Raw genomic sequence first — 72,089 nt, 5'->3', positions numbered from 1 at the left:
TTGTTCAGATTTTAATTGATCTAAAATAAAATGTTGGTAAATTTGTTTAATACTTTCTTTAAAGAAATAGTTCTTTACTTTATAAACCGTGAATACTATTTTAAGGAAATAAGGAATATTTTTAGAAGATGATATATACAGCTGGTTATAGGTAAAATGCAAAGCGTGAGCTGCAACCTAGTATAAAGCAAACTTTTTATATGAACTGAACAAATACATTTTAAGAACTACCAATAAGTTATGAACTTAAAAATAATTAAGCTTTTATAGTAATTCTTTTCATATTGTTTAGACGATATTTCGTCTGACATTTTATTCCGTGAACTTCGGGAAGTAAGACGAGCGAACTTTGGTTAAAAAATCATGCAGAAAAGTATTTGTTAAACATTTTTAGTGATAGGAGTACTAAACTGCTTTTGTAATACGAAAATAAAAATGTATGAGTCAAAAGAAAGTTAATTTATTTCACACTCTGGAACATCTTTCTTTTTATTATAATGAAACTATAAAAATCTAATTTAAAATAAATTTTAATCTTTTAAAAGGCTAGAAAATAAACAATAACTTTCCCCTATAACAACGCAATACTCTTTTTTTTTTTTAAAAAAAATCGAAGTAAAGCCGTTGGAACACATTTACTCCGATAGATTTTAAAATACATTAGCGCAAAAACTCTCGTAAGACTTTTCTCGTAAGGCTTTTCTCGTAAGAATTCCCAAAATTCACGAGAAAAAAAGTGAGACGAAATATCGTCTATATATCATTAAGCGTAAATACACCGACTAACAAGAAAATAAACAAAATTAAATGTAAAGAAACTGACTAGGGGTTTCGATTGGATCAAGGGTTGGTCATAATTATACTTTTTAAAGCAGCTAGTTAACCGTTTTATCATCTATTACAAGTTGTATCATTCAAAAAAGTTTGCAACTTATCGGTTTAAAGTTGTGCATTTTTCCTTGTATATAAAGTCATAAATCGTTTTTTTTCTTTTTCTTTAATATCTTTTGTTTTCCTTATTATTGCTACTACTAGATATTATATTATTATCAAAAATAAAATCATACTTTATAATATAAATAAAACTAAGGCATAGTTATTACACTCATCCTGTATATAAATACAAATATAGAAGTTTACAATTCTGCTAACCCCAGTATATATTGCATTGATAATATTCACAAAAAAAAACTTTTTGAACCTAGGTTTTCAAACCATTTTTATTTAAAATATAAAACAGACTTTTTTACAAATAAATTGTATTTGTATATAACAAGTAAAAAATTACTTTTTGAAGACTTTTTTCTTTGTTATTATTAATTTGTTTTGTTTTTCATTTTTAAAATAATTTAAATTTTAATTATTACTGTCTCACTTTATGAGTAAATTAAACAAAAAGTTTCGAAGCGAACTTACATATGAAAATATGTATTTTCTAAAACTGATCAGCAAGCGGAAAATTATTATAAATGATTTGACACGTTTATAAATAGTTTATAAATGGTTACGTTTTATTAATTAATAAAAAAAAAAAATGATTACATTTTAATAGATAATAGATATCTTAATAACAATAATCTATTATACTAGTGACAGGTAATAGGTAATAGATAAATAAAATAGTAAAATAGGTATTTTGACAAAAAAGTTTGAAACAAATTTAGATATCTTCATAGAAATCATTTTAATAGATAAAAATAGTAATAAAAATAAAAAGTTGTAGATATACGGATGAAAAATTATATAATTACAAAATTTAAACCATTAAAAGCTTATGTAGTTTTGTAACTATTGCTTTAACATGCCTACAAACCATGTATGTAAAAGCAATAAATTAATAATAAAGATATTTTATAATAAAAGCCAAAATTTTTAATTGTAACCCAAGGCCACTCGTTATGAAATTAACTAAAAACTTTTGCATAAAAGAACACACACACTCGTACAATTGTCTGTGCATATATATATATGTATATATATATATATATATATATATATATATGTATATATATATATATACATATACATGTATATATATACAAATATATATAGTTGGTTTATAGTTTAGAACCATATTAAATATGGTTTATTGAAATATTTTATTTCTTTCTTTTTTTCTTTTTGATTTTGCTATTTTTATTAACTGTAATTTGTTACGCTAAAATGTTTTGCAATATTTTATATGATTTGTACTATTAATCCTGTTACTGTAAGTTACATTACAACAAAAATGTATACATAGTATATTATTAAATTTTAAAACAAGGCTGCTTAAATGGCACTTTTGGTAATGTTTACCATATTATCAGAAAGAAAAAAAAAGAAAATGAAAGGTTACCATTACTATTGTCATTTGTATTTAATTCTTCTTTTTCTCCAAACACTTCATTGATATCGTTCATGGTGTTCTCTTGTTCGAAGGAAATAGTTTCACCAGGAAAGTCATCGTTTTTATCAGACATATAAGCATATGTCTGAAAAACAAGAAGTAAAACTCGCACAAGTTGGACTGAATTCATTCTATAAAAATGAATTTATGTTTTACAATATATAACTCAATAAATACAAATTTTCTAAAAACTAAAAGTATAAAGATTGTAGTTATTGCTACTTGTAGGAAGTATCGGTGCAACACGACAAAATCATGAGTGAATTTTTTGTTGCACAATGTGACATAATTATATTTAGTAATATACAGAAAAGATAGTTACGTTTTTTTTATATAAAATTAATTGATTTCTTTGAAGTAGAATAAAGTAATGTTACCTTAATCTTGCCAGCAAGTTTCAGAATGATGAGGTTAAGTTTGGTATCCAATTTTAAACAGAACTTTAAACCACAAACAACGTCTGGTCGGTTGTTTTATTATTTGCGTCACTTTTAAATAAAAAGCTTTTAAAGGAAAAACTTGCCAATTTACCTAAAAAGCTTTGTCTTAAAAATTACACGCGGAAATGCTGGTTGTGCAAAGTTTTTTTATATTGCTGTTTTATTGCATTACATAAATAATTTAATATAAAAAAATATAGTTTTCATTTTTGTGTCGGTTTTAAAACAAAAAAATGACTAAAAATAAAAACTAAATCTACTTAACTTAAAATAGCTAATAATATTTAACAAAAATAAATTATTATCATTATAATAAAAATAAACTAGGTAATTATAGCATTTAAGATTTCCTTCTTAATTAAAGTAAAAAATAATGTTTATAACTTTTTAAGCAGTATAACTTTTTGCGATATTTTTTTTCAAAGCCAGTGACCACGTTCTTTACTCTTAAATAATCATGTCGTTAATATAAAATCATGTCAATATTTCTTTTTCTTTCCCTAGGTTCCCACTAATGTTGTGCATGTGTCACGTTTTTATCAGAACGCATTTTTGATACCTATTAGGGGAGATGGGGGCGCATTGATCGCCGGGGCAGTATGATATTTTGGCTTTTACTCGTTTATTTTTGCCTTACTAGAAGTGAGGTTGCAATTTAATTAACCATTATGCTTCCCTAATTGATTATTCGGTATATTTTTTCATAAGGTTATCAGCGTCAAAAAAAATAAAGAAAATATTGTTTTTCGTCATAAAAAGTGATTTTTTTAAATCGTACTATAATTCAAATATATTTTTATTTAGATGTCTGTATGGGTTAACAACAATTTTATTTTAAATTTGTAAGTGTTAGGTGTATAATATAATATATAATTTTTATTTGGCTGCAATTTATACAGTAGATATTGCTATCAATATGTTACCTATACCTATTTGATCTTTGACTATGCGGGGCCCATTGATCGGAGGATCAAAGTGCCCCATAGAAGACGAAGTGCCCCATGTTTTTGTTTATAAGCAATACATTCAAACGAATGGAATTGTATTTATAATTAAAAAAAAAACTATATATAAACAAATATAAATATAAATAAATATAAACAAATAGCTTTTAGCATTTCATTTTCTAAATCTACTTATGTTATAAGCTAGTAATAATAATACTATTATTTTATAATATCAAAAGAATAATATTTAACATAATAATTAAAAAATATTTAACATAATATTATTATGTTAAATATTAGCATTTATTAAAAACATATGTTTTTATTGATATATTTTTTTACAGATCTTAAAATGGTTAGAAATAGAATTAAAAAAACAAATAAAGTTGCTATACCAAGTGAAACAATGATAGTAGCTGTTAATAAAGTTTTAGAAGGAACACAACTGAATGTTGTAGCACGTCAGTTTAACATAGATAGAATGACTTTAAAAAGATATTGTCGTAAAAAGGGCTTTAATCCAAATGAAGCTTTCAAGCCTAACTACAACAATAGACAAGTTTTTACAGCAGAAGATGAAAAAAGTTTATCAAGTTATTTACTAATTGCATCAAAAATGAACTATGGCCTTTCAACTAGGTCAACGCGATTATTGGCATATGAATTTGCTTTAAAAAACAATAAGATATGCCCATCATCATGGATCAAAAATAAAATTGCAGGCATTGATTGGTTGCAAGGTTTTATGAAAAGACAACCAGAGTTGTCTCTACAAACACCTGAAGCAACGAGCTTCGCTCGATCAACAGCTTTTAACAAACACACTGTAAGAGAGTTTTTTCAAAATCTTAAAACGGTAAGAAATCGATATAAATATAATCCTAACTGTATATATGTTGATGAAACTGGTTTAACAACCGTTCAAAAGCCGGTAAAGATTTTAGCTGGTAGAGGAAGCAAACAAGTTGGAAGAATCACATCTGCAGAACGAGGAACATTGGTAACTGCATGTTGTGCCTCTAATGCTATTGGAAATTCCATTCCTCCATTATTTATTTTTCCTAGGGTAAAGTTTCATGATTACATGATTAAGGAAGGACCTCCTGGATGTGTGGGATTTGCAAATCCTTCTGGTTGGATTAACTCAGAAATTTTCATAGAATGGATTAAACATTTTGTTAAATATTCAAACTGTTCTCAGGAATCTCCAGTTTTGTTACTTCTCGACAGTCATGAAAGTCATATTTCTGTTAAAGGCTTGGAGCTTGCAATTCAACACGGAATTACAATGATAAGTTTTCCTCCCCATTGCAGCCATAAATTGCAGCCATTAGATAGAACTGTTTTTGGACCATTGAAAAGGTTTTACAATTCTGCATGTGATAATTGGATGGTTTCAAACCCAAGACCAATGACCATTTATGATATTGTTTCAATAGTTCGAGAACCGTATACAAAAGCTTTCTCACCATCTAATATACAGACAGGATTTAGAGTAGCTGGCATTGAGCCATTCAATTCTGAAATTTTCAAAGATGACGAATATTTACCATCATCAGTTACAGATAGAGCTGCTCCAGATACAGTTACTATCACTCCTGTCAACAACATGGAATCTGAAATGATACCAGCACATGTTAATCACATAGAGTCTGAAATAACTATAGTAAATATTGAAACAAGTATTTTAAACAAAGTGTCAACAAGTGTTGCTTCTATAATCTCACCTGAGGTTTTAAAACCTTACCTAAAAGCATCTGCCAGAAAAAAAAATGTTAAAAGTAGGCAGTTAAAAACAAGGATCTTGACTGATACTCCTGTCAGAAATGAAATTCGTTTCTCAAAAGAAAAGAAAATTTTGAAGCAAACCAAAAATCAACAAAAAGTCTCCACAAAAGATAAGAAAGAAACTAAGAATTACTTGCTTAGGAATAAAAAACAATGTAAACCAAAAGCTGCTTCACAACTTGACTTTCACAAATGATGAAATATTCTTAATCAAAATATTGTACTTTTAACAAGTTTTGTAAACTTAAAAGTTGTATTCTTATTTCAGTCTTTATATTTCAGTTCTTATAAATTTCTAGGTGTTGTAAAGTTTTAAACGTATATAAAGCGGGTAGCTTATAGCTGCTGTGATTTATACATTTTTTAATTAAAAATTAGACTAGTGGGTTTAACTGCTATATTTAAAAAATAATTAAAAAATTTAGATGTATTATATGTTATACAATATTACCCTTTGACTAAATTATTTACAAGATTTAGTTATAGAAGTGTTAAACGTTTAGATAATATTACGCATATAAGATCAATGTGCCCCAAGTCAGAGATCATAGTACCCCATAGTTTGGGGTACATTGATCTTTTGAGAGGGTTGTTTAAAAGTTAAAATTATTCATGTTTATCATTTTTTTTAAATCAAAATATTTATATATTCCAAAAGCCAGATAGTTCTACATGTGTTTCGTAGTTAATAAGTTTTTAGATCTCTTTCAGGTTCTGCGCAATTTTCAAAACACTGCTACGGCGATCAATGCGCCCCCATCTCCCCTACTGTTTTGAGTAAAATTATTTAAGTTTGAAGGCAAAATATTAATTGCAATTGTAAAAGTGAAAAACTGTTATTAAATTAGACGAGATAACAAAAAATGTAATTTTTTTATGAAATTATTTTAAATAGCTTTATTATTTTTTATGACATTCTTTTTTTTTGTTTTAACACCGACACAAAAATAAAAACTATATTTTTTTATATTTAATTGTTTATGTAATGCAATAAAACAGCAATATAAAAAAACTTTGCACAACCAGCATTTCCGCGTGTAATTTTTAAGACAAAGCTTTTTAGGTAAATTGGCAAGTTTTTCCTTTAAAAGCTTTTTATTTAAAAGTGACGCAAATAATAAAACAACCGACCAGACGTTGTTTGTGGTTTAAAGTTCTGTTTAAAATTGGATACCAAACTTAACCTCATCATTCTGAAACTTGCTGGCAAGATTAAGGTAACATTACTTTATTCTACTTCAAAGAAATCAATTAATTTTATATAAAAAAAACGTAACTATCTTTTCTGTATATTACTAAATATAATTATGTCACATTGTGCAACAAAAAATTCACTCATGATTTTGTCGTGTTGCACCGATACTTCCTACAAGTAGCAATAACTACAATCTTTATACTTTTAGTTTTTAGAAAATTTGTATTTATTGAGTTATATATTGTAAAACATAAATTCATTTTTATAGAATGAATTCAGTCCAACTTGTGCGAGTTTTACTTCTTGTTTTTCAGACATATGCTTATATGTCTGATAAAAACGATGACTTTCCTGGTGAAACTATTTCCTTCGAACAAGAGAACACCATGAACGATATCAATGAAGTGTTTGGAGAAAAAGAAGAATTAAATACAAATGACAATAGTAATGGTAACCTTTCATTTTCTTTTTTTTTCTTTCTGATAATATGGTAAACATTACCAAAAGTGCCATTTAAGCAGCCTTGTTTTAAAATTTAATAATATACTATGTATACATTTTTGTTGTAATGTAACTTACAGTAACAGGATTAATAGTACAAATCATATAAAATATTGCAAAACATTTTAGCGTAACAAATTACAGTTAATAAAAATAGCAAAATCAAAAAGAAAAAAAGAAAGAAATAAAATATTTCAATAAACCATATTTAATATGGTTCTAAACTATAAACCAACTATATATATTTGTATATATATACATGTATATGTATATATATATATATACATATATATATATATATATATATATATATATATATACATATATATATATGCACAGACAATTGTACGAGTGTGTGTGTTCTTTTATGCAAAAGTTTTTAGTTAATTTCATAACGAGTGGCCTTGGGTTACAATTAAAAATTTTGGCTTTTATTATAAAATATCTTTATTATTAATTTATTGCTTTTACATACATGGTTTGTAGGCATGTTAAAGCAATAGTTACAAAACTACATAAGCTTTTAATGGTTTAAATTTTGTAATTATATAATTTTTCATCCGTATATCTACAACTTTTTATTTTTATTACTATTTTTATCTATTAAAATGATTTCTATGAAGATATCTAAATTTGTTTCAAACTTTTTTGTCAAAATACCTATTTTACTATTTTATTTATCTATTACCTATTACCTGTCACTAGTATAATAGATTATTGTTATTAAGATATCTATTATCTATTAAAATGTAATCATTTTTTTTTTTTATTAATTAATAAAACGTAACCATTTATAAACTATTTATAAACGTGTCAAATCATTTATAATAATTTTCCGCTTGCTGATCAGTTTTAGAAAATACATATTTTCATATGTAAGTTCGCTTCGAAACTTTTTGTTTAATTTACTCATAAAGTGAGACAGTAATAATTAAAATTTAAATTATTTTAAAAATGAAAAACAAAACAAATTAATAATAACAAAGAAAAAAGTCTTCAAAAAGTAATTTTTTACTTGTTATATACAAATACAATTTATTTGTAAAAAAGTCTGTTTTATATTTTAAATAAAAATGGTTTGAAAACCTAGGTTCAAAAAGTTTTTTTTTGTGAATATTATCAATGCAATATATACTGGGGTTAGCAGAATTGTAAACTTCTATATTTGTATTTATATACAGGATGAGTGTAATAACTATGCCTTAGTTTTATTTATATTATAAAGTATGATTTTATTTTTGATAATAATATAATATCTAGTAGTAGCAATAATAAGGAAAACAAAAGATATTAAAGAAAAAGAAAAAAAACGATTTATGACTTTATATACAAGGAAAAATGCACAACTTTAAACCGATAAGTTGCAAACTTTTTTGAATGATACAACTTGTAATAGATGATAAAACGGTTAACTAGCTGCTTTAAAAAGTATAATTATGACCAACCCTTGATCCAATCGAAACCCCTAGTCAGTTTCTTTACATTTAATTTTGTTTATTTTCTTGTTAGTCGGTGTATTTACGCTTAATGATATATAGACGATATTTCGTCTCACTTTTTTTCTCGTGAATTTTGGGAATTCTTACGAGAAAAGCCTTACGAGAAAAGTCTTACGAGAGTTTTTGCGCTAATGTATTTTAAAATCTATCGGAGTAAATGTGTTCCAACGGCTTTACTTCGATTTTTTTTAAAAAAAAAAAAGAGTATTGCGTTGTTATAGGGGAAAGTTATTGTTTATTTTCTAGCCTTTTAAAAGATTAAAATTTATTTTAAATTAGATTTTTATAGTTTCATTATAATAAAAAGAAAGATGTTCCAGAGTGTGAAATAAATTAACTTTCTTTTGACTCATACATTTTTATTTTCGTATTACAAAAGCAGTTTAGTACTCCTATCACTAAAAATGTTTAACAAATACTTTTCTGCATGATTTTTTAACCAAAGTTCGCTCGTCTTACTTCCCGAAGTTCACGGAATAAAATGTCAGACGAAATATCGTCTAAACAATATGAAAAGAATTACTATAAAAGCTTAATTATTTTTAAGTTCATAACTTATTGGTAGTTCTTAAAATGTATTTGTTCAGTTCATATAAAAAGTTTGCTTTATACTAGGTTGCAGCTCACGCTTTGCATTTTACCTATAACCAGCTGTATATATCATCTTCTAAAAATATTCCTTATTTCCTTAAAATAGTATTCACGGTTTATAAAGTAAAGAACTATTTCTTTAAAGAAAGTATTAAACAAATTTACCAACATTTTATTTTAGATCAATTAAAATCTGAACAATACTACGCACAAAATAAGTTATGTGGAAATAATGCATACGATACCAAAACATATTTCTGTAAGGGAGATACTCTATACAAATATAGTCTTTACGAAGTTTGTGGAGAAAACGTGTACCTTGCAAGTGAAAACTTTTGTCATGAAGGCAAACCATACTTAAAAAACGAATATAAAACATGCGGATCAAGCGTATACAACATAAAGTCGCAGTTTTGTAACGGCGGTAAAATGTATGAAACCAGTCTCTATGAAGTTTGTGGAGGCAATGTGTACCTTGCAAGTGAAAACTTTTGTCATGAAGGCAAACCATACTTAAAAAACGAATATAAAACATGCGGATCAAGCGTATACAACATAAAGTCGCAGTTTTGTAACGGCGGTAAAATGTATGAAACCAGTCTCTATGAAGTTTGTGGAGGCAATGTGTACCTTGCAAGTGAAAACTTTTGTCATGAAGGCAAACCATACTTAAAAAACGAATATAAAACATGCGGATCAAGCGTATACAACATAAAGTCGCAGTTTTGTAACGGCGGTAAAATGTATGAAACCAGTCTCTATGAAGTTTGTGGAGGCAATGTGTACCTTGCAAGTGAAAACTTTTGTCATGAAGGCAAACCATACTTAAAAAACGAATATAAAACATGCGGATCAAGCGTATACAACATAAAGTCGCAGTTTTGTAACGGCGGTAAAATGTATGAAACCAGTCTCTATGAAGTTTGTGGAGGCAATGTGTACCTTGCAAGTGAAAACTTTTGTCATGAAGGCAAACCATACTTAAAAAACGAATATAAAACATGCGGATCAAGCGTATACAACATAAAGTCGCAGTTTTGTAACGGCGGTAAAATGTATGAAACCAGTCTCTATGAAGTTTGTGGAGGCAATGTGTGCCTTGCAAGTGAAAACTTTTGTCATAATGGCACACCTTACTTGAAAAACGAATATAAAGTTTGTGGAAAGCGTGTGCAAAACATCAAATCTAAATGCAATACTCTGCATTCTAAATATACTTACCATCCTCGAAAAATAAATTATCAATATACTAACGATGCTGATTTTGAAGATATTGATAGCAATCAAGTTGGCAATGAAAACAACAATAGTAATCAAGCTGGTTTTAAAGATATTGATGGCATCGAAGAACAAATTTAAATATCAGTTTGACGAACATATTACATATTTTATTTTTTAATACCGTAGTGTAGTTGTCAATCAAACTTTATTTGTTACTCTAATGATTAGTAAAGTTAATGTAAAGACCAGAACTATTTTATTTACAATCTTAATTTATTTGATAACTTGTAATTTTGGTGTTACTGTAAAATGAAAATTTAAGTTAATATGTTGTTTTTTTTTATAAATTTTTATTGTTTCTTTTATATACCCAGAATTAAAATTAAAGGTAAAGTAGTGCAATAAGTTTAAAAAAATAATAAAACTAAGTTATAACCTCCCACTACTCACCCGGCAATTTATCGCATGAAGTGTTAACATTTACGTAAATATTTCAGAATCGAAAAAAAAGAAATCAAGATAAAATTGCTCATCGATTACTAATAATATTAGAAACTCATCAAAAAGAAAAAAAAAAGGAAATCTAACATCAAGTTTTTTTAAAAAATAAATGAGGCTTTATACAACGAATACATAAGTTCATTCGGAAAATTTAAAAAATAAATCTCTTGCTAAAGCAACTCTGAGAATCCTTATTGAAATCATATTGAAAGAAATAGTTGAAAAAAACTACAGTCTCATGCAAAAGTTTAGAATCAGCTAAGTATTTTTAGGTAAATCCATAATTTATTGAAAAAGACATTCACATATGACATACACAAAACTAAGATTTTATTTATGTTATATACATACACATGTATATATTCGAAATGAACAATCTATCTTTAGTATTTCAAAAACAAACTTAAAAAGGTAATATCACACATGGCATTTCAATTTTGCATGCTTAGAATGGCATTTCAATTTTGCATGCAAGTTTATAGAATGTATGTTCCATATTTTTCATAAGATACTAATCATAACGCTGCAAGCTGAAGTTGCAAGCTAGTGCAACTTCAGCTTGCAACTGAAAGCAAAAAAAACATTTTTAAACTTAGAAAAGTTGATGTCCGAACTGAACTTTTTTAAAATGGATGAGTCTTGTCATAGACCAACCATGAATAGGAGGGGCAGCCACAATGCCATTTTGTTATGACATTAACTCATCAAAATTTAAGAAATTCTGTCGAGAAACTTATTGATTACACTATGCTAGTTAATTGTTTCTTTTAAACAAAGTTAAACTCAAATAAAAAAATTAAGACAAATAAGAAAATTTTTTTTATTATCAAAATATATATTACAAAGTTTACTAATGATATTATCTCTCTCTCAGAATGGTATGCGTATATGTGCAATATTTATTTGCTTTTTGCCACTAGAGAAAATGCTCGCAGTTCAGCTTTTACTATTTGTCTCTTCATGTATTAAAATTTATATAAAACAATGCGATAATTTCTTTTTGAGTTTATATTAGAGCATGACAGTTAACTGTTAAACGGTTAATTTTTAGGTTAATCATGTTAATGGTTAAGGTTAACCTTTAAAAATTATAAGGTTAATTTTAAAGGTTCAGGTTAACCTTTAAAAATTCAAGGTTAATTTTAAAGGTTAAGGTTAACCTTTAAAAAGTTAAGGTTAATTTTAAAGGTTAAGGTTAACCTTTAAAATTTTAAGGTTAATTTTAAAGGTTAAGGTTAACCTTTAAAATTTTAAGGTTAATTTTAAAGGTTAAGGTTAACCTTTAAAATTTTAAGGTTAATTTTAAAGGTTAAGGTTAACCTTTTAAATTTTAAGGGTAATTTTTACAGTTAACCTTAACCTTTAAAAGTTTAAGATTAATTTTAACAGTTAACCTTAACCCTTAAATTTGTTTATATTGTCACGGATTAATGCCCTTTTCTCAAAATATCTTTTTAGTTCCTAAGAATTTTAGGTTTAAAATTTTTATGCTCTTTATATAAATGTAAAAGGTTATTAATTACACTTAAAAGTTCATAACATGTAAAAGTGTAAAGGATATTGGTTACATAGTAATTAGAGCATAATCTTATGGATAGTGCTCTAACTGCTAGGCATAAGCCCCATAGCCAAGCTTTTGTAAAGCTATTCGTCAAGGCTATCCTTTGTGATGGAGGTTTTTTTTATGTTTTGTTTTTTTTTGTTTTTTTTGTTTTTATAACATGTTTTATTTTATTGGATATCTTATCTTATTCATTCTCATTCCCTTCAAATCCAGGCCATGTGATATTGTTCATTTCTTTCATGTTCTCTTTCATGAAAACAAGCATTTCAATGTTGTCAATGCTAAGGCAAGTTCTTCGTTCTGTCAATATATTTCCAGCTGTTGAAAACACTCTTTCTGATGTAGAAGATGATGCTGGGATGCACAACATCTTCCTGGCTAGTCTGGTTAGATATGGAAATTTATTTTGCTGGTTATTCCAATATTGAAGGATATTTGAATCTTTGTGTACACAGCCTTCTTCAACATATAACGTTACTTCATTTTGTGCCTCCTTAAAAGAGTCATCTTTAGAATTTTGTCTTTTTTGCTGTTTCCTATAAAGTTTTTTATTTGCCTGTTCCCAAACATCTTCCTGTTCATCTTCTTCAGACTCCAGTAGTGTTGGTGAGGAGATTTCATTACTAGTAGGACTTTCTGAACCATCTCGCTTTTTCATATCAATTATGGCTTGGACAGCAGTTACCTTAATCAATTCATACTTCTCAGGATCAGCAAAATTGATAACAGAGCCCTTATAACGAGGATCAAGAAAATGACACATTACATATTCTGGTGTTTCAATACCAGAATTTGGAAATCGGGCATCTAATCCTTCAACAAGCTTCTCTGAAATCTCACTGACACAAGTAAGAGTACTGTGGTTACCAAAGAATACTAACTTTCTCCTAACATTGACTAGTTGCATAAACACCAAGTTCATAGTTGGTTCTTTGTCAGAACTAAGTGCTCTAGACATTTTTTCAAGAGGTTCAAGACAGTTCAAAACACCCTTCATGATAAGAATTTCATCCAGGCTTGGCAAGAAACCTTCAATGACTGTAGATGTTTCAGCCATTTTAGCAATGCAACCTTCAAGATCAATAATTGACTGCAACATCTTCAGATCTGAATTCCATCTTGTTGAAACATTCTGTACCAGTTTAGTTCGTGACTGCTTAAAATCAAGAGCTATTTTCCTCAAGATACTGGAATTTTTGGGAGAATGATTGAAGTGGCCAACCAATTTAGATAGTTTAGAAGAAAGTTCTTTCCAGGCAGGAACAGCTTTTAAAGCATCAGTGACAATCAAATGAATCTGATGATCAGCACACCACAAGTTGTCATTTATCGATGGTAATTGGCTAGCTTTGCCGAGGCGCATAGCTTTCAAAACATTAGTACCTCCATCTGTTGTTGCCCATGTGTGGGTTTTCTGTTCCAATTTCAATCCTTTGATCAATGAGTCAAGTTTTTCCAAGATTATTTCACCCGTGTGTTTTTCTCCGAAATAATCAAGTTTGACAAGAAGACCTTTAAGCTCAAACCGGTTATTGATAAAATGAAGAGTTAAAGATTGGAATGAAAGATTATTATACTGAGTAGTCCAGATGTCTGTTGTAAAAGCAGCACCATCAAGATAGGGCCTTTCATCATTCACAACTTTTGAGATGTGGTCCTGAACAAATTGATATAATTTTGGAATTCTTAAACGGGACAAGGAAGTTGATGAGATAGGGTTATATTTTCCCTTTGTTGTCAGTGACAATATTGTCCGAAATCCTTCACTATCAACTATCTTAAATGGCAACTGTTCCCTTATGATCCACTTAGTTATTTCTGTAACTATTTGCACATTTTCAGGATGGTCTTTGGGCCATTGACTTACAACACGAGCTGTTCTTGGTGTTTTTGGAGTTTTCTGAGTATTTGTTGATCGATGAGGTAATATTGATGATCCAGGAGTCATTACTAAACGAGCACGTTTACGACAATGAATGAAGTCTTCATCATTATCACTTTCACTATCATTGTGTCTCTTTGCTCCATTGGAATTTAACACTGCTTGAGAATCAGTTCTTTGCTCGAATTCAATTAAACTTTGAGAATGTCTCTTAAGATGATTCCCTATACCTGATGTTGAGCCATTCTTTGAAACAAGGATCGCGCCACACTCATTACACTTAGCATGAGAATCATCAGTTTTTGTAAAAAAGTCCCAAATCATTGATTTTTTTGGCATGATGATTGATGATGATGAAACTGAAAGTAATAAAAGAAATTAATAACTAGAAAGCAATTAAATAATATTTGCAAGTAAAAAAGATTATCTGTTTGACGGGAGGGGGGAGGAGTGGGGGGGGGGGCGGACTAGGTTGTAAATTCCCTATTTGTAGTTTCGTGAAACTGTTGACACAGTTTAAAAATTTTATATTCTGTATAAAAATATTTCAGCGCTATATTTTTAAAAATTCATAAAACTGTTACATGTTAACAAATAGCTATTGCAAATAATCAAGAATATTATAAGTAACCAAAATACTTTTGGATCTCTGAAATATATGGTATATTTTCTAAATGAATTGAATTTGAAGTTTGTTGAAGTTGAATACACCGTAGATTTCCCTAATTCCGAACAGTCCCTAATTCCGAACAGCTTTAGTTCACTTATTTTTACATCTTTTATTTTTGTAGAATTTTTAAATGGAAAACTGATTAATAAATTAGAAGACTAGGGTAATGAGAATATCAAAAAATATTTTCAAAATATATATTGATACCATTAAACTTTTTAATTGCAAGCAAAACACTTTTTAAAACCCTGAAAAACCAACAATATAAAACCGACTTAAAAAAAAAAAGACAATTTAAATTGCGTACCGTTCGATGTAGAATTTGATGGTGAATATTTATCTGAAAAAAAAAGTCAAAAATTAGCAATACTTTGTAAGATATCTTAAAAACAGTACATTTTCTGCATAATTAAAACGTTTCCCAAATTCCGAACAGATTATGGAATGCACTTTTTTTTGCAAAAGTTAGCGTTTTTACGCGCTAGTAATTAACAACAACATTTAACAATAGTACTTTAACGTCATTAACTTAGAAACTCACAAACGCTTTTAACCTTTTTAATAAAAAGTTTTTATTGAATTTCTAAACGCCTTGTTTGTCTTAACGTTTGTTAATGAAAAAATGTCAAAGTTTGAAAAAAATGAAGATCGCGAAAAAAAATTAAACTCTGTATTGAAGCTATCAATAATAAGATGTCATATTCAGAAGCCGCTTTATGTTATAACATTCCTAAAACGACTATTTTTTGCAGACTAAAAGGAATAAATGGAGCTGCTGGTGTTGGTAGGCCCAGAGCAATAAGCCAAGTAACGGAGAGGCTTATAGTTGAACTTGTACAGTTTATGAGTGACATTGGCTTCAGCTTAAAAAGAAATGATATTTTAACTATGGTCGAAAAGTATTTGAAGGAATCTAAACAAAATTATTTATTCAAGAACGGTAAACCTACTTGAAAGTGGTACGATAGTTTCATGAAAAAATATGCGAAAAATATCTGTGAAAGAAAACTAGATGAAAAAGAACCCAGAAAAGTTATTAAAGAAAAAAAAAAATTGGACTCAGTAATTCTCAAAGAACAAAAATTAAAAAAAAAAGAAGAAAAAAACCTTCTAAAACTTAAAAAACCCCGAAAACGGTCTCAGAAATATAACAAAACAACAAAGATGTCTACTAGTCAAAATATTGAGTGTCTTCCTGCCGCCGGCTGTAATCCCTACCATATCAATCGTCTTTGTATTTCTTGCGGAAGCCTTTGGGACGAAACTACAAGCAGCAAATGGGTTGCATGTGAAAAGTGTTCTAACTGGCCGTGTATTCCTTGTATTATCAATTATCACGAAACAATTGAATTCGTGTGCAAGGAGTGTGAATAACTTTTATTAGTTTTAATTTTTGTAGCTTGGCGCCTTAAAACAATATTTTTTGAATACAACAACTTTTTCATTATAGTTTTTTTAAAAACTATTAAATCTGTACAGCACAGCTAGGGTTGCCACCTCCAAATAAATAAGTATTCATTTGGAGATAGCAACCGTAGTTGTACTGTACAGATTTGATAATTTACAGATAATAGAAAAATATAGATGTATTGCTGCGATACTATTTAATTAAAACTAACTGTGATACTATTTAATGGCGAAGAATAATGGCGTGGTTATAATAATGAAAGGTTATAAAATAATAATTTTCAGTGAGCAAAATTAAGGGGTTACTGAACAATGTTTCAGTCTTTGAATTACTGCCATTTCAAAATACAACTGCCTAAAGGTTAAAATTGCATTGCTAAATGATAAAAAATCACTACAAGCTTCCTATTTGATTAATGGGGGAGCCTTCTTTAAGGCTGCAACCAACCTGATACTAATAACTGAGATTTCTTCTGACTAACGACGGTTAACTACTTGACTTTTTAAATTTCAAAATTAACAATATTTTTACAATAAATATACTTGTTGCTTAATATGGTTCGATTCAGTTTAGATTCCAGTTTATTTATTTAAAAAAATTAATATAAAATTCAAAAAGCAAGCGGAGTTATTCAACTTTAAGTACAATTTTGTTCGGAATTAGGGAAATCTACGGTATATATATGTAGAACTTTTCAACACAATTAGTAAACAAGCACTGATTGTAAAAGTGAAAAGAGAAAAACTCTCTCTTACAGATAATTAAATTAAATTAAATTCATTTAACTTCTCTCTTCTAGATAGATGCCAAATTAAAAAAAAAGGGGGGGGGGTTAAACACCACCTCTGCATGAGACTTTGTCGTCTTTAAACTGTAACACTGTTTCTAGTTTATACACTTTAAAAAAAATTCATATTCGGTTAACCGTACAAAAAGTTATTTTGTATGGTTAACCGAATACTTCGGTTAATTTTCTAAGGTTAATTTTAAAGGTTAAGGTTAACCTTTAAAAATTCAAGGTTAATTTTAAGGGTTAAGGTTAACCTTTAAAATTATAAGGTTATTTTTAAGGGTTAAGGTTAACCTTTAAAAACTTAAGGTTAATTTTAAGTGTTAAGGTTAACCTTTAAAATTTTAAGGTTAATTTTAAGGGTTAAGGTTAACCTTTAAAATTTTAAGGTTAATTTTAAAGTTTAAGGTTAACCTATTAACCGTTTAACGGTTAACCTTCATGCTCTAGTTTATATGTTTACGTCTTTATTAAAAAATATTTTTAAATAACATTTATATAAAAATGGTGCTCAGTGATAAGACATAATGTTTTTTTCTAGTTCCAGCTATTTATTTCATTGTATACGCATATATATGAAAATTGTATTTATAGTAAAAGGCAAAATAAATAATACATGCTCATTTTTCTTTGAAATATATTTTTTTTAATGCTGAAGCGCGAGTACTTGCCCAAACAATATTACAATAGCTTATGTAACAGTGGATGAATGAGTAATATGTATCTTCTAAACATTTTTTACTAAGTAGATGTTTTTTTTTATGCATAATACTTATTGATTTAAAAACTTTATTTTCAATGAGCATTATATGATATTTCCAATTAAAATGTTCATCAAATATTACTCCTAAGAGATTTATTTATGCGACTCTTTTTACTATAATTAGATACTTAATATCGGCCGTAACTTGAGTCGGAAATTGCACTTGGTTTTTCATATACTTATATAAACCCGATTTTTAGTCATCTCTGGATAGTGTGTTTTTTAAAAACCAGACTGCTCTTTAAATTCTCTAGATTTTAAAACAGGCTTGTTTGTATTTCAACATTGAATACTTAATCTTTTTATAAATAACTTGGAAATCCTTCATCCAGTGTGTTGTTAGTGAAAAATTTGATTTTCAAAACAAGGTAAGTTTTTATTTTCCAAATTTTTAGCTTTTTGTGCTAGATAGTAATTTTTTTATTAAATTTGCATAAGGATGTATGTATCTAATTTACTTTTGTCTATTTTTTATGTAAATAAATTACCCAATTTTAAAAATAAATGCTTCCCAACGAACTTACCCACAAGTAACAAGTTATTAATACCGATAATGGGCATTTGTGGTGTTGCACAATTCAATTTAAAATAAATGTTTTAAACACAAGTTTCTTAAACTACTATTGTTATTTTTTCAAAATATGGTTGTATTCTAATTTCATAAAATTTGACATTTTATTTTACTTAGTTATAATGATAATAAAGTGTAGTAAATTGTGCTTAGCTTAAATGGCATAATAATTAATAAATCAATAACAATATAATTGAAATAGCTATGTCTTGTTTATCGTAGATTAGTTGCTAATCTAGGATAAATAAAATTTATTTAAAAATTACTACTTAGTTGTTTTTCTTTGTTTTTATTAAGTGGCCTTGTGTATTACTAAATATACAAATCCCTTTTTTTTTATTTCAGTTTTTTACAATAACTTGTTTTTGTGACATGGAGAAAATAATTAAAAAGGCAAAAGAATTTGAAGATCTTCTTGGTTCCCACAAGTATAAACTACTTTCAAATGGTTTTGTGTATAATGTTTTTTCACAACAGAACAGAAATGCTACAGAAACAGCTAAATATTTAATTCAGCAATTTAATAAATATGAATGTAAAGTTTCATCATTAACACTATCAATTCTGAGAGTTAAAGAAAAAATCCAGTTTTTTAAAAGACACATTTATTATAGCTGGGATAGGATAGTTGTTTTTTTAAGTGAAGACTTCAAGTTTCCACTAGCCAGGGCATCACTTCTCCCTGTACAGCCAAAGACACCTCCTTCTGCGTCTCTATTAAAGACAAGGGTTAACAGAGAATGTCATTCCTGTGAAAAAAGGAAACTTTATAATAAAGCCTTACTTACTCAAAACAAAAAGCTTAAGACAGTGATCAAAACAGTAAAAAAAGAGAATACAACAATCAGTAAGACTTTTCAAGTTAAGAGAGTCAACCAACTAATTAAAAGAACCTCAAGCCGGATTTCGAAATATCAGTTGAAGGCCCAAAAATATGAAGCTGATGTTATATCTTTAACAAAATCTTTGAAAAAGTTGAACCTCAAATGCAAAAGTTTGGTTAAAGAAAATAAAAGTTGTAAGAAGAAGATCCTGACATTAGAATTTACTATTTTAGATTTATAAAAAAAATTTAGAGCTCAAGACTTAGCATTGAAAGAAAGTGATATTACCATAGACCAGCTAAACTGCGACATCAATCAAATTGAAAAGGGTTCAATTTTTACAAAAGAAAAGAAAAGTTTCAATGCCTCATTGCGTCTGGTTTTTTACCATTGTCTTGAAAGCAACGTGCCTGTAGATGTTATACCTAAAGTGATCATGTCATGTGCAAGTCTTGGTAACCTGAATTTGAAGCCTCAAGATCTCCCCAATCTGTCAACGATTGCGCAGATGTCCAGAGAAATGGGAGTAATTGCTCTGCTACAAGTGGCAGAAACAATAATAAATGCTGATGTTGTGACATTAGCATTTGATGAAACAACAATTAAGGGCAGTCACATAAATCAAATTCATTTTGCTACTAAGCAACAAATCCTTACAGCCAGCATCACTGAATTACCAGGAGGCAAGGCAGAGGATGTAAAACACATTACTGATACCATTGAGGATTTAGCCAACACATATTCAGCATATTATAAATTAGAGATTGCTGATGTAAGGAAAAAACTAATGGGCAAAATAATGTCAACGTTGACAGACAGGGCCTCGGTTAACCATGCAGCAGTTGTAAAGCTAAACAGCATACTTGAAAAAGAGCTGTTAGAGTTTAACTGTCATCTGCATCTACTTGATGGAATAGCCAGTGAGACCAGGAAAGCACTTCAAAAGCTGAATGATACAATACCCAGTACCACTTATGGGTCAGATTTTTGAATTATGTATTTGATCTAAATAATGTAAACAAACTGCATACTGTTACTTTTTTTATAAAATCAGAGTTTAATTGCTTGCTATATTTTAAGCCTGCATTATTGTATTTCAGATACAAGGCAATCCGCATGGATTTAAATCCTTTCTCAAGCAAAGTGGATTACCTTGCAGTACTTTTCCAAGGTATGTTGGCAACCGATTGCACATACTGTTTTGTTCAGCTGGCACTGTATACAGGTACTGACAATTGGTATTCAACTATCTAGTCCATGCATTTAATTTTCCAATAGCAAATGCATAATTTGTTTTATTCTGTTTTTAGGCACAGACAAATACTAGTCAACTATCTGGAGAAGTACTGCAACAACACGACTTTACTGAGGACATCTCTACTAAGAGATTTCAAGAATGAGGAGATAATGATCCATCTACAAGCCCTTGGACTCTGGGGCAAATTCTTAACTGGACCTTGGATGGCTCTTTTTTATGCAGAAGAAAAACAAAGAAATCATTTTGAATTGGTATGCAATTTTTTTTATTCTTACAATGTAATTTAAACATTTAATGCATGTATTAATTTATGATCTAAAAAAATAACTTCTAATAAAAAATAACTTCTTTTTAGGCTGAGTATCTAAAGTCTGCAATTAAGGTTGTGGAAATACTTTGTGATGAGCCGGAATTTCTATTGTCGTCACAGTTAGATGCATTTGGTCGCCCACTGATTTCTGATGAGACATTGGTTGCATTACGCATTATTGAAGGGAAGTATTTTGAGCAATTGCTTTCTGTTTTAAAAATAATAGCTAATGCTACAGTGACAGTTTTAAAAAGGCAGCTGTCAAGGTACTTGACTGGTGAACTCTCTACACCGACCCAGTTCATGCAAGATAAGGCAGTTAGTGCCCCTGTTAATAATATTTGGGCTGAGAAAACCCTTGGCATGATAGACTTTTTTACTTGCAGGGCGCCCAATGCTGAAATTTCATTTTTAGATGGCAAGACAAAGGTTAAGGTGAACAAATCTCTGGACTGGCTGTGTAATTATACAAAAAAAGAGCAAGAAAAAATAGTTAAATTTTGTATATCTAGGGGGGCAGTTTCAAGAAAACAAAGTAAAGAGAGAAGGTTGAGAGGAGAAGAGTTAGCAAAGTTACGGTTAAAAGAAAAAGGTCAGAAGAGAGAAATGGAACAGAGAAATAGATTAGATAGAGATATAAAAAAACTTATTTTAGAAAATAGTTTAGATATTGTACATAATTCCATTTTCTCTTCGCTCTCAGAATACCAAAGAGTCAAAGTATTAGAAATGTTAAATGAGGATCCAGTTAAAACTGAAGGAGCTAGAATGGAACATTTATGGAATGAGGAGGGGAATGAAGTAGCATATAAAGGAAGAATAGTTATGAAATTACCACCTGTTACTAGAAAAGTTGTTAGTTTTAGAATTGCATATTGGAAAAAGGATAAAGAAGAAGATGATGCAGAAGACTTTAAAATACCAGTAGATAGCCTCTTGGCTGACGTTGCTCTTGGTGATTTAGTTTTCTATTGATTCAGGTTCTACATTTCGTTACCGATATTTAAATATTAGACAAATGTTTACAATAGTATTTTATTTTAGTTATGCATTTTAATTTTTTTGTTCTTTTGAACGTATCATTTTTTATGATTAATTGTGTTTAACTTTATGTTGTTGTCAATTTTACTCCATTTTAAAAGATTTTCAATATTATATTGATAATTAATATTTATATAAGCCTCCTTTCAGTAGACTAGTAATTTGTACCTTAAACATAAAGTTAATGTAATGAGTCATATACCTTAGAAAAGTCTTCTTTGCACTTAGTTTGTGAGCTATTAATTTTTAGATTGCATCCTCATCAAAATTTACCCTCTCTCCACTTTGTTTTTGTATCTGATAAGATGAAAATAAGCTGTTTTTATTATTATTAGCTATTGTTATTTGATCCATAAAAAATGTAATAAATTAAAGATCTAATAATGATGAATCACTGTTTTAAATTTTATTACATTATCTCAGTCGGTTTTTTACTAATGCAGTTTTTAGTGCCAGTTACGCAAAATATTGGTTACGGTTTTTCTTAATTTTCAATAGCAGAAATTACCACTTTTACACGCGGAAAAAAAATCATAACTTCCGCCATAATTAACATAGACAGACAAATTAGGCGTCATTGGATAGCTCTCATTAAGGTCTATGTAACAGCATAAGTTTTGTAATTGTATTATTATATTGAATTTTTTATTAAAGTACCTACTATAAAGTTATTTATTATTAGCTGAGGAAGTTGAATAGGCAAGTTGTCGGATTTAGTTGGTTAATGAAATCAAATATATTAGGTTTTACCGATGTTCAAGGAGAGTTTGTTTGCTCTGAATCAATTGCTAAGATATCGAGTAATTTTTTTTTAATTTGTTTTTTTAATCGTTCAAAACTTTTTCATATTTAACTTCATTGCTATAAGCTTTGTTTTTTAAGAGTTTTTCATAAAGCTTTTGTTTATTTCTGGATGAATTTGCAAAGCCATTTGTCATCCACGGGTTATTAAAGGTTTTAAAATAAGTAGTTTTTTCAAGTTTTGGAAAAGATATTTCATATTGTTTAGAAAACAATCGTATAAAAAAAGTCGTATGCCTCCTTTGCATCACTGAGCTTAATTAAAAATCCCCAATCAATTTTTGCTAACAGTTCACAAAATTTGTTAATGGGTTGACTGTTTATTTGCCTTACGAATGTTGTAGAAGAATTGATAGCGAACAGAATTACGGAGTAAGTTATAAGAAAATTCGGAAAGTGATCGCTAACATCAGTTTTTAAGATGCCACTTTCCACTTGAGAAACTTTGTAATTGTTATTAATAATATTATCAATAATTGAAGAAGAATTGTGTGTTACTCGCGTTGGTTTGTTAATTATAGGTATTACGCTATTCTGATGAAGAGTATTTACAAACCGTAGCGTAGCAATCATTATTTATTTTTTGGATATCTATTAGGGTGGAGCGATTTTCATAGCAAAAAAAAGAGTTTAAAAACCAATATTACTGAGACACGAATCAATGTCTATTAATTATAAGATAAATGTAAAAAAATATTTTTTGATTTTGATGAGATCTTGAGGGTCCTCTTTGGAATTTAAATTCTTGACAGGTCCTAATATTTTTGAATTTTTTTTTTTTCTAAACCATATCAACCTTGGACTCAAAAAAAGCAGAAAAAAATGCTTGTTTCATAAATAATAATTTTATTAAAAAAATTTTTTAGTAAAAAAAATACTTGCAAAAATATACCTTAAAACCCCCGTTTTGTTAAGGAGGGGGGTTTTTAATGAAAAAAACAACTCTACTTTTTTAATTTTAATTTTTTAATAAAAACAAATATTATTTTCAAAATCAGCATATTATTTTGCTTCTTTTAAGAATTAAGTTGATATAGTTAGGAAAAAAAAAATTTAAACAATATTAGGACCCATCAAAAATTTAGAATCCAAAGAGGAACCTCAAGAACTCATCTAAACTTAAAAAAAAAGAGTAAGGTTCTTTTTTCACCAAAAGATATTGATTTGCTGCTCAGGCAAATCAAATTTCAAAAATTTTCAAAATTGCTCCACCCTTATATCTATGTTAAAATAAATTGTTAAATAAACGTGCTTTTTAATGACTTTTGATAATATATTCTTTAAGTGGTTTTCAAATGTATTAAAACTACTATTAGGTGGTCTGTAAAGTGCAGTTATAGAAAAACTTTTTGTTTTTTGGTTGATTATTTCAATTGTTGATGACTCGCAATCTGCGTCATTGATACTGAGGTTTTTTGATAAAATTAAGAATAAAAATGCATACGCCTCCACCAATGCGATTTTCCTAGGTTGCTGTATTGAATTATATACAGATAAAAAAAAAATTAGAATTACATTCGTCTCCATTTTGACACCATGTTTCCGTTAAGCAGATTACACAAAATTTATAGTTAAAGTTGTTTAAGATTAGCTTTAGGTTTTCAAAGCTTTGACTCATGCTTCCGATGTTCAAATTTAATAATGAAAAACAAGAGAGAGAAGATTTTAAATAATTAGATGCTTCATTAACATTAAAATAATTAGTTTCTATTGAAAAATTGTTAAAATAATTCACATCAGGGTTATTGTCATTTGTTAAAAGTGCCGTGTTTGCTTTAGTAGATATATCAAAAATATTTAAAAGATTATTTTCCGCCATTTTATAAATATATATATATATATATATATATATATATATATATATATATATATATATATATATATATATATATATATATATATATATATATATATATATATATATATATATATATATATATTAAAAAAGTTAAATATTTATTTAAATATAATAATTTTTGTTTGATTTTTTTTTCACTAAGTTTAGAAAAAGAGATTTTTGAAACAATAATTTTGTCATACTATACATAAACAGTTTCACCATTTAATTGTCTCTCTTTTATATAAGCCAATAATCTTTTTCTTATATTCACAGTTTCAAAGGAGAATCTCTTCAATCGCGTATGTTTTAGTTCCTTTGAGTCTGTTGGATTCTTGGAGAATCTTTATTTTGTCTTTATACCTTAGCAAACTTAATACAATTGTTCTGGGACGTCCATCTTTTTTTAATCCAGTTCGATGAGCACACTCAATATCAATTCCACTTAATCCTAACTTAATTGTGAAAATTGATTGAACTTTATCTTCCGTTTCATTCAAGGTTTCTTTATCGTTTTCTGACAATTCATCGATTCGTAGATTTTTTTTTTTAGATCTATCATCTAATTTACTGTGTTTTTCCTTGATGTTTTCACTTAACAATGTATCTTTTTTAGAGCATTCAATTGCTGTTTTTTATCAAATAACTTATCATGGAAATTTAATAATACTAATACCATTACCTTGCTAGCGTTGCCATTAAATTTTTTTTAACTTTGTCTAGTCTTTCATTGATTATCTTTGCGTTTGCACTTAATATGTCGATAACAATTTTTTCTTGTTCTTTCAATATTATGGCTGTTTCTTTTTTGTTTTCTATAAACACTGCTGTAGTCCCTTTTTCTATAATCTAAAAACATTTCCTTTAACAGTTTTTGAATTTCAGCAAGCTTTACTGTCATATTTAATAACTTTCTTTATTTTAAATGTATTCTAGCAAATATATATATATATATATATATATATATATATATATATATATATATATATATATATATATATATATATATATATATATATATATGTATATATATATATATATATATATAAATCTTACTATAAATTTTCTGAGAATTAAACTTTTTTCTAGTTGTCAAAAAAAACACGTCCGCTTTCTTCCTATGTTTATGTCTTATGTTATAAGACATAAAAATATGTTCTTTTAAACTTACGTTATAAACAATCAAAATTCTTAAAGTTACAGCTTATTATGAAATTTATTCGATATTTAAATATGATTATCGATCATCAATTTTTTTATTTAGTAATTTTTCAAGGACTTACAAACCACATCCAGAAACTCCAGAGCTCCATTTCACGAAGTTATCTCAAACATTAAAAAATGTTGTATCTTTCCACTGATAAAACTAGTTATTATTTTTATAAATGATCAGAAGGTGAGATATGAAACCATCTTGAACAGCAAACCAGGGATCAGAGGCGTACTATTTCATATTTTTCTAATGAAAATGTTAAATTATTTCTAATTCTAATGAAAATATTAAATTACTTTTAAATATAAAAATATTTAAATACAAACAATACTTTACTTTTAATTGGTATTACAGTTATCATACAATTATGGATCACCCACAAAAATTGTACAGCTTCACTTTCCTTTGTAAATTTTGCTTATTAAATCAATTTTAATCCATTCAAAATGTTTATTTTATCAATTAAAGAATGAAAACGAACAATTAGAATGTAGTAACGGTTATTGTTACCACTCAAAAAAAGAAGAAAACCGCAAAAATATTGCCAGCTGTGAAAAAGTAACAGATTAAACGTCATTGTAATTGTATTGAAAATAAAGCAAAACATTTACTTTAGTGTTTTATTTGCTCAAACCATTTGTTGTATGTGGTAATAAATGGTAGAAATCAAAAGCTAAAAGGTGTGTTTAGCTAGTTTTTCAATTACCTGGCCCGGAAAAACTAATGAAAAACATAATGACTTAATTTTACAATAAAACTTTTATCCATTTATGTGTTTTTTCTAATGAAAAGTGAACATTTATGGATCACTTGAAATAAAACATTTTTAAAAAAATGTTTTTTAAAAAACATTTTTTTAAATGTTTTTTAAAAAAACATTTTTTTAAATGTTTTTTAAAAAAACATTTTTTTAAATGTTTTTTTAAAAAAAACATTTTTTTAAATATTTTTTTAAAATAGGAGTTACACTTTAGACCAACTATCTGAAGCAGTTGTTGTTGCGAGGAGGACAAAAAAATCAGAGAAACCTTTGCAAAGTTTGCAATTTCTTATTCAATTTTGAGAAATAATATTTTTGGTATCAACTTTGGTATTTACCCTCCAAAAATTGGATATTCTGTCACTGAGACAAAATTAGCTATGATTATTTCTAATTATGTTGCTAAAATCAGACATCAAAGGCACATTCCCGAAACATTTCCCTCAAAAAATTGGACTTCAAGGTTATTAGCACGACATCCAATCTTTGGCAACCAAATAACAAAATTTCGGGAACAACTGGTTCAAAAATTACTGGTGTTCATATTTAAAGTTAGTTTAAAGAAGTCAAAATTTGCTTAAAACAGGAAAGCGTTGATATTAACAATATTGACAACCCTGATAGAATTGTGAACTTTGGCAAATCGGGATTTGAAGTTTTTCAACAAAAATTTAAGGCTCAATTCGTTTCTGGGTCAGAAAACGTTTACATTATTGCAAGTAATTGCAAAAGAAGGCGTATGCAACTCTCTTTGGGTGCACAGCTTTGGAAAAAATGGTTCCACCAATGATTATTTATCCTGGACGTCAAACTACGAGAGATAATGCCATGTATACACCATCAGATTGGGTTGCAAGAATCTCCGATGAGGGCTGGCAAACCTCTAAAATATTTTTTGAGTATTTATCAAACGGCCATGTTAAATGGCTTTACAAAAACAATGTTAAAAGACCCTTCATAATTATTGTCGATGGTCATAAAAGCATTGTAAATATCAAGATCACAGAGTATTGCAAGCTAAACGGTTCTCTCTCCAACCGAACGCAAACATAAACTTTCAGCCCATGAATCGTACTTTTTTTGGACCATTAAATAAATTTAATACAAATTTTTAGAGAGTTTTATGAATTTGGACGCACAAATAAGAATAAGAAACTAAAATTTTGGACAACTTTTGAAATCGCCTGTTGATAATTTTACAAATTTATCAACATATATTAAAATGGCTTCAAAAAATATGGCTTATACCTTGGAATTTTGATGCAATTAATTTGAAACGTCTTCTTGATTATTGCCAGAAAGAAAAACTGGTTTTAGTAGTTCCAGATGTTGTTCCCAATATTCCTAGTACTCCATTTTGCGATAAATTGCATTTACTGGAGTCAGAATTAACCTCACTGCGATTGGAAAGTTTTGAAGAGAACCACAAGAAAGATTTTTGGTTTGGACCTATCACGGATACAGCGCTTTTCAATCTAATGAAGTCTGTAAAAGAACAAAGTGAGGGACTACTGTAACTCAGTCATTGTCGTTTAAAAAGGTTTATGTCAGGAAAGAATGTGATAATAAATCGACACAGTGTGACAAAATAATTCAGCAAAAATATTTTGAAACAGCCGAAAAAAATTCAAAACCGGAAAGTCTTGATCCCATGATGGACTGCTTTGTTTGGCCAAGAAAAACGCTAAATGAAAATTCACGAAAACGTAAATCTGAACATGTTCCAACAGTTGCAACGAGCGATAAGTAGTTGGAATGGTTACAAAAAAAGAATCAAGAGAAAAAACTGAAGAAAGAAGAAATACAGAATCAAAACATTCAACGAGAGGCATCAAAACTACAAAAAGAACAAGAAAATATGAATCTGAATAGAAGAAGAAATTTGCTAAAAACTAAATTTTCACTGTTTTACAGTTTAAAACTGAAATAAAGAATAAAATATTCGTCTAAACTTTTTGATGCATAATTGTAGTCGCTATTGTCCATGATTCATAATTGTGTTATTTATAACATTTGACAAAAAGTTAATTTTAATAATAGTTCTTCTTCCTGCTTTAGAGCAGTATGTAGAAATTAATACTAAATTAAACTTTTCTTCTATTAAAACTAAATACAATATTGCTCTCGATGTTGAGTATTTTTTTCGACACATTTAAATCTACTTTTATGAAAATTTAAATTTTGAAATAAGTCTCACACTGTTCAGCTAACTGTATGGGGTAGATAAGATAGAGTCTTATTACATCTTTACATTTCACTTTTTTCAACTTAGACTTAAAAATAGTAAAAGGTTCTTGTTTTTTTCAAACTCTTTAAGTTAGCATTTGCTATGATAAAAAACTTATTCCTATCTACCCAAGATTCCTATTTTCCAAATTTTCTAAACAGTTTACTGTCAGTTTACTAAACAGTGTAATGAGTGCTATTGTATAGTATTTTATAAGAAAGCTAAGAATTAATTTAAAAACTAAACCAAATTAAATTTTTAATATCTTAACAGCATTACAAATACACAAAGTTTAAAGAACTCATGATTTTGTTTATTTTTGTCATAACGTTGTATATGTTACGTGGAAATATTTAATTATAATACTTTACAACAAGATCAGGTCATTTTGAGTGACCAGTGTTTTCATCAATGTTTATTTTAGCGTTCATGAGAATTCTATAACAACAAAGACTTTTTTGTGCTATTTGAGAAGATTTGAAGCGTGTTACAATTTTCTTTTCAATATTCTATGACTCTCCCAACTTTTTAGCAAATTCTAAAATAAATAATGCTTTGCAATAAACTATTTATTTATATACAAGGCCGTCGCGATGGGTGTGTGTGTGAATGGTAGAGGGGAGGGGGCGTGACACCTCCCCCATTAATGCTTTTTTTTTTTTTTAGTTTTTTTTTTTTTTTTAGTTTGCAATTTTTAATCGTAATATAACAATATAACAATACATAAACTTGGTATCTGAAAGAAGATCCAAAATATCTTGTCGTCAGAACCATATAAAATATATCAAACGTGTATATATAATATAATAAAAATACAATTGATTTAAAAATTATTAACAATGTAGAATAAACAAAAACAGAAAATAATTTTACATTTCAAAAATATTTATATATATTGTCAGTATATACATACAGGGCCGGCACTCACTCGCGCCGGCCCAGTTTGTATATAACTTTATTAAGTGCAAACTGACATAAATGCAACAAAGTGCAAACACTGGTATAAGTTCAAACTTAAATGCATTAATTCATTAGTTATATAATAATAGTGATGCAGAATAGTGGCGAGATATTATTTTTTACATTTCAAAATACATTTTTTCAGAATAATTTTAATTATCTTGTTTTTGATTTAATTAAAGAAGTTACTTTGACAAAATAAAAAATTGAATATTTTTTTACGAATAAATATGTTTTGTTTCTTAAATTGTAGAACTTTTAGAAATAAATAAATTTTCGAAATTCTAAAATTTAAAAATTTTAGACTAAAACAAATTTTCTTATTGAAAATATGTTATGTAAAATCATAATTTTTCAAAAAATTTTTTTATTGCCATTACGATTTTGTAAATTAAACTTTTATTTTTATGCATCCTTTAGGGATTTAGGTTGGCAAAACTGCTACATGAAAACAAATATATTGAAAATGTGGAACAAATAAATCTAGATAATTGAAAGTGCGTCGTATTTTTGAAAATTTCACGAAAAAAGACTTTTTAAAGATTGTCAAAGAAAAAGAATACACAGTATATTTTGAGAATGATATTTTTAAGAAATTTATCAATTCAAAATCTTTAAAATATCATTTTAAAAAAATCTCTAATAATAACATTTTAAAAAAATATCTAAAATAATATTTTGAAAAAATTTTCAACTTAATTAATAAGTTAAACTTATTACTCATACTATCCTAAATTGATTAAAAGAAGTTTGATAGAAAAAAGGTAATGAAGGTTGGTAAAGAAGGTTACAATCGAACGTAAATTTATTTCATGAATCCTGAAACGTAAAACTGAAATTGACTGCATTTTTAAATTTTGGAAAGGTTTTTATAAAATTAAAAAACATTAAAAAAAAAAATGTAAAGAGTTATTCGATTTTAAGTAATCATCTGTTTTGATTTAGCCTTAATTTATAGCTACCTAGACTAGGTCGTGATTTAGATTCTTTTTTGACGAAAAATTGTAAAAAATGTTAAAACAGTTATTGTTAATGACTCAAACAACTTTGTATAGGATTTTAAACAATTTTTTGGATTTTTGTAATGAGACTTTTGTATGCAAAACAACCATCTTGCCAGTGACACAGTCATTAAATATTAACTTTAGTAGTTCAGCAAACCTTGTTTCATATTCATCAGTATTCATTTCATCATTTCATACTTATCTGTAAAACACGCTATTAAATTATTACAGATAAATTAAAAATGTTAAAAAAGTATTACATATTATCATACTATATTTACTATTACTGTAGACTTACTCACAATTTGCAAAATGCAAAAAAAAAAAGAAAGAAAAAGTATAGAAAAACAAAAGTTGATTAAAATAAATATTGAACATATTATTGATAATAAAAAAAAATGGTTACAGCATATTCCGAAAACAAGGTCTCTGAAATAAACGAAAGAGTAACTTTTACAAATATGCTAATTCATAAATTGTTATAGTCTAATGTCTCAACAGGTAATATTTTGTTAACAGGTAATGTTTTGTTAAAGAAAATTGATCAATATTCAGGTGTTTATAATGATTAACGCTCCACATAGTAGCGCCGTTGAGCAAAGGGCTCGTGAGCTCTTTCTCTTAAATTTGAGAGTATTACTCTTAGATTTCAAGCTACAACACAAGAAGATGTTCATATCAACAGCGTTTACCTTACGCCTAAAGATGAATATCTTATTATTGCCCTGAACAGTTGCTAGGTTTGGTAGCTGACGATTATGAAAATCATATTTGTAAAGTAGTGGATTATCTAGCTTTCATTTATTCAGATTTTTACTTACGCAATTATAATAAATATTGTTGCTTGATTATTGCAAATATTTCAAACAAAATACTAGAAAGAGTTGCAGTTAATTATCTCACTGTAAGCAAAGTTTGTGCAACTTTGGGTAAAACATTGAATGAGTTTAAATTGTCGTTTTTTCCCTTTTGAAACAATTGATACAGATGTCGTTCCTAAATGAAGTCTCAAAAGACTTCATTGTGGAGCGACTTCATTGCAGAGACTCAAGAGAAGTAGTAAATGGGTTTTGAGAATAGTGTATCAGTATTAGGGGAATTATTATATTACAGCCAATATTGTCTTGGCTATGAAAAGTGAAGTTTAAAGGTAACAAATGTATTCCGCAAGAATTTGTAACTTTTTTAGACAACAAAATACTGCCAAGATGTATCATTTTAAGGCATCGAGAAAACAATCTTCATACACTCAAAAAATTCTACCTTTGGGTATGATCAGAGAAGTGGCTAGGCTCCCCCACACATCCCAATTGGAGGGGAGTGGTAACTATAATATAGATTATGCAAGTAATCAGTCGTCTTCATTAAAAAAAATTTATTGCAAACAAAAGCAAGCGACTCGGTTTATTTTTAATGCAAACAGATTAGTAAACGCCTAGCGTATATGCATACGCTAGATCAGCAAAGGCTTAGCAGATCAGTAAAAGCGTGCAGATCAGTAAAGGCTTAACGTATATGCATACGCTAAGCCTTTACTGAAAGAAATTATTGCTTTAAATATATACGTACTAATTATTTATTAAAATTTATTATTTATATTTATAACTTCACAACAACATGCTTCCGTAATAGTTTCAGACACATTTCTCCTTAATTAATCACAGATACTTAACTAGACATTCCATTCACACCTATCCAAAAACGGTCTCAACCTCAATTTTGAGGACCAAAATACGACCAATGGGGCATTAATTTGCAAGGTCTCAGGTGATACCAGATGTAAAAATTAAAACGTAATCTCTATAGGCAAAAGAGAAAAACTCATTTAAAGTTTTATAGCACTTTACGATACTAATCGCACTTGGAGCCCCGTTGTAAATCTATTATGTTTTCACTTTTGGGTTATGGAGTTTTTAAAAAAATATCGAAAACTCTTTACATATATGTGTTGGGTATAACCTGACAAAAAATCAGCTCTTTAACACTTGTGGTTTGTGTACAGGGACCTAAAGTATAGGGTATGGCACTAAAAGCCTCTTTAAAAAGAGACAACGGATGCTTTATGTTTTTATTCTAACCTTATTATCGACTATGGAAGTTTCAAAATTTAATAGAATGAAGCTTTGACATGTATCTTTCAGGCGAAAAAATAAAAGCACGATATCTTTTATCTGTGCAAAGATATAGCTCTTAAAGTAGAATTCTTGCCTTTGAAAAAAAGGCCAAAATAAAGCAGCTTTTTGTAGTTTTTGTAGTTTTTATGCTTTTTAAAGATTCAAAGTTACATAAAATAACTAATTTAGTAACAACATCATGTGACTAGTGGATATGGGATTTTATGGCTGTTAGACTTCACATTTGTGTGTACTTTTTCTGCAAAAAGAGTGCTTTTTTTGTCCAAGTTTGTTTAAATTATGGGGAGGAAAACACATAGTTAGAGGCATTTTTTCTAATTCTTCTGATTTTAAAACACATAAAAACCTCTTTATATTTTAGTTGTTAAACCCACAGGTTTGCTTTATTTTATTTGGTTTAAAATAATTGACCAAATATTGGATATAATAAAAACTCAGATTGTAAAAAACAACTTTAGAATTTTAAATTCAAAATTAATTGGTAATTTCTAAAATAGTTTCAAAATTAATGTTAGAATCAAGTTTTTTATATAAATCAAATATGTATAACCTTGTTGTGGTTTTTTTCTTGTACTGAAGTATCTCCTAAAATCTTTTATTGCTTTGACCAAGTTTTTCCTACTAAGTAAAAATGTGAAAACAAATGCTTCTTATTTTCCGGGAAAAGCCACAACATCAAAGTAATTACATTTAAGCAGTCAACAGCCTAATCGACTAAAAAGATTTTTTACCATCACAAGCTTGTACTAAAGATATTTTTTAATATCAGTTTTTTAACCACTGAAATTCCATATAAAAGAAAAACTCATTAAGATTGTTGGCAATCTGTACACTTCTATATATATATATATATATATATATATATATATATATATATATATATATATATATATATATATATATATATATATATATATATATATATATATATATATATATATATATATATATATATATATATATATATATATATATATATATATATATATATATATATATATATATATATATATATATATATATATGTATATATATATATACATATATGTATATATATATATGTATACATATATGTATACATATATATATATATATATATATATATATATATATATATATATATATATATATATATATATATATATATATATATATATATATATATATATTATAATCAGCATATATTGCAAAATAGTTACTGCTATCGATGTAAAAGTTTACATACCTAAAAAATTGGATTCTAGGTGCTTTTTCTAAAGTGTAATTTAAAATAATATCACAAAGACTCGAGTTAAGTAAAATAAGAAAGCTAAATAACTAATATTTCTCCAACAATTAGCAACCGGCATACCTTGTAGTACCAAATTTAAACTATTTAAAGCCAAAAATTTGGCTCGGATCAAAGCCACTCTTTAGGGCCAAAGTCACCCCTTTTACGGTATTAAAATTATTCGATGCAAGCAACCGCAATTTATTATTTAATTTATTTATTTCGTAAATTTGCCATTTTATACCGTAAATAATGGCCATTTTTGGCTTCGAAAAAATCCCGAAAGTTAGATATTTAATTATCCTTAAAATATCATTGGTTCTACTTTAAAACCCGGTTTTTATCCCATACCGGACACCTTTGGAAAAGTAGCAAAGGAATAGTTCTAAATATTAAATACTTATGATGTGATAATAACTTAAAATGCTTTAGTATTATCGTATTAAAATTAAAGCTTTTAAAATGATTGTAAGCATTCATTCTGTTGATGAAAGTAATAATTTCCTGAAGTTTAATAACCACATCGTTAACGGGTACAGAGTCAGTTTTTCAAAAATTCAATGTTTAAAAAGCGTATTTATGATGACAAATGAAACTATCAATATATGGACTCACTTGCTTGGTTCTTTATTTTTTTTTTACACCACAATTGATGTTAACGTTTCTGTTTTGCCGAGTTTGTCTAGCTCTACTACAATTGACTATTTTATCATGACAGCTTTTTGTTTATCTTATTCTTTGTGTTTAATGCTTTCCACACTTTACCATGTATTTAATTGTCACTCAGAAATATATTACATAATGTGGTTAAATAATGATCGTCTTGGTATTACGCTAGGATTGTTAGGGAGCTACATTCCTTCAATTTATTACGGATTTTACCATGAACATTTGCTCAAGGTCTTTTACACAAGTTCTGTACTATTCCTTATTGTATTTGTTATTATATACCAGCTAACTAGAACTCGATATAGTCTAAATGATGGTATTTTAGTTATATTTTATATATTTGTGGCAATGTTTGGTCTTGTCCCTACAGTGCATTTTGTAATGTTGCATGGATTTATGCATCCTATTGTTTTACAATTTCTCCCAAGAATTTTTATTATGTATCTTTTAATTTTAACGGGTTATTGTTTTTATCAATGTAAATTGCCAGAGTGTTTAATTCTAGGGTTATTTGATTATATAGGTGCCAGTCATCAGATCTGGCATATATTTGTGTTTCTCTCATTACTATGGTGGTATAACACATCTGTCAGTCTCATTCGTTTGCGGTTGGATCAAACTTAAATTAGTTTTTTAATAATTTAAATTATTTTTATTTTAAGTGGTAATAAATGGATTTTTAAATTTAAAAAAAAAGATTTTTTAAAAAAGATCACACTTGTAAAAGTTGTATGTATAATTAATTAGTTAATTTTTTTAAAATGTTTTATGAATATTTTAACTATTGTTAAGAGCGTATGCTCAAAAAGTATATATATGAATGAAAAATAAAAAAATATATATTAGTGCTTTATTTGTTTTTTGTTTTTTTATTTTTTAGTGAAAAAAATAATTTTATATATAGTTTTTATATATTATCTATATAAATTCAAGTTTTCTTATGTTCTTGATCTATTATTTGTATAATTTTTATTTGGTTTTCAGAAATAATTAAAAAATAAGTAAATTTTTAAATGTAAAGTTTTACAAAATTGTTTAAACTAGATATGGTTAGACTATTTAAAGAAACCTTTTTATTTTTATAGATGTTCAACAGGGTAGCCCGAAGCAGTATTACTATATTTAAGAACCATACTATTCGTACGTTTGCATCAAGTTTGACGTGCTATAATTTGAACAACTCAAGAAGTTGTGACATAGGGCGACAAGTTTATCATGCATTTGCTGTAAAAAGTTTTGTTTACCAATATCCTGAATGGTCTGCAAATACAATAAATGATGTAGTGCAAGGTATATTTTTATTAAAGAAACATTTTGTGTATAACTTTCAATGTTAATCTTTGTATCAAAAATAAATATAGTTTAAATACATTTTTTTTAGGATTAGTTGATAAATTTCAAGTCTCGATAGGAAAAGAAAATGTATTTCAATTATTAGGTGAAGCATCAATAAATGAAGATCAAGTTGGAGTCGAAAAAATTCTTAATGAACTTGAAAAGAACTATCATAAACAGTTATATAATAAAGATATACATCTTTTGAGTCATTTAGCTCATCCAAAAGCTTTATTAAAAATGATTGCAGAAAAAGATAATGGCAAGGTTTGTCTCAATGTTAAACAGTTAACAAGCACATATGAAGCTTCTGTTTTATATAATGAGAATGAACTCAGCAAAGAACAAAATGAGTCTCAATTGGTAGCAGAAAAAATGGCGTGTGTAAAGGCACTTGAAGGCTATTTTTATGAAAAATTAACAAATATAAATATTGATCTTGCTTCTTTGCCTCTTGAAAAAGATGTAATTCTTGGTTCAGATGATCTAAAATTAAGAACAATACTTGTACAGAAGAAAGCTAATGAACCATATGGATTTACTGTTTGTGGAGGAGAACAGAAAGTTGTTCGTAACAAAGATTATATTCAACAGTACACAATATCTCCCATCTTTATAACTGATATTGTTGATAACTCTCCTGCTCAAAAATGTGGTTTGCGCGTTGGAGATATCCTTATAGCAGTGAACGATCACTCATTAAAAAATGTGCTTCATAAACAAGCTATATTTAATTTGAAAAAGTTTGTTGATAGAGACAATATTCAATTTACTGTTATGTATGATAAAAGTGTGCTGTTAAAGCATCAAATTGAAATGAAGCTTAGTAATCGACAAAAAGAAAATATTAAAGATGAAATTGCCTCTGAACGTTTTGGGAAATGGCATCTTGCAAAAGCTAAAGAGAACCCTGAAGAGTATTTTACTGAAACATTTGTACACAAAAAGAAACCATTTTTTCCTAAAAGACATCCTGCTTCAAAGAGACTTTGGGATAAATATATAACATAGTACTTATACACGTTTAATGTAACTTTATGTTTACATTATAATTATTTTTTGAGGTTTTTAAGAGTTATTAATTTATTGAATATTAATTTGGTGTCAAATTATGGAAAATAATTTCAATATAAAAACCAAAATTTAATATATATGTGTGTGCGTGTGTATATATATATATATATATATATATATATATATATATATATATATATATATATATATATATACATATATATATATTTATATATATATATATATGTGTGTGTGTGTGTGTGTGTATGCTAAGCCATATTATTGAGGATGCCGGGTGTCACACCCCAATTATTGACTTTTTATGTCATTATTCGGCAAATTTGGACCTTTTGTTAGCAAGTTGAAACCTTTTTTGCAGATTCAGTCGGCAAAATGGGACTTGGATTATTTATTTCTAATCAACAAATTACATTTGGAATTGCAAGATTTTTAAAGATATCGTATAAATTTCTTCAATTGGATATAACTTATAAATCATAATTTTTAGATACTAAGAGACTATTGTATAGAATTTGAAATATGTAGATGAATCTTAATTATGGCAATAAAAAAAACTGTTTTAACAACTCATTTCTTTCACTCACTGAGAGCAATGAGCTTATCGAATTTGTGTATAATTTTAATGTGTAATCGAACACAAAAGAAATGCACGCAAGGCGCACATAAGGAATATGTGTAATGGACCACAAAAAAAATAGAGTGTTCATAATGCTCACGTAAAAAAAACGAACATAATATAAACTTTTTGTTGCGCCTCTTGGTAGGGAGGGATGGGTTTTAGTCCCTCCCCCTCACTGTTCGTTTTGTTGCGCCTCTGATAATATTTTAATAAACATTTTAAAAACTTTTATAAAACTTTCGTTTTTTTTAAATATCTATAACTAATTTCTTTAATCGCAATTAATTGAATAATAAAAATGCCGCAAATAGTTGTAAACTTTAGTGAATAATTGTAGATTTTTCGTTGCCTCTTGAATAAAAAAATAGAACTCTTTGTATAGAACTTGTTACAACGTGGTATTGAACTTGCTACAACTAATAAAAAGTTGTTTTGTTCATGTAAAGCGATTTTTTTAAATAAATTTGCATTTTCCTTTTTTTATTTAGAGTTTTAAGTTTCATGAATTTAAATATTATTAGATAATATTTATTAAACTTAAACGATTGAAGGAAATGTTGGAAGGGACAGATACCAACCCCACTATTACTTCTTTCTATGCAAGAATTGGTCCTAGCTCTGCAACTATCGCTACTATAGAATTTTTATTAGATACTACTTCGACTTCTAATGGTTTTGACAGTACTTTTACTACTGCATCTCTTGCTAACCCTGGCACTGCTGCTACTACTTCTTCTTATCTTGGCTCTGCATCCACTGTTACTTCAGCATCATCGTCTAGCTCTGTCTTTAATTTTTCTTCTTCTTTACTAACTCAGCAAACAATGATGTTGACTCTGCCTCCACTGTTACCGTACAAACTACCAAAAAAAGCATCTAAGTAATAGTCCGCACCAATTTGAGTTAGTTTTTCTAAAACGTACATGTGGTAGTTAGAAGCAATCATTTTGTTAGCAATGGTACAAGCTGTTTCCGTGGTTGCATTACAACGAATGTAACGATACAGTTTTATGCTACTATTGTATGTTAATGGAAATGCATAATTTATCATCTTTAAAATACAGCGAGAATGTTTTCACAAAAACTTGATTTTCTAATTGGAAAAAGGTTTACAAAAATTTCAGAAACACAAAATACTCTTTCTCATCAAGAAGCCAATGAGAAGGTAATAACTATACCTTCAACAACTAAAGATATTGGTAAACTTCTCAGCAAAATTCATGCGGAGGAAAATAGAGCAATGTTAATAATAATAATAATACTCACGAATATTCAATTTCTCGCCAGACAAGGTATTGCTCTGCGTGGTGATTACAATACAGACAAAGACTATAAAGAATTTAATTCGAACTTTTCTCAGTTACTTAATCTCAGAAGTAAAGATAATCCTGCTTTAACTAAATGGATGAGAAAGTCGCAAAAAAAGTTTACAAGAGCAACTATCCAAAATGAAATTCTGCAGATTATGGTTCTCATTATACTCAAAAAATTACATCCAACGTTTCTGGAAAATGATTTACTATTATGGTAGATAAACCACAGATCAGTCTGATGTACTGAGCAAATGGTGATTTGCTTGTGATATGAAGATGACTTGGAAGTGCATGAAGTGTTTGTCGGAAAACACATCTGCTGAAAGTATTACTGCAACTATCAAAGATGTTCTTATGCGAATGAATCTTTTTATTAATAATTGTTGCGGCCAATATTATGATTGTGCCAGCGTCATGACAGGTTGGAGGTTTAGAGTTGCATAGAGAATAAGTGGCTTCGAACCCAAAGCACTATATTCCCATTGTTATGGTAACGCTTTGAACTTAGCAGTACAAGATACGCTTAAAGCTATATGAAAAATGCTCTGAACACTGTTCATGAAATTACAAAATTAATAAAAAAATCTCCCAAACGCGAATGCTTTTTCAAAAAGGTAAAAGAAAATGTTCTCCCTGGGATACCCGGTATTTGTATACTCTACCCTACACGCTGGACGGTAAGAGCAGAATCATTTTATTCCAAATCTGAAAACTATGAAGCTCTACAAGTTGCTTCGGAAGAAGCTAAATCTGATACAAAATACAGTGAGATTGTTGCTCAAATAGGCGGAGTTCCAGCACAAATGGACAAACTCTCTTTCTTGTTTGGAAATGAATTGAGCAAGACTATTCTATGCATGGTAAACAAGTTATCAAAAAGTTTGCTAAAGATTACACTTTCGTCAGAAAGTTGTTGAAAGAGCTTTGATTACTTTGAAATCTATCTGGTCTGAAAATTCATTTGAGCTATTCTGGAACCGTTTTGAAATCAAAAGTAAACTGCTTCAACAAGAAAAACTTGCTTTGCCCCGCCATCGCAAAGTACCTCGTTGTTTTGAAATAGGAGCATCTGCATCAGTATAACCTGAAAATTATAGTTTTGACTTTTTCAAGAAGATATATTTCAAAGCTATAGAAATGACTGTTGACAGTATTCAACCTTGATTTGAACAACAAGAATATTTAATGCTTCAAAAGATAGAATCATTATCGGAAATCAAGAAGTTAATAAAACTTATACTTCTGATACCAGCAACAAACGCTCCTCGCGAGAGAGCTTTCAGCACACTACGAAGAATCAAAACTTGGTTAAGAAGCACTATGAACCAAGCACGGTTAAACTGGTGTATTCTGTTAAATATACACACACAAAAATCTGATGAACTAAACATTATTTATAGCCAATGATTGTAACCAAAGTGAAGGTAGAAAAACCGCATTTGGACAATTTTGAAAAAAAAATGAAACTGCTATAACGTTTTATAAAGGTCTTGTACTGTATAAAACTTGACGTTTGTAAAAATAGCCAAAATTTGTTTTCCATTTCTGATCTATATTTTAATTTCCGAACCACATACGCATTCGAAAATATTATATTTTAAGGCAGAATTTTACTTCATATCATTAAAAACATTTTTAAATAATAAATTACGTCAAAAACCTATGAGAAATTGCATTTTAAAAAAAGTTAGTGTAATATATTCAGTATAGTCATAATTACAGAATTCTGAAGAGTTTTATTGTTAAGAGACGTTATTTGCGCCCCACTCTTTATAGCCCCTCAAAATAAATAAGTTGTCTACGGCCATGCATTTTGTCATAACAGTAAGATAATATTTATGCTTCTTGTGAATACGCATGCATACTACTTTATATTGTATAAGCATGAATGCAATTAGCATTATCTGATACACAACTTTTTTAAATTATCTTTATAAAACATAATAAATACTTCTTTTTTTTGCTTTTCTAAATATCTAGTTTTACATGTTTTACGCGTTTAATTATTTTCACATATAATATAAAGCCCTCTCTTGTATGTAAAAAAATAAATTATTTTCACATGTAAGACAAAGATTTCTATTATTTGTTATTTTGTTGTACTTTTTGTACTGCACACTATATGGTTTTAATAAACATTTTTATGTTATAATGAAAGTGAAAGAGAGACTAAGTTAGAATACGTTATTTCTTTATTTATATAACAAAAAAATATTTTTCTGTTACTACTAATGTCTAATAATATTTCATTATTAAATATTATCTTATTAATGTAAATATAAAAATGTTTTCTACGTTTAGAAAACGTTTTTTTGCTCAAACTTTCTGAAAGCGTAACGTTTTGACAAAATAAGCACTAAGTTATTGAAAAAAATGGTAATAATAACAAAACGTTACAGAAATAAACTAAATTAAGTTTCATTCAAATATTTAGATTAATTGCTTAGTAAATAATCTTGTAAATAAATCGTATACCGTAACATCGGGTTACCTTAATCCACTTTATTGCAATTTTTAGATTTAACGATCAATTTTGCTCTATTCAACATTTTTTTTCAATTTTTTTTTATTCAAAATATTTTTAAAGATATCAACCTTTAATTCGAGCTCATTGATTTATAAAATAAATTATTTTTTTATAAATTATTAGTTTTTCAAAATGTGGCATAATGTTACCCTGGGTTGGTGTTTCTTTAAGCATACTTGTTGTTTAATGTATACTAATTGCGCTGTTTTGTTTCATTTACTTACAAATTACTTAAGTAAATACCTTCATAATGTTAGAGCAAATACTTACCTAAAATTTACATCAAGAAATACTTCTACAAAAAAAAGCAAAAGAAAAGTAGAAATTTTACAGAAAACTTTGTATATTATATTAATTCTTTTCTGTTCTATAACAGAAAAATAACTGTTTATAATAAAAAAATAACTAAATTGGTAGGTAGGTAACAACTCTATATAAATATTTAATGTTTAAAAATAATTGTTTTAGTCAGGTTCAAAGGCACGTAGCCTAGACTTATATTTATTGTTAGATGTTGCACTAGAGATATCACATTTAACTTTTTTTCGTTTCTGGGGTGCTTCTAGGGCATTTTTGATTGGTATAACTTCTGATTCTTCTGAGTCACGACAGATTTCTTTTCTTGGTGGAACATTTAGTTTCTTTTTGCGATTTAATATTGAAGTTCCAAAGTCTGCACAACTGTCATTCAAATGACTGATAAATGCTTGTGAAATAAATTTTAGATCAACAGATGATCGATACTGCAGTGACAGTAGAGGTTCTTTATTGCAAGGATAAATTCCACACTTAGCAAAACCTGATATTAAATTTTCACTTGAAGTGTCTTTTATTAATTCCAGCACTTTTTTTAGTAGTGACGGAAAGCATCCTTTTGGAAGTGTTGTTGATTTTTTACCTGCAGGTGATTCTTTCCATGAATTCCAGTTTTCCATTTACTTTTTAGTGGCCTAAAATAGACAACATCTAGAGGCTGTGTCAAATGTGACGAGTTAGGAGGTAAACACACAAATACTATGTTATTTACTTGACACAGTTTTAAAACATTCTGACTAATGTGTGATGATGAATTATCCCTAATGAGAACTTTTTTTCCAGTTGTTTTTTTCAGTATAGGAAGCAGGTGAGCAGTGAATCACTCCTCAAATGTGACACTATCTAACCATCCATGTTTTGTGCGATTGTACCTAGTTCGAGTGGGACTTTTTTCAGTCCACGTTGACCACAGATTTTCTGATTTGTAGACAACATAAGGAGGTATTGTATATCCAGCAGCATTGCCGCAAAACATGACTGAAATATTGAACTTTGATGAGTTCATTACTCTTTCAGGGTATTTGCAACCTCTACAACAATTAATTTTTTTGCGGCCTGGGTCATCACTTAAGTTTTTTTTGTCATAGTTGTATATAATTTCTGCTGGCACATTTGTAACAACTTGGGTGAGATTTTCAATAAACTCGCTTAAGGTTTATTTGTTAACAGCAGCCCGATTACGTTTTATATTAGCTGCCAACTGCGTGGTGAGCATAAGATGTCTTTTTAAAAATAATTTACTCCATTCATGTCCTGGAAAATTGTTTCTAAACTGTGGAATAGTTTTGTTTTGGAAAGAGAGATAATCCTTTACAATAAATCTAAAATCCAATTCATCAACAGGGAATCCTAACTCAGACACTACCAAGATGAGAGAAACAAAAGAAGATTCTTCCAAAGCAGTAAATGTTGTAGGATGTCCTGGTTGTCCATTGTGTTTTAGCTTTAGTTTAATTTGGATAGTAGTTCTAGATATGTCAAAATGTTTAGATGCTACTCTCTGACTCATTCTGCCTTCATTAATAGCATTAAGGCACTGTTGGAGCTTTTCTTGAGAATAATCTACATATTTTCTGGAGTCCGGTCTCCTAGAATACATTCTTGGCATTTTCATAAGCTGAAATATAAACCAATCAATATATTTTACCAACAACAAAAATACTGTTTACAGTATAAAATACAGTTTTTGTAAAATTATTACAATACTATTATTATGAATAAAAAATGTAAAAGAACTTTGTGAAGAGCAATGAATATTGCAAATAGTAAGTAAATACTAATTCAAAGCAGAAACTTAACATAATTCAAAAACAGACAAACAGCAACAACAAAACAGTCATTAACATATAATATTATATATATTATTAATATATATTATATTAAATGTTAATGACTTTAACTTTATTATATTTTTTATAATAATAATGATAATAATACATTTAATAAAGTAATAAATCATACCATCAAAATAAATAAATAAAAAGTATATTTATTTAATATAAATAAAATGATTGGAGATTTAATAAATGATATGCGGTTACTTTAAGTCCGGATTAAAGTAACCCAACTTTTACATAAAAACTAATTTAAATCTGATTAGTTATTTTTTTCCCATAGCTAAATAAAAAAATAGTTAAAAAATATCTTTTTACCAAAGTGTTAATCTAGCAAACTCAAAGATTTTTTATCTCTGTAGTGTATGCGATAATAACAAACCACATAAAAGTTCTGCCAAGTGAATTTCACTAGCGAATTCAGTTCATTTTTGACATCCAACTTAAAGTTAAATTATTTAGTGTGCGGCAAAGGCAATATGGTTTCATAACAGAATTAGTCATATATAAATTAAAAAATAGAAAAAAACGCATCACTTTTTAAACGTTTAAACTGGAGAGGCATGAAACTCAAATTTTTTTGTAAGTGGATTCAAGTAGGACCGCAAGGCATAAAGTAACATAAAGTGTTACAGTACTTTATTTGAAGCAATAGCTTCATTGTTACCAATCGAAGTAATAGTTCGCGGAATTTCAAAGATTTACTGCTTGACTTTTTATTTTTCACGTATTTTTTGAAAAGGAATTTTTCTATATTCTTAATGTTAAAGTAACCAGTTTTTCGAAAAAAAGAAAACCAAGTCTCCGCCAAATCCGCTTTTCCTTGATCGGTGAATTGAATTTTATATATAAAAAGAAAATTTTAGAAATAAGCTTTTCACTTCGATTTAGGTTTCTTCAGATGTTACCATAAATTTATGTTTTAAATTTTTTTAACAATATTTACAAATGCTGTAAAAATATTCTGACGAAAAACAGGTTATTGAAGAATTAAGAAAACAAACCTAACATCGTAATAGTTTTTCATTGGAAAATTGTCAAGAATGATTGTGTCAGAGTTGATATCCTGTCCCAAAAGTAACTTATTTTCTTTCCTTGATAATGTAAATAGTAAATAAAAAAAGGAGAAAATAAAGTAAAAAAAAAAAAAAGCAAACAGTTTACTAATTCCCTCTTCTTTGCATTTATTTTATTAATTTAATTTATTTTATTTATTGCTAAAATAAAAAACCAATGCACCATATAGTAAACAACTTTCTGCTTTTCTTCTCTATTATAGGGCGAAAAAAAAGGAGGAAAGAATATCTTGAGCAGGTCAACTGGACGCTGTTTTTGTTGCGCAAATTTTTATAAAGTTAAAACAAAATTAGGATAATATCATTCTTCTAAAAAATCATTGTTGTGTAGGTCGCAAAATGAACTTGCTGGTGTAGAAGGATGTCCAGATGGTACAATACTGGGCTTTGAATTCATGGTAACATTTTTAAACTCTACTTTAAAGGCTCAGGACTTTGGAACACCTAATAGCAGTAAACTGTAATGCCAAACGATATCAAGACAGTCCCGGTGAGCAAGATAATGACGTCAAGAATCATCAGATGCGCCTGCTATGATGCATCCAAATGTCTATCAATCGAGATCCAGACTTTTTAAATTTTTTGTTGTTGCATATGAACATAAAAATCGATTTGATTATTGATTATATATAAACTAAAATAATATGTTTCTTAAGAGTTGAATTAGAATTTTTATTCTTTTTTAAAATATTTAATATATATATATATATATTTTTTTTTTTGCCGTTTAAAAATATACATTCCGTAATTTACTAACAAAATATAAATATAGCAGGGGCGAGAAGAAGACTAATATGTCTTATCACCAAGCCCCTTTATAAATTCCGTAAATATAAAGTTTAATTTTAAAATAAGAAACTTCGTTAAATTTATAAAATAAACAAATGTACAAAAGTGGTAAAATAATAAATAAAACATCTAAAAAAAAAAAAAAAAAAAAAGTGAAAAATTAGCTAGAAGCGCTATAGGCTTAGCAAAAAACAAAAACAATAAAAATATATATATTAGGATATAAATAAATTTAACTCAGTCTTTTTCTAAAATTAATATACTTTTCATGTATTTGATAGATAAATCATAATGTAATTTCAGAAATAGTTTTGTGGTGAATCATTCTTTATTAATAGCTGTCTTAGTCTTGTCCAAGGGCTGTCGACTTGCGTAAAAAAATGTTAATTTGTTTGCAGAGGATTATGGGATGCCCGGGTAGAATAACATTTAAAAAACAAATTAAAAACGAATATATATATATATATATATATATATATATATATATATATAAAGTTATATAAAGCAACAAATGCTATTAGTAATGAAATATTTCTAATTACTTTATTGGTTTTTTAATCAAATTTTGGACTCGATTTGTTAAATTACATTTTTGACTTAAAATATGAACCCACTTAAATCTGGTTGCTATAATAAATATAAAACAACTCTGAAAACTAGAAAAATTAGAAATATATATATATATATATAATTGTTGTTATTATACAATTGAAATTATTTGTGTTGCAAACGTTCCATCTTTTTATAGTTTTTTTTATTGCGTGGAGAAAGATCTCGGTTATACAGTTTAATAAAATAAAATATTCGTGATATGACGAATATATGGACTATTTTTTTTTGTAGGTAAAAAGCATGTTCGAAGTAATATTTGAATAAAAACTCAAAAGAACATATTTCCATTATTTTGGAAGATAATCTAAAAGCCAGGTTTTCCATATCAAGCCACTTTTCAATATATTCTATGAAAACTACTTCCATATTAGAAATCAAAGAAACTAACGATGAATTTGGATAACAATTTTGGATGTTTGTTTGTTTATTGGTCTCCATACCATTCTTACTAGCTATTGTAAAATCAATCGATTCACTGCAAATTACTACCTTACAATGTTGACACAGAGAGATTCTTTTTATTATTAAGTTAGAGAAATATGTATGTGATTGTTCAATAGATTGTTTTATAAAGATAGCAACAGGAAATCTGTTTAAAAGAACATTATTTTTTGTATTATAGTCAAAAAATAGACAATCTTTTTCAGTTAGTATTTTTTGTGAATTTTCAAATAAGGAATTTAGATCCAATGCCACACTAAAATCTGTTTCTGCCAGACAGTTGCTATTAGACTTACTAGTTTCTACTGACAACAGCAAAAGGGCATTCTGGTAAGCTGCTCAAAATTGTCTTATAGTCGGTCTGCCATTTCACCCTCCTTTACTCCGTATAGTTCCAAAAAAACTTTCTAAGCAATCTTGGTTGAAGCGAGATGTGCAAACAAAAGGAAATCCTTCCAAGAGAAGCTCCTGGCACAATTCTAGTATACTGTTAATTGTAACATTTAACCCCCAATGACTAGCTATCTTGGATTGGGATTGTGCATCACAAAACTTCCATTTCTTAATCCAAGTTTGGAGTTCTTTTAACAATGTAATGTTATTTCCATTAGTTGTTATAGCACAACGAGCAGGTTTATCACCCTGAAGCTTTCTTGAATTTAACAGATCAAAAAGAATATCCATTTTTTCAACAAATTGGGCAGTCACTCTTACAGTTGACGGTAATATATTTGCAGTGACACACAAAGACAATGCGGTGGCAACCTGATGACTTATAATACTTGTGTTGCTAGATTAACTCTCATTTTTAGAAATGCTCCAGGATCGAGATGTTTGTCAGTCAATTTTGGTGCAAGACGGATAGGATTGCATTTGTCTAGCTCATACAACATTCTAATGTGATTCCATGAAACTATATTACCATCAATATTAATGTTATGTCGAATAAGATTATTGCGAACACTTTTAATTAGATGAGGGGGATCAAAGATAATATGAATTCTATTTTTTAAAGACGGGTGTTGAATATAAGATTTTATTTTTGAAAAACCAAGAATTTTAAGTGCTGCAATATTAGTTGATCCTTGATCACACACAATACACTGAACTATCAATCCACAGTCCTGAACTTTTGATATAGCTTCTTGAATAATCTTAATAAGATTAACTGTTGAAACAGTTGAGTTACTGAAAAAATATGCAATTGGTTGTTTCCATTTAGTGGCAATACCTCTGATAATAAAAACTAGAGCTTGATTCAGTGGTTTCTTGCTCTTTATTCCAAAAACAACATCTACACTTTTATCATAATCTAAGTGTTGTTTAAGTGCCACCTCATCCAATACTAAACTGCAATTACGATCTTGTTGATTCATATTATTAACACGAAGTTTTAGTAAAGTAAACAACTTTTGTGAGAATCCAGTTGGCATATTGCCATAAGCTCTTGTTAGAAACAATTTCAATGTGTTGCAACTTGGTAAAGAAAATATATTACTGAACATTTTATAAGTTTGTGGACTATGAAAAATAACTCGTAGTCCAAGTAATTTATCCGATATTGTCCAACGATTTCCTTTTTTATGGCGGTAACTCATTTTTATTTGACTTGTAAAAAATTTTTGTTGATCATCTGAAAGAAAGTTTTTAGATAAATCTAAAATATGATTAATTGAGTTATTGCAACTTTTATGCTTTTTTTTCTCTAATAGCTTTATTTTTTTTTGTAGCCTGCATATTGTAACACAAGATGTACGCAATGAATTTAAGACTTTTCTGTACTTTTTTATATTTACAGTTTCTATATTGGCTTGAGCGTTTTCAACTTTACTATCATTATTTTCATTTTGTATTTTTTTAACTTTTAAAGGCAAATGATTTCTTTTGGTAGGTGGTTTTCTTTTTTCTCCTACAGATGGTGTTGGATTGGGAACATTAAAAAATGTAGGGATTGCATTATAAAGCAGACGTTTTCCTCCATTGTTTGTAAAATAGTACATTGAACTTTCAAAATGGTTACTACACAAACGATATTCTTTGTTCAAAACTTCAACAGACTTTCTATCTAGATCTCCTCTTCTACAATTTATAACCCATTTCTTGCACCTTTAAAAATAAGAATAACATATACTTTTCGTTGCATACTAATTGAATTACAATTACATTACATAAATTAATCAGTAAAATAACTCGATAAAATGAAAACAAAAACTTATTCTAAAAGAAAACAAATACACATAACTTATGTGCAGTGCCGTGGCTTGTGGATTTGGGGCCCCCCCCAAAACTAGCCATTACGGCCCCAATTTTTTTTTTCTAAAAAAGTGGATAAACTTTACAGATTACTTCAAAACAGCTGGGTACCTCACATATTTTAACGTCGCCGTTCATAAGACTAAATGCAATCAAATTAACGCTTAAATTCAATTAGATATATTTTATAATTGTTAAATTGATATAGAGTTACTAGTGTAAATACAGTAAATGCATTACGCAGATAATAGAAGAATGTCGCAAACCATCAAAAAAAGGGTTTGCGACGTGTTTTCATGCTTGCAAACTCATTTATTATGCCTTCATAACTTAATATTCTTGCAACCTCGTTCTCAATAGACAGCATTGCTAAGGAAGACAAACGTTCATCAACCATTGTTGACCTATTTAAAAATACAAAGAAATAAAGCTACACGTATTTATGTATAATGAAGCAAGATTATTTATACTAACCTATGAAATGTTTTAATTAGTTTTAACTTGCTGAAGCTACGTTCTGCACTTGCAACAGTAACTGGTAAAGTAAGAATGATTCGTAACGCAATAACTAGATTGGGATAAGTTTCTTGCAGCGCTTCTTTGTAGATGTAGTTTAGGAAGTCATATGCAGATTTTAGGAGAGCATTTTTTTCCTCCTTTATAACTATGACAAAACGTTTTAACTCCGATTCTAAATCCTCTGAATCTATATCAGCAAGCTTTATTTGCAAATTTTTGCAATAAGCAGACAGAGAATTTTCATTACAAGCTTTGATAAGACTCTCAGATCGGTAAAGAAAGTCATAAAGCTTTGTGACAATGCTGATCTGTTCAAAACGCTCTTTTACTGATGCAATTGACATATCAATTAGTGGCAAAAAAAAATCTGCTTTATACTGATGTTCAGGTTGCCAAGTGTGATCAGCACACTCGAATGAATAAATCGATTTTTTTTTTCGTGAACGCACCATCGAAAAAACCTTTTCAATGCCCAATACTTCTGCGATTTCTGATGCCTTAACACGTGCGTCAGAAAATCCATTTTCGCGATACTCATAAAGAAACGCTTTTGTTGCATTTATTTCACTAGCTAATATGTCGAGAGAGTTTGCAGAAGACTGAAGCAGCTTACTTGATTTGTTAATTTGAAATAAAACGTCATACCAAATAATGATTGATAATAAGAAAGGCCATGTTCTAATATATTCTGTCAGCGATCGTACTTCTGTGGAAGTTGCCCCATCTCTTTTTTCTAAGGCATGTTCTTCCAATTTTTCAAGTGCCTCTAAGATTTCTTTTAAATAGAAGCGAAGTGGTTTAACACAGTTTATTCTACTTTCCCATCTGGTATCTGATTGTGGCTTGACTGAAATTGCCACGCACGATTTTAAAATTTCCCATCGAGGAGGAGACGATGAAAAGAGCGTGTATAACCTTGAAAGAACACCAAAAAAAGAAATTGCACTGATGGATGATAGTGCACCATCAACAATAACAAGATTGAGTGAATGGTTAGCACATGGAACATATAAGGCCTTAGGATTCATTTCCAGAAACCTTGCTTGAACACCTTTTACTTTTCCTTTCATATTAGCACCATTATCGTAAGATTGACCTCGACAGTCTAAAATATTTAGATCCCAATTTTTTGCCTGATTTAAAAATGCATTGAAAAGCCCATTTCCAGTGGTATCATTTACTGTGAGATATCCAAAGAAATTTTCGGAAATGTCGATATCTACTCCAGGAGTGCATGTTACTTATCGCAGAATAATGCTCATTTGTTCTTTGTGCGAAACGTCTGGCGTACAATCTAAAATAATAGAATAGTATTTTGCCTTTTTTACCTTAGAAAAGTTTTTGGATTCAATCTCCCTGGCTAAAAGTCTAATCAACTCGTTCTGTGTGTCATTGCTCAAGTAGTGCTCCTTGGTTTCTTTGTCCTGAATTCTTTGCATAAGCTCATTGAGAACGGTATTATACTTAGCCAGTAATTCAAACACCCCAAGAAAGTTTCCATTGCTCTTTGAACCAATGGCTGTGTCTGAACCACGGAATGCAAGATTTCTTGCAGAAAGAAATAAGGTAATGTCTAGTATCCTTTCTAACACAGCCCTCCAAAATATCCGCTCTTTATGAAGCAACTTTTGTTGTTTCTCGTCTATGGTAGCTTGATTTGCAATGCCTGCTTTACCAAAATTGAGGAAAAAGAAATTAATCAAGAAAAAAAAGTAACAAAGCAATAAATTAAAGAAAATATCAGTTAACCTTTTCGTAAAGTCATCCATTGTTCAAAGCACTTGAAATGTGCACTGCATGTTTCGTGTTCTTTAAGTTTTTTTGACAAGCCTTCCCAAGTGTTCATTCCTTGCCGGAATGGTGAAGAAGTTATCCCAAAAAGTTTGCAACAAAAACAAAACACTTTATTGCTGTTAAAAGAATATATGAGCCATGTGCGTTCAAATATTTCTCCATTCTTCATCTTCCGGTTATAATAGTTCAGTGAAAATCGTCTTCTTTCTAAATTGTATGGAAAATCAATTTCGATCTTTTTGAAACCACGTTTAACAATGTCACACCTCTGTGCGTCAGAAACATTATCTGGCCACTCAGAAGGATCATCACTGAGAAAAATAGGCGGAATTGTTATGGCATTTGACGTAGACTCGCATATCAACCTATCTGACTCTACTCTAGTATTCAAATAATGACAATCAGAATTAATTGTAGTTTCTGTTGGTATCGAATCACTTCTAGTCTTAACTAATGGTTTCAAAAAATGTGTTAGCTTGGGGTGATTTGCGATTTCCTCCCTGGCTGCAGCTTTTTCTCTTCTCTTAGTGGCACCACTTTTCACTTTTTTCATACCAATAATTATATCGTGATATACTATCGAAATATAATTATAAATTTTTGGAAACCTTCATTGTTTTTTTTTTTTTATATATAAAAAACTAACAATGCATAATAATAATAATAATAATAATAATAATAATAATAATAATAACAATAATAATAATAATAATAATAATAATAATAATAATAATAATAATAACAAAAAAATCAGTTCAATGATAATGGCCTTATAACCATTTGAACTTTAAAACAAATGCAAAACGTAACAGTTTTCCAATGCTATACATTTGTTTCTTTAAAAACAATGCGTATGATTTAATTGAAACAAATAATAGACTTTTTATTTCATTATTAAAGCAAAAGTAATAATATATAGCATAGTAATAAAATAAATTATTACCAAGATAAATTGTGAATCGCCAAAAATAAAAAACGATTTATAATTTATAAATAAATAAACACTGAAATATGTAATCTAAATACAAATAATAACATATTCGCACCTAATAAAATATGCGAATTAGAGAAATATATTTCTTCGCACGATTGACTGCTGCTTAATGGTTTCTCTTTAACTGTTTGACAGATTTTTACAAAGCTCGCGTTTTTCATAAAAATCGGACCTCGGGAGTTAAACATTTTTTTAATTTTTTTTCTACATGAAAAATATTATTGCTTTTTTCACGCTTGCTTAATTAATTAGGCCATGTTTTTTTATTATTAGTAACAGTAACTATATATATATATATATATATATATATATATATATATATATATATATATATATATATATATATATATATATATATATATATATATATATATATATATATATATATTCAAATATTCTTATTATAAAAAACACACAAAAAAATAATTTCAAATAACAAAAAAGGCCCCTAAAAATGCTGGGCCCCCCCCCCAGTTGGGGGGTGTGGGGGAGCCTAGCCACGGCTCTGCTTATGTGTATTTGTTCAAACTTATGTCATAAGTTTGAAAAGTTGGACAATAGCCTACTTTAATTTTGTGTTACAAAAATAATGTGTTAAATTAAAAAATATATATATATTAAGTACTAAATTATATAAATTAAGTACTTAAATCATAATGCTTAGTAAAGTTAAGTATTTACCTTTCTTTGTCTCTTGGAAAACGAAAAAAGGACACATTTTTATCGGCAACTCCACTGGTATTTGTGCAGTTAACTGCTGCACAATGTAAAGGCATTTCTTTATACTAAAAACTATAACTTATTGAAGAAAAAACGCAATATAATATACAGAAAACAATTTACAGTTTCATCCAAATTTGTTATGAGAGTTAATTTTTATACTACCTACACATCCCATAATGCCTTGCGCATACGATTACACTTTAAACTATGTAAATATAGAAGAGTTGACAGCGTTTGGTTTTGTCTTAAACTCATTAAGCATTGTTAGAGTTTTAAGTTCAGTTGAAAGTATTTTATTCCATGCCTTTGGTCCTCTTATTGAAATTGAAAAATCAGTTGCTGCATAATAACTTTTGGGCTGTATATATCTGTTATTTGAATATCTAGTTAGATATTTGTTTTCCTTTATTTTGAATAACGGGTTAAATATTTTTGGAATGATACTTTTATTAATTTTGAACATAAAAATTAGGAGATGATAAATATTTATTTGGTAGATATTTAGTATATTTAAGTTAATAATAAGGGTCGAGAGGGTGTATAGCGGCTTTTATTGGATATAATTCTGATAGCATGTTTTTGCATATTAAAGAGTTTTTTCAATTTATTTTTATTGGTACTACACCATGCAATGCTAGCGTAATTAAGATAGGAATGAATAAAGGAGAAATATAAGAGTTTTAAACAACTTAGATTTAAAAATGGTTTTGCCCTATATAGCATGCCGATGTTCCTTGATATTTTACCTTCAATATATTTTATCTGACATCTCCAAGTTACATTTTCGTCCAGGAGTACGCCTAGAAATTTTAATGATACCTCTCTTTTTATTTCATAATTGTTAATACAAATATTTGGAAGTTTTAATGGAATTTTGTCTCTTTCATGATAGCGATGGAAAAAAGTATATTTTGTTTTTATTACATTTAGAGATAATTTGTTTGCTCTAAACCATTTAGAAAGATATTGAAGTTCTATGTTTACAGTTTTAAATAAGATTTTTATGTCATTGTGAGCATAAAATAGATTAGTATCATCTGCAAACAAGATTGAGTCTAATATATTACAAGATTTACTTAAGTCGTTGATATATATTAGAAATAAGAGCGGTCCTAATATAGAGCCTTGAGGTACTCCTCAAGTTATATTCATATTGTTAGCTTTACTGCAATTATGAGAAATGTATTGTTGTCTATTTGACAGGTAGCTTTTACATATTTAACTTTTATTTCGCTGATTAAACAATATTACAGTTTTTCATATAAAATAAATAACATCGTAAACATGAAAAACCTTTATAAAAAACGTTTTTAATCTTTTTTTATTTATAATATATATATCCTGTTATAATAGTGACATCAAAATTCAAATTCTTTTATTTTTAATTTTTTATTATTATTTTTTTATGAAAAAGAAAATCTGGTAAAGAAAATAGATTTACCAGAGGCAGCAATTTAATATCCTGTCAATAAATGAAAGACGTCTAAAGTGAGTATGTAAAAGTTACAACTATCCTTACTGTATGTTTTGACAGGTTACAGATTGATAATTGATTTTAATGGGCTGCCTCCTCACTCACCTTAGATAGCGGAACGTTTAATGAAAATAAAATAGTAACTTTACCTTTGCTTGAAAGATGGTTTTAGATAATTGTATGATAGTATAAAATGTGATATATAAATCACTTCGCAAACCAAGGTACATCATTCTCAATCTCCCAATCATTTATTTTTAACATAAAACAAGTCAATAGAGACTGCAAATATCTATTTAAATTTTTAATTTTATTTTTAAAATGATTATATTATCATAAACTTACTATTAATCTATAAAGGTTTATTATATACTATACACGGTACAATACAAGGTATTTTATAAGTATTAGCTAATTTAATAACTAATTAAAACTTCTTTTTTTGCATCGAACTTACAAGTAAACATTTAAAATTATCAAATTAAACCGTTACAAATATCGAATTTATCGAAAGTAAACGGTTTTTTTCTTGCGTATTTATTAAAAATATTTTGTTGGTTGCAAACATTTAAAAAAACTTGAGAAATGTTAGAAAAAAGCTGTAAATTTTGTAGTAATAAACATTTGAATGTAATAAAATTTTAAAACACACAAGAAATAATTTAAATGAAAACCCTAATTAACAACGGAAAACCCATTTCATCGATACATTAACGTTCTTCGGAACATTAATCGATACGTTAACCTTTGGCGTGTCCCACGTTTTTAACAAAAACATTCTTACAAAAAAATGAAAAAAAGTTTATTATAAAAAAAATTTCAACTTTTTTTAAAAACTATAATTTATATGTAAAAACTAGTTGCCTTTGTTACAATAAATATTAAGTTATGAGAACTTTTGCTTACAAATATCTATAATTTGTTGTAATTTGTTTAATATTAAAACACAAAAAAAAAAGTACAAAAACCTTTTTGATAAAAATCGCTAAAGCCTATTATATAAATAGATTTTTTGCAAATGGTTAGAGTCGATAACAAAAGTTTATATAAACCAAGAACTATAGCTCAAGAATTTAACAACTTTTTCATTGATACAGGACCAACACTGTCCGAAAAAATCTCCAAGACCAAATCTTTGGTTTCTGATTTTCTAGAACCCATGGGTAATTGCATTTGTTCTGATGAGTTGTCTTCCAAATTAATGTTTGATGATTTTAAAAAAATAATCATTTAAATCATATCATTTAAAAAAAATAAAGCAATTGGAGTAGATCAAATTAATGGAAACGTGATTACAGATTGCTTTGACTAACTTAAAGATGTTCTTTTCAAAATCTTTAGAGCTTCTATCCATCAAGGAGTATTCCCAGAACAATCAAAAATTTAAAAAATTATTCCTATTTCAAAGGAAGGGGACAAATCTGAAATTAGTTACTATTGACCCATCTTTGTTCTTTCCGCATTTTTAAAAATTCTAGAAAAAATTGTGTTCAACAGAATATATAAATAATTTCATGATAATAATCTACTTTTCATCAACCAGTTAGGCTTTACGAAAGATTAGTCAACTGAAATTACCAAATTTGTACGTAAAATCCCAAAATTATTCGAAAAATTACAATATACACTAGGAACTTTTGTTGACCTATAAAAAGCTTTTGATACGGTCGATCACCATATTTTAATTTATAAACTCAAATATAACGGAATAAAAAATAAAATTTTTAAATGGTTTAAAAGCTGTCTATCTAAACGAAAACATTTTGTACCATTTAACAATGATTATCAAACCACTTTTCTTAATATAACCTGTGGAGTCTCACTAGGTTCAATTTTTGGACATCTCCTTTTTTTTAATTTATATAAATGACTTAAATAAAGCCTCAAAACTAACAAGCATTATGTATGCAGATGATACAAACTTATTCCTTTCTAACTATGATATCGGTGACCTTTTTTAATTAGTGAACGAAGATTTCAGACACGTATCTATTTGGTTCAAGTGTAATAAGTTAACCTTGAATACTAATAAAACAAAACGGGTTTTTTCTATTCGATTTCTATTTCTATTCAATTACCAAAAAGCGATTTCTGCCATCAAAATTACCTCAAATCTTTATCGATCAAAATGAAATAAAAAGAGATTTTGTTACAAAACTCTCAGGTGTTAATCTTGATGAAAACATTACTTTGAATCAAAAATTCTAAAATAAATGGTTTCTGTCTCCTAACTGGCTGCAGTCGTCAAATTGGAGGCGGAAATATTTGCCTCCCGTCGGCGGATGTAATGAAAAATAATTGCTTGTTTGCTTTAAAGCAATTAAATATTAATTAGAAACAAATGTTAAAAACTTGACATCAAAGTTTTGTTTTATAGGATTTATTGACAATTTAAAAAATTTTTTGAAAAAAAATTATAATTTTGTCAGAGCGGTTGTTTTTCTAGGACTATCGAATAAATTAGTAATTTTTATTTTAAAACAAATGTTAAAAATTAAAAATTTTGTTTACATGCCCTAAGCAAAATAGTTAAAAAAAAAAAAAGTTTATGACAAATAATTAAATTGTCAGTTTTTGATCAATGTTTGATATTTTGTCGCCCATACGTCACGCTAAAACTTTAAATTTTGGACCATAACATTAAATTATCAATTTTAGTCATTATATATTGTAAAAATATTTGAAAAACGCAACATCTTTTAATATTTTTAAAAATTAGTAAAATTAATTAATTTTGATCATGGTTTGAATTGAACTTTTTCCAATCATGCAAACTTTAACAAAAAAAAATTTTTATTGATTGTAAAATTTTGTGTTAAAAAATTGAAAATGAAAAACGTGCTTTAGAGGCTGTGTATAGGGATAAAATCTTCCCGCCTAACTGGGATAAAAAAAAATACCGAGATCTCGCCTCTCCTTTAAAACTCATACAACTTTAATATTGAGTGCGTATGTAAAATTATAATCCTGCCTAAACGAGATCTCGCCTATGAACCACCGGGTTCCCGCTAAGGCGGGGTAAAAACTCTTTATATGAACACAAGCGAAAAATTTGTTTGCAAAAAGATTGATTTTCAAAAAAAATTTAACTTTCGTAAAAGTTTTTATATTTGGAAAAAAATATTATTCAAGCTGACATCAAATTAAACTAATTTTTTTAATTCTTTATAAATGTAGTATTTTTCAATTATTTTTACAATACAAAATGATTGAAATTAAGAATTTAAGGAGGATGACCACAAAAAAAAAAAAATTTATATCTGTAGCAAAAAATTAAAAACTACAATTTGATTCAAATTAGTTAATATATATCTTACAATGTAAATATCGATAAATATGAGGATCTTTCATAATTAAGTAGAAAATTACCAAGATCACGTTAAAATAAAGCTTTAATTACTACAATTGCAACACGATTTTTGAAGTTATAGTAATGCTTAAGCTTTGAAAGCAATTGTCTGCCAAGTATAATAAACATGATATTCTTTTTTTAACTTTGACATCATCTTTCAAGAGGCGAATTGATCCCGAATTGAAAATTCCGTAAAAATTTCTGGTCTACAAATTTTGTTTTTCTTGAAAACCATTTTTGCGCGTTTTTTTCGGACCATTCGTAAAAGTTTTATAAATTTAAAGACCAGAACTTTTTACGGAATTTTCAATTCGCGATCGCTTAATTTGCCTCTTGTCTTTTTTAAGCATAATTTTTAAACGATTTGTATCTTTTTCACAAAACGCCAATAAACTTTTTAAGTCAAATTTTACATTAAGAAAATTAAAAACTCTTTAAAGACCGTATTTACCGTCATTGAAGTAAAGAATTGGAGAACTACACCCACTTCAAACAAAAATCTTGTAATAAAAATATTTTTTGATCCTAACTGACATATATTTAATTATTTGTTATAAACTCTTCTTTACAAAATATATAAAAAGTTTTTATACTCCTTTAAATTCCGGAGTAGTGTGAGATTTTTACTACTCTGTTTTTTATTAATGATAAATTTTTATTACCCAGTAAAAAATTTGATTTTATATTTTTATTCTCCTTTTCTCTTTCTTTTTTCACCACTTTTTTTTCACTGTTTTTTACCTATTTTTATTCAACATTAAAAAACTTGTTTTAATTTTTTACTTTCTTGAGATTTTGACTTCCCAAGTAAAAATGTATTTTGCGACCACGTTGTATTTTGTCAATACTATTGACTTAATAGCATTGAATAATACTACCTGCTTTTTGTAAACAGGTTGAAACAAGCAGTAATCTTTAAAATGTTTAAAAGTACTGAACTAATACTGTTTTTTTGTTACGTGACTCCGAGTGAAATGTTTGATATGCCGTAAGTATTTGGATATACCGTTAATTAAATACAATTATAAGTGCTTTAGATTTTAAAGTAATTTTAATTGATAATTAAGATTACATTATAGTATTATGCAACCTTTATCAATTACATTAATTTGTCTATAATTATAGAGAACGTCATTCATAACAAGTTATAAGGATGACTTTTTTAAAAAAGTCACTTTTTTTCTGAGAATTTGTTTACAACAATTTAAGCTGCATATAGAGTAAGATGCAAAACGAACGAGTTAAAGAATATTTTGAAGTGACTGAAAATAAGAAATGCAAAGTGTGCATAGAAAAAAACTTTTTTCTTTCCGGTAGTGTTTCTAACCTCAAAAATCATTTGCATTCAAAGCACAAGGATATTACCATAGAACTTGAAATTTTTGAAAGAAAAAGAGTTTAAAACAAAAATCATGATAACGTTGAAAAAATTGCTATTTTTGTTTCACGTAGAACGAAATATGACTTTGATATTAACGATACATTAAGAGATTTTATAAAGTCAACTCTAATAAGAAATTTACCAATGGCGGTTGCTGATGACATGGGGAAGAATGAAATAATTAGAAAAGCTTTTCAAGCTTTTGGTGTGACATGGAATCGTCAGAGAGCAAAAGAATTTATTCTTAAAGCTGCTAATCAAATTATTGGAAAAGACATAGAAAATGTATATCCATCATTAATGTTTGATTCAGCGTCTCGTCTCAATACGAATTTTTTCTGGAAGTAATTGGATAACAAAAGACGGAAAATTGTCTGATCGAACTTTGCGAATGCTCACTCAGCACGGACGACAATTTGGACGGTTTTATCCGACCAGCTGATTATTATGCTAGCGAAAGTAGGGATAAGAGTAGACGATATTTACTCAACTTGTTCAGATCAAGGTAAGATCATGATCAAAGCTTCTGATAGTATCAAAGAAATGCAAAATCAAATGATTATTTGTAAAGAATTTGTCGAGGAAGCACAAAAATTTGATTTTGAAAATTTTGATTTGGTTGATCGAGTCAATCTCGAAGAAAAAGTTGATGTTGAAAATTCCGAAAATATAGATGACGAAAGCGAAAGACAATCGCAAACTCTAGAACATGGGAGAAGGTTAAATGGTCAGAAAACAATATTGGTACAATCTGCACCATCATGTTTTGTGGAGCGCACGTTTGCCAATTAGCTGCTAAAGACGCTACTGAGCCATTTAAAGCCACTCTTTCTGAAATAAGAAAATTCATAAAAAATACACGAGCGCCTAAATATGATGCAATTTTCGCTAATCTTAAGAGACCATGCAAAGATATTGCTAAAAAACTTGCTATATATATTAAAAAATTGGGACGAATCGAAATAACCGCGACCTAAGATTAATCGAAATAACCGCGACCTAAGATATGGAAATTTATTGAAGAATATACAAAAGTATTTTAACCAATTTTTTTTTGCAATAAAGGATTTTTTTTAAATCAGATATATACCATATACCATGTCGAACTCCTTTTTACGATGGATGAGAATGGTAATGAACTTGGAAAAAATTCCTGATGGAAAAAATAATTTCAAATTTAAACTTCTCGAAGCTTTATATACACGTTTGCAAAAAATTTTTGAGTGCGATGCTTTCATTGCTGCACTCTTATTGGATCCTCGTTTTGCATGGAGTACTGCTGGTCATGAAGTCTTCAACGATTTATTGAGAAGTTGTGGAGTAAATCACCTACTTAAAGTTCATTATTTTATAAACTCACAAATAGAATTTGCTGAAATTGCTCGGCAGGATGAAAATGAGCAAGATAAAGATCAAGACCGTTTGACTCAACTTTCAGGTATTTCAATATTATTTAATAATTGATACTTAACCAATAATTGATGTATAATGATTTAATGAAATGATTTAAGTAAAATGATTTAAATAAAATTTTTATTAAATGGTTTAAACAAAACAGGGACGCGGAGTCCAAAAAGGAACTTTATCCTAGTTTTTGGTATCCAGGAGCTCTAAAAATATAAATAAGTTAATGGATTACTAATAGTAAAACAATTAAGACTTTTAGGTTAGAGGAACAATCATTTTTACGGAGTCATTAAGTAAAATGGCAGCAAGGACCCCGGGACTCCAGGACTCCAGGCTTAAAAACAATAAGTTTCAAGTCATTAAATCTCATGAATTTTTTTCTTATAGCAGATCATAAGTCAACAAACATGTTTAGATCTTCTGGACACTACAGACTTGGAAAAAGTAGAGATATAAAGCCGGAGTCCTTTTGGGACTCCGCATCCCTAAAATAAAAAAAGGTTTTTTTTATTTAGCATTCAATAGTTTTCATTGTAAATCAATAAAAGTTCAATACTACTTACTAATTTTATATTATTAACTTTCATCATCAATAGAAAACTAATAATGTCAAGAATTAGGGTCATAAATTCATCTATTTTTCTTTTTCAAAAATCAAACTAAAAATAAGTATAACATTTTATTGATTTGCAAATAAGTTTAGTTTTCAAAGCTTTTGTATATCTTCTTAATTTGATTGAATTTAATCAGATAAATTAGATAATATTTTTCCTATAACTAATATTTATTAAAAATTTCTTTGTTTTTATTTTTCAAAGTTTCTTAAAATACATACTTACATACATCGACTAATATAGCCGTAGTCACAGTGTAGTGTACATAGATTGACTTACATAAATCGAGGGTTTAGGCTTCGGCAGGCATTTTTAAACTAAAAGCATTTTAATCTTTATTTAAATAGGATTTAGTGATTAATAAATTAATCTAATTTATATTAAAAGTTACTGAGTTTTTTAAATTACAGTGAATCCTTTGATGAAATAGCCTAAATAAATGCTTATAATTTATGTTCAAATAAGCGCATACAAATAAGAAAATATATATACATATATTTAATAAATATATATATAATAAAAATAAAATAAAAAATATATATGTAATAAAAATATATACATAATATATATATATATATATATATATATATATATATATATATATATATATATATTATATATATACTTAATATAATACAAAATAAGAAAAAATTATTCGAACGCGCAAATATACAAATAATGCTGGCAGACATTTTATAGTTTTTAACGTACAACAAGAAACATTGCCAAGCAATTAAAATATTTAATAAACTCAATTTAAATATTTTAAAACTTTCTAAATTCAATTTTCAATTCTACCTTTTTAAACATTTAAACGTTTTAAATTTTTAAACACTTTAAAAGTATTGAGTCAATTTATGATTTTATTAGAGTCAGTTTATAAATTATTTTTTGTTGTTGTAATTTGGCAAAACTATTAGCGTAATACGGCGTGGTCTCAAATTTTTAATAAACATTCGCAGATATTTTTTTAATAACTTTTACAATATCCAATTATTAAAAATAAGTATTTAACGTTATGGTAAATGATAAAATATATAAAAAATTTTAGCATGTCGACTTGTTCTAAAAAACTTTGACTAAAATCAGCAATTATTTTTCATTGCATCCGCCGAGAGGAGGCAAATATTTCCGCCTCAATTTGACGGCCGCATCCAGTTAGGAGGCAGAAGCTATTGGAGGCGGCCTCCAAATGGCTTTGCCTCCAAAATTTCTTCTGGAGTCGGCCACCATTGACTTCCGCCTATCTATTAGCGTCGGCCTCCAAAATATTTTGCCTCCAAAAAAGAACTCTGGCTGCGGCCGCCAATAGAAAAGCGGAAGCCGCTGGAGGCGGAAGAAAGAACATTTTCCCGCTAAAAATTGATCGGGAGGCAGCAGCCGTCTATTGCGGAAGAAAAGCGGAGGCGAGAAGATTTACGTCATTTATCAACACTGTATACTAAATATATACGAGTTAAATGTATTTAATATTTTATGTTTTGTATAAATGTGGATAAATAACTTACACCTAGCCGTTTTCAAAGATCTTTTTACTTTTAAACCATTCAGTTAATATATTCTGTGACATAATAAGTTTTTAAATGAACCTTTTTGTCAAACAAACTTTTAATCAGTTTTTGTATTACCTATCGTGCGCCACACCTTTGGAATAAAACTGTTTCGCCGAATTTTAACTGGGAAGTACTTATTACTTTTTACCTTTTTAAAAATAAAATGAAAAACCTAATTCTTTCATTTGATAACATATTGAGTTATTATTAGTTTTAAAAGTTAACAATATATTTTGGTCGACTTTTTTATAGTTATCAAAAAATTATATTATTATTATTTTTATTATTATAGATATTAATTCCTACTTATTTTATTTATTGTTCTTATACTTTTTACTTTTTAATTTATATGTTGGTTTACTTTAGTATAAAATTCTGATGAGAAGATCCTCTTGATCTTTCTTCAGGTACATAGATTATTTACAATTTTGTAAAAGTTTATTAGTTTTTTGTTTATCTTATCCTTGTTAAATACTTATTTGATGTTCTGACGAATCTTTCAGATACCTTGTTTATATTTGTTATATTTTCTATCATTGTAAGTTTGTATTATTTTTTTTATTATTGGTTATATAAAGTTGTACAACGACCAACAAATGTAAACCTAATAGAAAAATAATAATAATAATTGTAATGTATTCAACTTGTAACATTAACATGTAAACATGTAAATTTAACATTTTCATCTCTAACTTCTAACAGAGTCTAATTTTAGGTTTGTTCACAACTTCCACCATATGAACCCTTCAATGCACAGTGGGCCAGGAAGTGGGCCAGGAAGTGGACAAAAGTAAAAAAAATACTTTTTCAAAAATTACATTATTATATACCATTTTATAGCATAAACATTCAGCTTTTATAAAATGTATATATTTTTGTATAATTATAATGATGTATGCTTCGAAGCTGTAGATCAAAAAGTTTTTCTTTGTTTTTTTAAATTTTTCTAAATTTTTTTTTTTAATTTGAAAATATTTTTTGTGTTACTAACAAGCATGGAACAGATGTTAGTTTTAAAATCTTTTTTTTTTTATTGCATAATTTAATAAAATCAAGTATTATCTTTCAAATGAGCTATTTCAACACGATTCAGCACGTAAGTTATGTCAAATAAAATGATTTCAAATGAGAGCGTATTTGAAGTACTTTTTTTAGTTAAAATTTCACTTAAATAGTCGAATACTTTTACGGTCCAAAGCGATCCAGTAATTTGAGACTTGAAATACATAGTTCAATATGTATATTATCAATATAAATTTGGTTTAAAATCTGCGAATGTACGCCTGGTCTCTAATATTGATTTTTACAAGTTAAATGATGTATCCGATTTTATGTGGCGAAAACATTATATGTATTTTATTCTAAATGGTTATGCAATAATTAGGTTTCAGCAAGACTAGATTTCACAAACTTTACAAACTTGTTTTAATAATAACCTGTCTAATTTAATAAAGTATCTTTGAAAAAGATATATATGCAGAAACTCTAAAATTTGTTTTTAAGAGAATAACAAACAACGACTACAAAATGAACCAATATCAGTTCAATTTGTAATTGATAGTAAGAAAATTCTACTAACTGCTTCCATTGATAAAGAAAACTTTGGACTTACCTAATTGTAGTATCTGGCAGGCCCCAGTTGAATTTTGGTACTTTAAGTTGTAAAACAAAAAAAAGAAGATTGACGCCATTAGTTGCATAATATTCATCTTAAGAACTATTGTTTCCTTCAGGTTTGCGCCAACATGGTCGTGAAAAAGAAGCTAAAGCTTTTTTAAAATTATCAGAGTATATGAGCTTTGGTTCAAAAAATAACTTTAAACCAAAACTTTTATATTATTATATACACAAAAAGGTTTAAGCTTTAGGTACCATTTTATATGGATTATGTAGTAGTTTCATAAAATATAAAATAGAGCTTTGGAACTGCATAAAAATACTTAAATTAGTAATAAGGAATGTGTTAAAATAATTTTTAATCATACTGCTACACTAATATTAGACTAGTTTATAACATTGATGCTTGATGATTAAAAAAAAGTTATTTATGCTAGTAGCTATGCAAAATTAAACCGTTGCCGGGCATTTTAGGCGTCACTATCAACCAAATAAAAAATCCATAGTACCAATACATTTGTGCATAAAAGTGCTCAATGTGGTCACATTTTTGGTCGTTTTAGACGTTAGTCATTATATTTAAATTTGTTTATGGAATAGCGCTGATAACTTTTTTTTATCAATTCGCATGGTGTACGACGTACACCATGAATAAGCGTAAGAAAAGAGTAAAAAAATGAAAAAGTATCTATTACAATAAAGGTCGAAGTTTTTAGCTATTTAAACATTTTTGAAAGTTCTTATCTACTTTTCTACAGTTTTTACGAGGGTTGCCATATCTTTTTTGCTTCTATTTCGTGACATTAAATGTCTACCTACAAGCTGAGCACGTATATATGATTCTTTTCGTTCATGTGTGTAAACATGGCTTGCAGCTTCAGTTACCAATTTGACACATGTTTCAACTGACTGCGTATGAGAATTCCAGTGAGAAACTTTCATAGGATAGTTTAAAGCTCTTTGATTGTGGCAGATGTAAGAGGACAGGTAAGTGGAGGCTCAGTAACACTTAAATTCCATGTTATAAGGTCTGATAGCTGTTTAGCATTAGGATTTATTTCTGGTGTTCTTCTTACTCTGAGACTACCATCTCCAACTTGAGTTACCTCATCTCCTATTTCTCGTATAGTCAGAATTCTGTTAACAGCTTCTTTTCTTTCTTCTGCATTTTTGCTGTAAAGCATGGATTGTAAAATTGCTTCAGAATGTGCATGTCACGCTGGTCGTCTAATTGTTGGCATAACGATATCTAAAACATTGTTACTCTGAGTTCTAAGTAACTCTAGTTGATACAAGACATGTCTAGGTCCCTCAACCCAACTTGAATGAACTTTTATATTAAACCAGTTAGGTATATAAACACTAACAATAAAATTCACAATTATTTTTAAATTATCTAGATTTGTACCAGTAAAGGCACGATTAGACACCCAAATTCTGCAAAATCGAAATGCTGTTGTTAGCCATCTACTGTGACAGACTGGTCCAATTTCCAGCATTGCTAACTTGATAGGCAGATCTCCAGTCTTTATTGCTTGACAAATTTGATAAGCATAACTTTGGTCAGTGCTTAAATCCTTAACAATCTTCTGACTGAGATAAATCAAAGGAGAGTCTAAATTTGTTTTAACAAAGTTGGTATTGATTTCAATCCCAGTTGCTGTGTCAAGCATTTTCCCCAGTGGTCCTGACCATTTATTATGAGAAAGCATTGGACCATCTAAATGTTCAATTAAATGTCTCAACCCTAATTCACCAGTATGTAGATCACAAACAATAAAAAACTAATCTTCTATTTAATTTTTTTTCTACTCATTGCATGACTCCGCCCGCCCAACCAGTATTGACATTTGTGCTATCTCTTCCAATAGCCATGAAATTTTGATTTTGATTTTTCCTGTTTAACCAATTTCCACTGCGGACCCAATTGTATGCTGTCTTATATTTGAAAGCTAAAGTTCGCGAGTCACCCAATTGTCGTTTCGCTCAGCACTTACAATTACTCTTTTACTATCATTCGATGAAGGTAAAACATAATGTTTTCTTTCAACTTGTTCAGGTGTGTGTATTTCATGTTTACAAATTGGACAAGGTCGTTCTGGTTGTAAACAAATTTGGTGAAATAAATGTTGCACGGATTCAATTTCATAACAGATTTTCTATTCATACTGTATTGACAAATAACACAACGATCTTTCAATTCCAATTGAAGACATATGCTGCATACAAATGCTAAATTTGACATTATTAACTTATTAAAATGCATGTCCAAGATCTTTTATAATTACCTTTAAGGTTAGATTGAATTCGTAATTACAAATAATGTATTCTCATTTACATATTACGATTTCTTAATTACAACTTTTGTTTTTTAAATTACATATTGCGATTTCTTCTTTTCATGTTGGGTTTCTCAATTATATTTTAAAATTTCTTAATTAAATGTTGTGTTTTTTTAATTACATATTGCGACTTCTAAATTACATGTTGTATTTCTCAATTGCATCTTAGTTTTCTTAATTACAACTTTCAATTACATCTTGAAAAAGTGTATAAAATAGTTACAAACTAGTTTAAAAACTGGTTTAAAAACTGGTATTGTGGTCTATCTAGCTCACTAAAGAGCATCATAAACCGCTTCAATGGACCAGGAGTAAGTGAGTTAAAAAAACAGAAGTAAATAAAAAAGTCAGAAGTAGTCGAGAAAAATAACATAGAGAAATGCAGACAGACTGGTCATTTAAGAAACGTAACAACTAAGAAAATCCTCAATCCTTCGTTATGGATTCAAAAATTTCAGTGAGCATTTTTTACGGTTTTTAAGATAATATTGATATTAACTTGAAATTTCTTAAAAAACTAATTAAAAAACCAAAACTGCTAAAATAACAATAAAAACTATGTAAAAAAAAACGCCAAATAATAAAAAACACCATAGTAAATTAAATTACCATTATGTTGCAAGAGCATTGCTAATAAGGAAAACCAGAAAACTGATATTAATAAGCCTCGTGCCATAATACAATTATGATTTACTCTTTTTAAATCAAATAATGCGTTTATCCTTAAGCCACGCACGTGTTATGGTTTTGACTACATTAAAAAGCAGTTTCCAAGTTTTCCACATCGATAAAGATCACGCATCGTAATGACAATTAAATTCTTTTTGGTTTGTTCAATTATACTTATTTGTATAAAAGCCATTTTAATTGCTTGAAACAATTATCAAGCTTTTTTATCTAAGGCTACAACAACAGCAAAAAACCTTAAAAAAAGCAAAGATATCAAAAGATTGTGGAAGAAAAAAATTTAACAAAAATCTCAATTTAAAAGTTAGTTAAATTTTTATGCACTTTTTAATATTAAAATTATTATTTATTATTATATTAATTATCATTAATTATTTTTATTCAGCATTTTTATTCTAATTATTAATTAAGTGGATTAATATAAATTAATTAGTTTCAGGGGGGATCCAGCATTTTTTTATGTTTGAGATTTGAGAACTTCCAGACATGGATTAAGCTCCAAAAATTTATGTCTATCCGTATGTCAAATAAGATTGCTTAGCAAAAAATTGTGATGATTAGATCCTGGGAACAAAAAAACCCTAAAATTTTGACCACAACAGCCCCAAACATGAGAGCAATAAGCTGATAAAATATTTTTTTACTATTCTTTAACAAATTTATATTTACCGATAAATTTAAATATTCATGCAATAATTTCTTAGCGTTTAAAAGTTATAAACTTATAAAATTAGTAACCCCCTCAAATTGAGGGGGTTCAAACTGTATATAATCACAATTTTTAAACGCCATTTAATAATAAAGTTATTAAAGGGCTGTTTAAATAAAATAATTTTTTATCTCGTTCAACCACGAGAAAACAATTCTTTCATTTTATTTTTATTTTCAATTTTGTATCTTTTTTAAACTTGTCTCGTGTTTAGTTGTCAATGGTTTGATTAATTTTTACTATATGAGTAATTGATTAACTTGAAAACTTTATTAAGGTTAAATAAATAAAAAAATTAAAATAATATCAAAAATGTATGCAATAGATTTATATCAACTCCCAAAATTGAATTGTCAACTGTCGAATACCAATGTTGGTTAGGGGTGTACCGGATTGGATATTTTGAATTTCGGCCGAAACCGGATTTGCCGGAATCGTTAAAAAAATTCCGGCTGGAATTTCGACCTTAACAAAAATTATATTTATGTAATTTTTTACCTTCAAGATTGAAAGTACCTCATCATCTGTACCTCAGCACCATGACTGTATATATATATATATATATATATATATATATATATATATATATATATATATATATATATATAACCTATAGTATATATATATAGTATATATATATATATATATATATATATATATATATATATATATATATATATATATATATATATATATATATATATATATATATATATATATATATATATAACCCATGGTATATATATATATATATATATATATATATATATATATATATATATATATATATATATATATATATATATATAATCTATTTCATTAATTTGATTCTTGTTTCATTTAAATCTAATATGTTGTTTTTGTTTGTTTCTAATATTTTTGTTTATTGAAAGTTTTAACCTGCATAATATTTATATTTAAAATCATTTCTTTGTTTTCTATTTTTTTATTTAGGTTAGAATTAAAATATTTACTATTTTAGGCATCCTATATTTTTTAACAATTTAAGATTTAAGTAACATTTAAAATGAGACTAAAAGGCAGGAAACATTTTTGATGAAAAAATAGCTAGTTTATTGCCCAAAACTGGGTAGCAACTCTTTTTGCACCACAATGTTACCGAAATTTCAGAAATCCTTAAACAGTTGATTACTTCAAACAAAATTATATTGTTTGTTTACAATTTTGTATTTTTTACCAAGATTTACCTATAGTTCTTCATTGCCCTGTAGGACAATGGTTTTTTTTATTTAGTTTACACAGTCTGTGTCACATGTCTTTAAAAAAGGTATACAATAAATTCAGGCACTCCGGCCTGAAATATTGAAGTTCTGGCCTAAATCGGAATGACCTAAAAGTCATTCCGAATAATTAAATATATTTGTCAAAATACAACATTTCTATCAATATTTACAAAAAAATTTAAGAATTCCGACCAAGAATAAGCTTAAAATTAAGAAAAACTGCCAATAAACAATCATAAGAGATCATATTATTATACTATGATGTTTGTTTCATCTAAACAACGTATTTATTTATAATTTTATTCAAATCTGGACAACCCCTAGTGATTTTCAGGAGAATAAAATTTCTTAGATAAATTCTATTGCAAACGCATTATTTTCGAAGTTTTCGAAAACAGCTGTAGAGAAGACAAATTTCAGCATAAGAATTTACGATTGCAGGTATTGCACGATCTAACGATACCAGAATTATGCAAAAAACGTCATGCATTATACCGAAGCTTTTTCTCAAAAATTTTAAGGCCTTATTTCTAGTATCTTGAGCATTCTCAAATAGTACGGCATAATTTTGAAGCCTAGATGGCATAATCTTGAAGCCCAAAAACTTATCTGAGTTGCGAATGCTAACTCAAATGAACTTAATAAGAAACTTATTTCTTCCTTTTTTTGCCATTTGGTTTCTTTGCTTGCTTCATCATAGTTCCAAAAGGTTGACAGAAGCTTTTCTTTTTTTTTTTTTTTTTTTTGCGCTTGAAAAATTAAAAATAACTTAGATGTTTACTACAGATAAAAAATTTAAAAACTTTAATTTAAACATGCATTAAAAATTTTTACGATAGCTGTTGAGGTTTTTAACCTCATGTGTATTCAAACACGTTAAAACTTTTTTTTCATAATACGCCCATGCCATTGGCTGCGAATGCAAGAATATGTTTCCCACCTCCAGAAGAGCGATTTATCATAATATTTGATGCGCATACTGATATACCAGATTTTTCTATAACCTAAAAACATTTCGTATATTAAATATACATTTTTGTTAAAAATACTTATTGAAAAAAAAAATTCGTTTAATACTTTAATACACTAGTTTTAAAACCTTTGTGAATGAGGTATGACGGGGTGGTATCGGACACATGTTTGAAGGAACATGTTTTTATATACTAATAAATTTAAGTTTTTATATACTAATATATAACAAAACCACAATAGTAATTCATTTATTTCCAATAAGTAGACCTAAGATTTAAAAAAAGTGTTTTTAAAGTGTTTATTTTCATAAGTAAAAAGCTTATGTTTATATTTCTAAGTGATGACATTTTCATTCTCATTACTTATATATCAGTATATATTAGTTTAATGGCGGTTTTTTGTTTGTAAATGTGTAGAGATCAGTCCAATGCTAATTAATTATATATTATTTGTGTCACACTAGTAAAAAAAAGGTAAAACCATGATTAAACTATGTGTCCGGGGCTACCCACCAAATTTGAAACATGTCTTTTTTCTAACATTTTTTATTTTATATTTTGTATATTATTAAGGTACACGATAATTATTTTTTTGTTTCTAATTGAATAGATAAATGTTTATTTACACTTTATTTTCTGTTAATACAATCAATTTTTTCCACAAAGTACATGTCTTCAATAACAGATGATCTGTTGATCATTAATTCAGTAGCTACTGCATAGATATAGGTAATTATAAAATTTAATCACCTTTTTTGTAAAGAATAAAATGCAATAAGGTTTTGTTTACGTTATTACAAAATAATAAGTTCAAAATAATAATTTTAAATTTTTAACTTTTGAACAGCTTTTTTGAAAATTCGCCCACTGCAGTCGGCCAGAATTCACTTTTACTGAACAAAATTTATAACTGATTTAATATTAGGGCTATATTCACTAAAATTAGCATGAGTACTAATATGATGTCTGCGCTTTTTATGAAGGTTTTATTTTTTTATTTCGTTGCTATTGATACCTTTATTTTGCTTAGCAACAACCTATTTTTGGAATTTGCAGATATTTTACGAGTGTTATACTCACTAAATTTGGCATGAGTACCAATGTGAGACACGCTTTTTAAAAAAGCGATCTTTTTTTTATTTAGTTGCTATGGATACTTATATTACTTAGTTACCAGATACTTTCCATAGTTACAAAACGGTAAATTGATTTTTGAATAAATTTTATCTGGTTTTCGACCCACCTAAATAGAATAACAAATAAATATTTAGGTAAATAATGTTTTAGCAATAATAAAAAAAAAAAATATTGCAAGAAAGAAAAGTTGTCAATTTTAAATTACATCAAAATTTATAAAACAATAAAATCGTTTGAAGATTGTTTAAGTAATTGTAAAACATCTGAAGGAAATAATTTATGATTTGTTAAATGTGATGTTGATTTACGCAGTGATAAAATAACAGGATCACTGGAAACTATGAGTCTATTGATCAGATCAGTATTTGTTGCTCTTCTGGATGTTTTTTGGC

At 27.9% G+C, this 72,089-nt stretch overlaps 8 protein-coding genes across 8 annotated transcripts in view; 4 read left to right on the top strand and 4 right to left on the bottom strand.

Moving 5' to 3' along the window:
* The window catches only part of LOC136081044 (uncharacterized), a 3,474-nt gene extending 949 nt beyond the window's left edge, over window positions 1-2,525 (bottom strand). Inside the window, exons 1-2 of the mRNA XM_065798363.1 lie at window positions 2,339-2,525; window positions 1-20 (exon numbers count right to left, since the gene is read on the bottom strand). The exon at window positions 1-20 is cut by the window's left edge and continues 949 nt beyond it. Of these exons, the coding sequence (XP_065654435.1) occupies window positions 1-20; window positions 2,339-2,519 (201 nt within the window). The 5' untranslated portion in view covers window positions 2,520-2,525. The remainder of the gene's footprint in view (window positions 21-2,338) is intronic.
* Window positions 2,526-4,128: 1,603 nt separating this feature from the next.
* LOC136081415 (tigger transposable element-derived protein 4-like) lies at window positions 4,129-5,760 on the top strand. Its single transcript, XM_065798728.1, has one exon. The coding sequence runs from the start codon at window positions 4,129-4,131 to the stop codon at window positions 5,758-5,760; it is 1,632 nt and encodes a 543-aa protein (XP_065654800.1).
* Window positions 5,761-7,031: 1,271 nt separating this feature from the next.
* Window positions 7,032-10,801, top strand: LOC136081878 (uncharacterized). The gene is made up of 2 exons (XM_065800210.1): window positions 7,032-7,209; window positions 9,532-10,801. The coding sequence occupies exons 1-2, from the start codon at window positions 7,086-7,088 to the stop codon at window positions 10,707-10,709; spliced, it is 1,302 nt and encodes a 433-aa protein (XP_065656282.1). The 5' UTR covers window positions 7,032-7,085; the 3' UTR covers window positions 10,710-10,801.
* Window positions 10,802-12,820: 2,019 nt separating this feature from the next.
* LOC136081414 (zinc finger BED domain-containing protein 4-like) lies at window positions 12,821-14,857 on the bottom strand. Its single transcript, XM_065798727.1, has one exon. The coding sequence runs from the start codon at window positions 14,855-14,857 to the stop codon at window positions 12,821-12,823; it is 2,037 nt and encodes a 678-aa protein (XP_065654799.1).
* A 19,965-nt stretch (window positions 14,858-34,822) lies between these two features.
* Window positions 34,823-35,653, top strand: LOC105844674 (progestin and adipoQ receptor family member 3). The gene has a single exon (XM_065800209.1). The coding sequence runs from the start codon at window positions 34,823-34,825 to the stop codon at window positions 35,651-35,653; it is 831 nt and encodes a 276-aa protein (XP_065656281.1).
* A 131-nt stretch (window positions 35,654-35,784) lies between these two features.
* Window positions 35,785-37,515, top strand: LOC100202974 (uncharacterized). The gene is made up of 2 exons (XM_065800208.1): window positions 35,785-36,319; window positions 36,411-37,515. Exons 1-2 carry the CDS (start codon window positions 36,115-36,117, stop codon window positions 37,373-37,375), a joined length of 1,170 nt encoding a protein of 389 aa, XP_065656280.1. The 5' UTR covers window positions 35,785-36,114; the 3' UTR covers window positions 37,376-37,515.
* A 12,075-nt stretch (window positions 37,516-49,590) lies between these two features.
* Window positions 49,591-52,066, bottom strand: LOC100208418 (zinc finger MYM-type protein 1-like). The gene is made up of 2 exons (XM_065800207.1): window positions 51,448-52,066; window positions 49,591-51,364 (listed from the first exon to the last, which is right to left on the bottom strand). The coding sequence occupies exon 2, from the start codon at window positions 50,766-50,768 to the stop codon at window positions 49,644-49,646; it is 1,125 nt and encodes a 374-aa protein (XP_065656279.1). The 5' UTR covers window positions 50,769-51,364; window positions 51,448-52,066; the 3' UTR covers window positions 49,591-49,643.
* On the bottom strand, window positions 50,940-53,262 carry LOC136081413 (zinc finger MYM-type protein 5-like). Its single transcript, XM_065798726.1, has 3 exons — window positions 53,168-53,262; window positions 51,448-52,100; window positions 50,940-51,364 (listed from the first exon to the last, which is right to left on the bottom strand). The coding sequence occupies exons 1-3, from the start codon at window positions 53,260-53,262 to the stop codon at window positions 50,940-50,942; spliced, it is 1,173 nt and encodes a 390-aa protein (XP_065654798.1).
* Between the last annotated feature and the right edge of the window lie 18,827 nt (window positions 53,263-72,089).

The sequence above is a fragment of the Hydra vulgaris genome, chromosome 06 (genome assembly GCF_038396675.1).
Source record: "Hydra vulgaris chromosome 06, alternate assembly HydraT2T_AEP".
In the NCBI taxonomy this organism is placed as follows: Eukaryota; Metazoa; Cnidaria; class Hydrozoa; order Anthoathecata; family Hydridae; genus Hydra; species Hydra vulgaris.
Note: the sequence above shows the minus strand (reverse complement) of the source record. Positions and strands in the feature narration are given on the sequence as shown.

What these genes read in the sequence shown, in the direction of transcription:
- LOC136081415 (XM_065798728.1), top strand. Translation starts at nt 4,129, where the DNA reads ATGGTTAGAAATAGAATTAAAAAAACAAATAAAGTTGCTATACCAAGT.
- LOC136081878 (XM_065800210.1), top strand. Translation starts at nt 7,086, where the DNA reads ATGTCTGATAAAAACGATGACTTTCCTGGTGAAACTATTTCCTTCGAA. An exon ending in TACAAATGACAATAGTAATG is followed by an intron (nt 7,210 to 9,531) that starts GTAACCTTTCAT and finishes ATTTTATTTTAG; the next exon opens with ATCAATTAAAATCTGAACAA.
- LOC136081414 (XM_065798727.1), bottom strand. Translation starts at nt 14,857, where the DNA reads ATGCCAAAAAAATCAATGATTTGGGACTTTTTTACAAAAACTGATGAT.
- LOC105844674 (XM_065800209.1), top strand. Translation starts at nt 34,823, where the DNA reads ATGATTGTAAGCATTCATTCTGTTGATGAAAGTAATAATTTCCTGAAG.
- LOC100202974 (XM_065800208.1), top strand. Translation starts at nt 36,115, where the DNA reads ATGTTCAACAGGGTAGCCCGAAGCAGTATTACTATATTTAAGAACCAT. An exon ending in AATAAATGATGTAGTGCAAG is followed by an intron (nt 36,320 to 36,410) that starts GTATATTTTTAT and finishes CATTTTTTTTAG; the next exon opens with GATTAGTTGATAAATTTCAA.
- LOC100208418 (XM_065800207.1), bottom strand. Translation starts at nt 50,768, where the DNA reads ATGAAAGGAAAAGTAAAAGGTGTTCAAGCAAGGTTTCTGGAAATGAAT.
- LOC136081413 (XM_065798726.1), bottom strand. Translation starts at nt 53,262, where the DNA reads ATGCCTTTACATTGTGCAGCAGTTAACTGCACAAATACCAGTGGAGTT. An exon ending in TTTCCAAGAGACAAAGAAAG is followed by an intron (nt 52,101 to 53,167) that starts GTAAATACTTAA and finishes AAAACAATGAAG; the next exon opens with GTTTCCAAAAATTTATAATT. An exon ending in ATGGATGACTTTACGAAAAG is followed by an intron (nt 51,365 to 51,447) that starts GTTAACTGATAT and finishes TTGGTAAAGCAG; the next exon opens with GCATTGCAAATCAAGCTACC.